We start from the raw sequence: 72,089 nt of genomic DNA, 5'->3' as shown, positions 1-72,089 counted from the left end.
CCCACTGCAGAGTCTTTGAATGAGAACACGAGTGTGTGTTCGCCAAACGGATTATAGGTAGATTCAGTCCCATTCTGTTCGAGATGGCCATTTAAGAGGCCAGGATGTCCAGGAGAACCTGCCTGTTTCCGTTCCTGATAAAGAGGGACATGCATGAGAGCAGCATTTGGGCACCCAGCAATTCCTCTGCCAAGACTGGCTTTTCAGACAAAGCCATCAATGGTTTCAAAACCTGAACCTCAGCACATCCACTTCCTTCTGATATCAAAGGAAACTTCAAGTCTGAAACGGACTTGGCAAGCGTGTTATTAATAACTGTCAGGCTTATTAACAAATTTAATCCGGCCTGCTGCAGAAATGAATTGCAGCAATGTGACACAGTCTCCCGACACACTTCATTGATGTACATCTTAATCTGGCCCTGATTTTCCATACTGGCATTCACGTTATCCAGGGCACATAGAGCCTTCTCCTTAACAGCTGGGTCACAAATGGGGATCATGTTTCCGACAATGGAGAGGCAGGCCAAATGACTATTGATATCGTGGCTAAATGAAAAAACAGCATCCTTAGTCCGAAAAAAATAACATTTACCCTGAAATAGAGGACATTTGGAAAGGCTTATAAGAGAAGTGATTTTTAAGAAAATGTATGCCTCACAATAAAGCCAGAATTTTTATCAGGGTAGAGATGCTTCTTCTTTTTTGGGACTATGTCCTTTTAGGATACCTTGGGTCATTAATGCTCATGGTTTATGTCTTCTCAACCCCAGGACTAGGATCTTTCAGGACATTTGACTAAAATCCAGAGACCTCATGTTCTCACCCCTATCTGAAGTTCCCCCCTCTTCTGTTCTTACTGCGGTTTCTCTCTCACCTGATTAGTGGGTGAACACTATCAACTTCTGGCCCTGATAGGTATCTCACATCTATGGTGGTTTTCAGAAAGAGATCTAGTTGTGATGTTCTGGGAAGGAGATTTTCAGATCATCTTTGCCTGGACACAAATTGCATTAACTGCCATCCAACATGGTGCTAACAGCAACACACGCATATAGAGTTTGATCTGAGTCTTCACAGATGGACATGTCAAAACTCAGGATACAAGGGTATCAGCATCTTTTTTTTTCCTGATTTAGGGTCTTAATGGTCTTAATTTTCAAATGTTTAGTCTCTACCTTTTACTTCCCTTAAGCTTGTTCACACTGTTGCTTTAAAGGTACAACATTTGACTTTTCCAGCACCAAGGCAAGAGGAGAACAAAGGCTGGGAGAGAGAAAACCTGATTTGTTCCTTGATCCCATATTCTAACTCTGACATCCCTATCCCCACTCCTTATCTCCAGGATATCACACTGTGTAGAGCAATTTCCTTCCTTCCCTCCTTGCCTAGATCTATGTGTATAGGTAGACAGATGAGAGAATGGAGATTGGTAGATATACATAAGTGCCCTTTCTCTAGAGTGAAAAATCTAACTTTCAAATATCTCCCATTTAAGTCTCAGTTACACCTTCCACCCTGCCCTCTAGCCACTTTCTCCACCCCTCCCGTCGCCCATAAATACCCACCATTTCCATTCCCCTGCCCTCCACCCACTCTCTTGACCTCACTCTCTCCCTTCAAATTCCCATTTTTCTGCTTTACTCCTCATTTTTGCCCCATAGATATTGAATCTGTTTCCCCAGAGCTAAAAAGGACTAGAATTAAATAATGCTTTTCTAAAGACAGGGTAAGTGGGAAAGGAGGCTCTGGTTTCATGCTTGCCTTTACCACCACCTTGTAACAGGTTCAGGGCCCATATTTCCTAGAAGAAATGCTCGCTTCGGTTTCTACTAAAAATCCTGTAAATGTTCTTCCTCTTCCTTTCCCTTGAGTTGCACCGCCCCCTACAGATATCAAGTAATCCAATAGATAAGTGTCTGTGAACCTTTAGTGCTGGGTGGTAGGTCACAGTTTCTACCTTTTACTGATTACAGACACATCTAAGTTTAATAAGAAGCTGGTGGCTGCACCAAAGTCTCTACAATTTCTGGTTATCTGAGTTATATGTCACCAATGAGCCATAGTCCCCAAGTTCTCCTCTCACCAGCCAAGTGTGCCAGCCTCTCTCCCTTCTCCCCAGCATGCCAGACCTGTCACAGTTTTTTCTATGCCAATGATAGGAAACAAAGGAAAAATTCATTTTAATTTTGCTGAAATTTGCCTTTATTTAATTTTCAGGGAATCTATCTTCTCCCAGAGCAACTATTTCTATTTACACTTCTTCATCTTCTCCTAGAATACAGGGAAACAGCTCATCATTTTACTTCCCCTCCTCTCAGCTACTAATATCTATCATCTTTCTTGGACCTGTGAGAAAGCAGATTCTATAAAATAAAGCACGGAAAGAGATTTTAAATATTTATTTATTTATTGCCTCTGTTCATTTTTCTTGGAAATGCTGGTTTTTAAAAAAGATTCACGTGCTCACTTCGGCAGCACATATACTAAAAGTGGAATGACACAGAGAAGATTAGCATGGCCCCTGTGCAAGGTTGACATGCAATTTGTAAAGTGTTCCATATTTTTAAGATTACACACACAATCCACACAAAGGATCAGGGAGAGTGTGTCACTGGGCCACACAGGACACATTCCACAGTAGGCTATCTGCCCAAGGCCGAGAGACAAAACAAATGTTCCTGACACATATAACACAGAGAGGCTAATAAAATGAGAAAACAAAGAAACGTGCCACAAATGAAACAATAAGAGAAACTCCAGAAAATAAGCTAAATGAAATGGAGGTAAGCAACGTACCAGAGTCAGAGTTCAAAATAATGATTATAAGGATGCTCAACAAACTTACGGGGAGAATGGATGAACAAAATGAGAGCATAAAAAAGGACGTAAAACCCGTAAAAAAGAACCAGACGGAAATGAGGAATATGATAATAGAAATGAAGAATTCAACAGTACATTGAACAAAGCAGAAGATCAAATCAGCAAATTGGAAGACAAAGTAGCAGAATACACCCAATCAGAACAATAAAAAGAAAAAAGAATTTTTAAAAATGTGCATTCAAGAGACCTCTGGGACAACATGAAGTATAAAAATATCCAAATCATAGGAGTACCTGAAGAGGAAGAGAGAGAGCAAGGGATTAAGAATCTATTTGAAGAAATAATAACAGAAAACTTCCTTAACCTGGCAAAGAAATTAGACATACAAGTTCGGGAAGCACAAAGAGTTCCAAACAAGAGGAATTCAAACAGACCTACACCAAGACACATCATAATTAAAATGCTAAAGGTCAGAGACAAAGAAAGAATGTTAAAAGCAGCAAGAGAAAGGAAGCTGATTACTTACCCTTATATGAATGTCTGCTGACTTTTTAATGGAAACTTTGCAGGCCAGAAGGGAATGGCAAGAAATATTCAAAGTTATGAAAAACAAAAATCTACAACCACAGATACTCTACCAGAAAATCTTTCGAATAAAATGGAAGGTGACATAAAGAGCTTCCTAGACAGAAAAAAAGCTTAAGGAATTCATCACCAACAAGCCAGCATTACAAGAAATGTTAAAGGGTCTTCTGTAAAAAGAGAAGATGTAAAAAAGAAAATAGAGATAACAAATATGAATAATAAAATGACAGTAACAATGTACCTATCAGTAATAACTTTCAATGTAAACAGATTAAATATTCCAATGAAAAGAGACAGGGTAACCAAATGGATGACAAAACAAGACCCATACATATGTTGTGTACAAGAGACCCACTTTAGATCAAACATCATTGACATTCACAGACTGAAAATAAAGGAATGGAAAAAGATATTTCACGCAAATGGAAATGAAAAAAATAAGCTGAGGTAGCAATACTTACATCAGATAAAACAGACTTTAAAACAAAGGCTATATTAGAGATAAATAAGGGCATTATGTAATAATAAAGGGATTGGCAAATCAAGAGGACATAACCCTAGTAAACATATACACACCCAACATAGGAACACCTACATACATAAAGCAATTATTGACCAACATAAAAGAAGAGATCAATAGTAATACACTCATAGTAGGAGACTTTAACACCCCATTGACACCAATGGACAGATCTTCCAGGCAAAGAAGCAACAAAGAAACAATGGTCCTAAAAGATACACTAGAACAGATGGACTTAATAGATATTTTCAGAGCACTTTTCCCCAAAGCAGCAAAACATACATTCTTCTCAAGTGCACATGGAACACTTTCCAGAATAGACCACATGTTAGGACACAGAACAAGTATCAATAAAGTTAAGAAGACTGAAATCATATCAACCATCTTCTCTGATCACAATGGTATAAAACTAGAAATTAACTAGAAGAAAAAAGCTGGAAAATACACAAACACGCGGAGACTAAATAACATGCTACTAAACAATGAATGGGTTATTAATGAGATCAAGGAAGAAATCAAAACGTACTTAGAGACAAATAAAAATGAAAACACAACAACTCAAATCTATGGGACTCAGAGAAAGCAGTCCTAAGAGGGAAATTCATAGCCATACAGGCCTACCTCAAAAAACAAGAAAAAGCTCAAATAAACAATCTAACCTTACAATTAAAAGAACTAGAAAAAGAACAGCGAACAAAGCACAAAGTGAATAGAAGGAAGGAAATAATAAAGATCAGAGCAGAAATGAATGAAATAGAGTCTAGAAAAACACTACAAAAGATTAATGGAACCAAGAGCTGGTTCTTTGAAAGGATAAACAAAATTGACAGACCCTTAGCCAGACTCATCAAGAAAAAAATAGAGAGGACCCAAATAAATAAAATTAGAAATGAAAGAAGAGAACCACGGAATTCACAGAAATACAATGGATCATAAGAAAATACTATGAGCAATTATATGCCAACAAATTGGACAATCTGGAAGAAATGGACACATTCCTAAAAAATTATAGTCTCCCAAGAATGAGTCAAGAAGAAACAGAAAATCTGAACTGACTTATTACCACCAATAAAACAGAATTAGCAATCAAAAATCTTTCCAAAAAGAAAAGTCCTGGACCAGATGGCTTCATAGGCGAATTGTACCAAACATTCAAACTAGGATTATCACCTATTCTCAAACTATTCCAAAAAATTCAAGAAAAGGGACGGCTCCCTAACTCCTTTTATGAGGCCACCATTACCTTGATTCCAAAATCAAGCAAGACATTACAAAAAAAAAGAAAACTACAGGCCGATATCTCTAATGAACATTAATGCAAAAAGCCTCAATAAAATATTAGCAAACCGAATTCAGCAATACATTAAAAATATCATACACCATGATCAACTTGGATTTATTCCTGGGATGCAACTTTGTTTCAATATCTGCAAATCAATTAATGTGATACACCATATTAAGATATCGAAACATAAAAACTATGTGATCATATTAATAGATGCAGAGAAAGCATTCGATGAAATCCAGCATCTTTTTATGATAAAAACTCTAAGCAAAGTGGGAATAGAGGGAACATACCTGAACATAATAAAGGCCATATATGACAAACCTACAGCTAACATCATACTCAATGGGGAAAGGCTAAAAGCATTTTCCTTAAGATCAGGAACAAGACAAGAATGCCCACTTTCACCACTCTTCTTCAACATTGTATTGGAGGTCTTAGCCACAGCAATAAAACTAGAAAGAGAAATAAAAGCCATCTGAATTTGAAAGGAAGAAGTAAAACTTGTTATTTGCCAATGACATGATACTATATATAGAGAACCCTAAAAATCCCACCAAAATACTGTTAGAACTGATCGATGAATTCAGTGAAGTAGGAAGTTACAAAATAAATATTCAGAAATCAGTGGCATTTTTATACACCAATGATGAACTTTCAGAAAGAGGAATTAAGAAAACAATCCCATTTACAATTGCATCGAAAACTATAAAATACCTGGAAATCAAATTAACCAAGAAAGTAGAAAACTTGTTTTCAGAAAATTATAAGTCATTGAAAAAAGAAATTGAAGAAAATACAAATCAATGGAAGCATATACTCTGTTCATGGATAGGAAGAATCAACATTGTTAAAATGGCCATTATTACTCAGAGCAATCTATAGATACAGTGCAATCCCTATCAAAATACCAATGGAATTTTTCAGAGAGCTAGGACAAATAATCCTAAAATTTATATGGAGCCATAAAAACCCCAAATAGCCAGGGCAATCTTGAGAAAGAAGAACAAAGTTGGAGGTATCACACTACCTGATATCAAACTATACTACAAGGCTACAGTAATTAAAACAGCATGGTACTGGCATACATTGATCATTGGGACAGCATAGACAGCCAAGAAATAAATTCACGCCTGTATGCTCACTTAATATATGACAAAGGAGGTAAAAATATACAATTGGGTAAAGGCAGTCTCTTCAATAAACAATGTTGGGGAAATTGGACAGATACATGCAAAAAAAAGAAGCTGGGCCATCTTCCTATATTGAATACAAGAATAGACTCAAAATGGATTAAAGATTTAAATGTAAGACCCTAAACCATAACATTTTAGGAGAAAACATAGGCAATAAACTCTCTGATATTACTAACAGGAATTTCTTTTCTGATATATCTCCTTGAGCAAGGGAAACAAAAGAAAAAATAAGCAAATGGGACTACATCAAACTACAAAAAAACTAAAGCGTATATGGAAACCATCAACAAAACAACAAAAAGACAACCAACTGTTTGGGGAAAGATATTAGCTAATGATACATTTGATAACGGGTTAATATCCAAAATTTATAAAGAACTTGTATAACTCAACAACAAAAAAACAAACAATCCAATTTATAAATGGGCAAAAGACCTGAACGGATATTTCTTCAAAGAGAAAATACAGATGGCTAACAGACATATGAAAAGATACTCAAGGTCAATAATCATCAGAGAAATGCGAATTAAAACCACAATGAGATATCACCTCACGCCTGTCAGAAAATGGCTATCATCAATAAATCAAAAAACAGCAAGTGTTAGCGAGGATGCAGAGTAAAGGGAACCCTCATACATTGTTGGTGGTATTGCAAATTGGTATAGCTGCTATGGAAAACAATATGGAGGTTTCTCAAAAAAAATAAAAATAGATATACCTCTTAACCCAGCAATTACATTTCTGGGTATTTATCCAAAGAAAAACAAAACAATAATTCATAAAGATCTATGCACTCCAATATTCATGGCAGCACAATTTACAATAACCAAGATATGAAACAACCTAAATGCCCATCAACAGATGATTGGATAAAGAAATTATGGTTCATATATACAACAGAATATTACTCAGTCATTAAAAATTGAAATCCTACTATTTGTAATGACATAGATAGACCTAGAGGTTATTATGCTGAGTGAAATATGTCAGACAGAGACAGATAAATACCATATGATTTCACTTATACGTGGTATCTAAGGAACAAAAAGAACAAACTAATCAAAAACAGACTCACAAATATAGTGGACAATTTGGTGACAGACAGAGGGGAGGTCCTTGGAGAGGCTGGGAGAATGGGGCGAAGGGTTAAAGAAGTACGATTAGTAGTTGATAGTTGGGTATGGGGAGCATGACAGAGGGAATGCAGTTAGCATTAATATGATGGTTTAGTGGAGGGCCAGGGTAGGGAGGGAGCAATTGGGGGGATAGTTTTATGAACATTATAGACATCTAACCAATGTACTGTATACTGAAACTAATTTAAATAAACAAATTTATTTTTTATTAAAAAAGATTCATACATGCTTTTATATGTACAGAAAGTTTTCTGGAGTGATGTTTGCCAAAATGCCATCACTAGTTATTTCTGAGGATGGGATTTAAGGTAAAATACATTCTAGCTGGAATGTCAAAGGTTAAGATCAATGGGACATGGAGATAAACAGATTTGTCTCCTAAGCAAGGCCCTCACAAGGCAGCATTTACCATGCTGAGTTCACTACACTCCAAGCTCCAAATCTAAATTTTTTAAAAAAAATATACACAACTGATGACTTTATACATAACAAAAAATTCATGCATATGTTGATCAAAATACACATATAAAAATTTTCATAGTAGCACAATTCAAAATAACCCCAAGTCAAAAACAAACCAAATATCCATCAACAACAGAATGGATAAAGTAAATAAATGGGGTTTATATTCATAAATGGCAGTAAATGTTATACATGCAGTAGTATAGATTAATCTCACCTATAATGTTATCAAAACGATACACATGAATCTATACTGTATAACTCTGCTCACATAATGTTTTTAAAAACACAGAAAACTAAGCTATGGTATTAGAAGTCAGAATAGTGGTTACCCTTGGGATGTATTATTGACTAAATGGGGGGTGTAGAGGAAGCTTCCAGTGTGCTGTTAGTGTTTTGTTACTTGTTCGCTTTGTGAAAACTTATTGAGCTTAACATTTATGATTTCTGCACTTTTCTGTATACATGGTATACGTCAACAAAAATTTCCGGAAGGCCTCGATAGTGAGCTAGAGAAATGGGCGATGAGTAAAAGAAACCAATTGTCCTGCTGATCCGGGGAAGTTTCATAAAACATATTTTTAAATTATCCTGAAGGCATTAGAAGGCTATCAGGATAGTTAAGAATAACTGGATCAAAATAAGAGTGGGAGAAGTTGAACTTAATGTTAAGACTACTTTTTTTCAGTGGAGCATATACAGTTGTTAAGGAGACTGTTGAGAGGCTATGAAAAATTTTTGACAGCCTTCGGAGGCTAGAGAGACAGATATGGGAATCCAAATCTTGCCAAGAGGTGTACCTGGTGAACCCCAATGTCTTGATAGTGATGCTGAAAGAACTGCACCTCAGAGTCAGAGTGAAGAAGTGAACAGACTTTCACAAAGACTTTAGTTTAACTCTGAATAATGTCGATCACTGAATATTGGATTAAGGTAATTCCAGAGTGCTAATGCTTCTAGGTGCCTAGCAGACAAAAATAAAAATTCTCTTGTGAAAGAAATAATGATAGCCCCAAATTATTTCTGAAGTTTTGTAAAATATAATATCTGGCACACAATGGAAAACAACCAAGTACACCAGAAGACAAGACAAAATTACCAAGAGCCATGAAAATGACAATAGAAAAAGACTCATCGGGGTCTCAAAGTTATCAGACATAGATTTAAAGTAAATACGCTTACCATGCTTAAGGAGATAAAGAATGATACGAAAATTTCTATAGATAAAGAAAAACTATAAAAAAGTATAAAACAGAAATTCTGGAACTGAAGATCTCAAGAAAGATAAATTTTAGAAAATCACACCTATGTACATTATAGTAAAACTGCTACAAAGACAAGAAAAAAATTTAAAATCAGTCATAAAATAAAAATACTCATTACCTTCAAAGAAGCAACAATTAGACTGATATACCTGATTTCTCAATAGGAAAAAATGAAAGCGAGGCAATGGAAGAATATCTTTAAAGTGCTGAAAGAACATTACTGTCAACTTATATTTATATGCCCATAGAATATCTTTCACCTATATAGGGGAAATAAAGAAATATATATTTTCACCTACACAGGTGAAATAAAGGCATTCTCAGATCAAAAAAATAATCATCACTAGCAAATTCATAAAAATTGTTCTTCAGGTAGAATGAAAACTTATCTTTCTACAAAGCAAAAAGAAAAGGGAAGAACAAATATGTGAGTAGAGCTAAACAATTATTGATTATTTAAAACAATCATAACAATGTCTTGAAATATGGAATTACATAAAAATTAGGTTGAAAATATATATAAAGTTGGAATGCATGACAACAATGGCAAAAAAGATGAGACGAGGATAAGTGGAGTTAGTGTTTTAAGTCCTGTGAGTTGTGTGGGAAGAGGATAAAAAGACCAATTCATAGTAGACTTTGAAAAAGTAAGAATGTATGCTGTAATTTTTTAAACTAAGCCCTAAGCAATAATAAATTAGTACAACTTTCAAGCTAATACAGGAAAAAAGAAATTTAAAAAGTAAATAAGCCTAAAAGAAGATAAGACAGCAAAGAAATTGGAATATAGGGTAGACAGGTCAAATAGAAAGCACAGAAAAAGAGAAGATATTAAACTTTAAATGTATCAGAAATTACATTAAATAAAAACAGACCAAGTGCTTTCATTCAAACATAAATATCTCAAGATTGGATATAATTAACAAAACTCAGCTATATGCTGTTCACGAAAGATACTTCTAAATCTTGAACATTTACAAAGTTTGAAAATGCAAAAATGGAAAAATATATACCATGAAAACGCTAACCCAAAGGAAGCTGGTAAAGGTATTCTAACATCAAATAAAATGGAGTTTTAAGTCAAAAAGCATTAGTAGAGATCAAGGATACTACATGAGGAAAACGTTATACTTTACCAGAAAAATATAACAATTACAAATTTGTATGCATCTAATGATATACCTTCAAAATATATAAAGCAAAAATGGATAGAAATACAAGAAATAACAGTCCCCCAATTATAGTGGGAGATTTTAATGTACCTCTTATTGTAGCTGACAGAATAAGCAGATAAAAAAAATAGCAGAGATATAGATTTGAGCATGATTATCAAGCTTGACCTAATTAGTTCAATCCCTGATTGTTATAATACTATAACAACAACTACAAAAGATACATCTTTTGTATATGGAACATGTATGAAAACTGGTCATATACTGGGCCATAAAACAAGTTTTAAGAAATTTCAAAAGATTAAAATCACATAGTGTATTCTCTAACTATGGTGTAGTCAACTAGAAATCAGTAATAAAAATATAATTAAATAATCCACATTTTTTTTGGAATTAAGAAACATTTCTAATTAACCCATGGGTCAAAGAAGAAATCATAATTAAAATTATAAAACATTTTGCATGGGCTGGTAATGAAAACATTACATTCAAAATTGTGGAGGATAATCTGCTTCTGGCTATGACGACCTAATAGAAGACCAATTCTCCCACTTAGAAGGACAAGAATAGCTGAAAAATAGATTGTTATTGATTGGCTGGAGGAGACAAAAAAGTGGGTGAGATTGAGCCAAAGCAAAGTATAAAACAGGCTTTATTAGGATCTGCGGGCGAGGTTCTCTGGTCCCGAGGAAAGGGGCTAGAGAAGTCGCACGTGTCTGGGGTATAGGCACGGTTTTTAAAGGTTTTGGCCCAGGATGTTCATGGGGTCACAGGGCAGAGACTTTTCCGTTTGGCTGATCTTGCCGCCTGGGAAGTCTCTGCTGTAATTTTGGTCATGAGCCCTCGGCCATCTTAGGTATTGAGCAACCTTCCCGCTGGCGTAATGGCGCCCATGAGCAACCGAACAGTTATTATATTTAAACAAATTAAGTTGTTTAAAGCTTTAGAGATCTACCAGAGCAGACAAGATATGAGATACAAAAATCCTGGAGAGAAGGGGAACTTAATGAGGTGAACTTGACAACAATTTTCCCCTTGAGGCATTTGCCAATTTATTATTAACACGGGTGGAGAAGCTGCTTGCTAAAAGGCAGAAAACCTGAGTAGAGCTTTCAACAGTTAAACAGAGTGAAGAATTCAAAATCTAGAACTCAGAGCTACCTAGACAGAACTTGATGGGCTAAGATCCTGGAGAAAAGGAAATTACAAAGAAATAAAATAAGCAGTCTGAGCTGATTTTCTCCTTGAGTCATTGACTAATTCTTAATAATTGTAGGGCTAGAAGCAAATAAGCCAGGTAGAAAGAGGCTGGGAAGATAAACAGAGCTTTTGGCAGCTTCATAGCGCAGGGAAGATAAAAATAGAGTTTGGGAACTTCCAAAATTAGGGGACATGATAAATTCCCTGAGTTGTCAGTTAGAACCCCCAAAGGACTATATCCTAAAAGTAAGGGTGAACTGGAAATAGAATAAGTCTGATAAAGATTGAAATTAACCTTAAATTAGTTTGATTCTTGATTGGCTTTAAGTAAGGTGGGGGTTAGGAAGATAGTATTTTGAATTATGCCCAGGGTAAACATAAGCATTTTGAAACATTTCCAGAGTGTTCCCCATAACAAAGGCTGTTCTAGAAGGGAAACTACTTTACCAGGGCATTATCTCATCTGGGGAAAGGACATCTGGCCAGTTCCAACCCCATCTACATTTCCTGTCTCATGTAAAGGAAGAAAAAACACCATATTAATCAACAAATTGTATTAACATTTGTAGAATACTTTATCCAGCAACAGGATTAGAATACATATACTTCCAAGGCTCATATGAAATATTCACATTTTAGGCTATAAAACACACCTTAACAAGTTTAAAAGAATAGAAAGTATACAAAATATTCTCTCAGACCACATGGAGTTAAACTAGAAATCGGCAATAAAACATAGGTGCAAAGTCTCAGCATATTTGGAAATCAAACGACATACTCCTAAATAAAACATGGGTCAAAAAAAAGTCTCAACAGAAATTTTAAAATATTTTGAACTAATGAAAATGAAAATACAATGTATAAAAATTACGGTATGCAGTAAAAACAGTGCTTATAGAAAATATATGGAATTTAATGTATATACTAGAAAATAATATATAAAATCTATAAACTTCTACCTTTAAAAAAACTAGATAAAGAAGAGGATTATAAACCCAAAGCAAGCAGAAGAGAAGAAATAATTAAAATTTGAGTATAAAACAATGAAATCGAAAACTGAAATCAATAGAGTAAATCAATGAAACAAAAAGCTAGTTAAGAAAAAGGTTAATAAAATTGAGTAACTACTAACCAGGCTAACTGAGAAAAAAGAGAGAAGATACAAATTACTAATATCAGAAATGAAAGACAGGTCATCACTACTGACCCATGAATATTAAGTGGATAATAAAGGAATATTATGAAAAATTTTATGCCCACAAATTGGGTAACTTAGATGAAATGGACGATTTTCTTCAAAGACACAAGCTATCAAAACTCACACAAGATGAAATAAATCATTTAAATAAGTCTATATGTCTATTAAAGTAATGGAATCAATAGTTAATACCCTTCCAAACAAGAAACAACTAAGCAGCCTCCAATGGTTTCATTGGTAAGTTATACCAACATTTAAAAAAGAAATAATACCAGTACTTTATAATATCTTTCAAATATTATATCAGGCAGAGAGAACACTTAACTTATTCTACAAATCTAGCATTACTCTAATGCAAAAACTAAATAAAGATGTTGTGAGAAAGAAAAACTACAAACCAATATCTCTCATAAACATTGATCCAAAATTCCTCAACAAAATATTAGCAAATTGAATCTAACAATGTATAAAAATAATTATATATCATGACTAAGTGGAATTTATTTCAAGTATATAAGGCTGGTTCAACATTAGTAAATCAATTAACGTAATCCATCACATCAACAGACTAAAGAAGCAAAATCATGTGATCATATCAATAAACGCAGAAAGAACATTTGACAAAATCCAACACCTATCCATGATAAAAAAAAAAACTTTCAGAAAACCGGGGATATAGGGAAATTTTCTCAACTTTATATAGAACGTATACCAAAAAAACTATATCTAAGATCAGGAACAAGGCAAGGATGCCCCCTCCCATGACAATTCAATGCTGTACTTAAAGTACTTAAAGTACAAGACAAAAAAAAAGAAATACAATGTATACAGATTGGGGAGGAAGAAATACAACTGTCTTTTTGCAGATAATATGACTATCTGTGTAAAACAATTCTTAAGAATTGACCGAGAAACTTCTGAAACCAACAAGTGATTATAGCAAGGTTGCAGGATACAAGAGTTATATACAAAACTCAACTGCTTTTCTATATACCAGCAATAAACAATTGGTAATCTAAATTAAAAACACAGCGCCATTTACAGTAACAACAAACATAAGAAATACTTAGGCATAAATCAAGTAACATATGTACAGGATCTATAAGAGGAAAACTACAAAACTCTGGTGAAGAAAAACAAGATCTAAGTAAATGTAGAGATAATCCATGATCTTGGATAATAAGATTCAAATTGTTAAGCTGTCAGTTCTTCCCAACTGGATCTACACATTCAACATAATATGAGTCAAAATCCTAGGGAGTTATTTTTCAGTTATCAACTAACTGATTCTAATGCATATATGGAAATGCAAAAGATCCAGAATAGCCAACATAACACTGAAGAAGAACAAAGTAAGAACATGACATTCATTTCCTGACCTCAAGATTGACCATGAAGCAAAAGTAATCAACACAATATGGTATTGGTGACAAAATATTCAAATAGAACAATAGCACAAACAGAGAGCCCAGAAATAGACCCATGCGAATGTAGCCAACTGGTCTTTGACAAAGGAGCAAAGGCAATTCAATGGAGAAATTCAATCAATGGTACTGGAACAATGGGGTAATCATAGGACAAAAAAACCTTGGTATGAAATTCATTTGTATCATATTGTAAAGTGAGTGTAAGACATTATACTTTTTTCAACCCCATGGACTGTACAACACAAAGAGTAAAACTGTGTAAATTATGGATTTTAATTAATAATAATATACCAATATTACATTAGTTCATCTATTGTAACAAATGTGCCACATTAATGCAAGATATTAATAATAGGGGAAATTGGTAGGGAGGAGGTATATTGAATCTCTCTGTACTATCCACTCAATTTTTCCATGAATCTGACACTGTTATAAAAAAGTTTATCGAAATGAAAGCGTTCGAAGAAATTAATAGCAAATTATGAGTTGAAAAGGGGAATTAGTGATCTGCAAGACAAATACATAGAAAATATACAAATTGAAGCAAGAATGACAGAAATAAAAATATACAAAGAGACTAGGCAGTCCCCAGAGCCCTGCTAAAGTGACTCCTGCTCCATAGGATCAGCTCCTGCACTACAGCTCCTCCACTGAAGTCACAACCAGTCCACACAACCAATTTTCCTGAGGTCCGATTCTTCCCATTGATAAGCAAACAGCAACCAAAGCTCAACTATAACAAAAGGACACAAACAGCACACACAAGGGATGAACCTGGAGTACCTGGCTCAGGTGACCAGAAGACTGTGCCACTGGCCCGAGGACACCTATTACATAAAGTCACTTTGTCAAGATCAGGAAATATAGCAGCCCTATGTAATACATAGAAACAAACACAGGGAGGCAGCCAAAATGGGGAGATAAAGAAGCAGGTCTCAAATGAAAGAACAGAACAGAGCTCCAAAAAATTTTCTTTGTTCTATATTAAGGAAATAGCATGCACAATTGTGGAGGTTGCCAAAGGTGCCAAATTTAAAGTCTGTAGTGTAAAGAGACAGGTCAAAGTGGCATAGAATGTGGAGGTTGTGCACACCTCTTTTCGTGACCACATCAGAATTATAACGAAACTACAGAGCAACCAGCATGCAAAGTCACCTGAGGTCTGGCTGAATAGAAGCCCTACAACTAGGGACAAAAATAACAGGCCACCTCCAACTGAAGGGGCAGAGATGCGAATCAGCCTGGTCCCACAACTTCATGCGGCAATTGAGAATTGGGAGAGATATCTTGCTTGCAGAGCTTCCTCTTCCACCTGAGGAACAAGTGGTCCCGGCGTCACACTGGGATCCCCAGCCCAGAGTTCCAGTGCTGGGTAAAGAAGTTTCTATAACCTCTGGCTGTGAAAACCAGCAGAGGTTATAGCTGTGTAACCGACATTCCTCATAAAGGACTCACACGCAAACTTACTCAGTGACAGACTCAATACCTCTGAGCTCCAGCACTGGGACAGCTGCTCAAGGAGCACCAGAGACACATGGTGAAGTGCTGTGTTGTCAGGTTTCAGGGCAAGGGCTTGGAGGGGAGGCTTTCTCCCTGACAGAAGTGCTGGCAATATCCATTGTTCCTTTGTTGAACCATCCCCGCTCCCAGAATGTGGACACAGGTGGCCATAATATCTGAATTTCCATCAACCTGGATAATGCACGTTGCTCTGCCCAGGGGATTCCCTGAGACTCTGCCTGTCCCAACCTGTGGGCCTACCTAAACCACTTCCAGTGGCTTTTTCCATACAAATTACCTGTCTTGATTAATATTGCAGATTTCTTAAAATCTCTCGAAGGCTCGCAAAACCCAAAGAAGCGGCATCTGGCCTCATCATGCCCAGTACCTCTAGCTGAGCAGCCCCAAGCCCTGCACTAGTGGCAGCTGGCCTCGGTTTCTGGCTTGGCCTCTCAGGGCACTTACAAGCTCAGCATGGGTGGCAGACATCTGTGGATTGCTTGATGACTCTTATCAGGTGACTCCAGAAGTGCACAGGCTGCAGCTGAAGTTGGCTTGCAGCTAGACCCTTCCCAAGACTGTGCCACTGGGCCCCACAGGGCACCTACTGCATAAAGGCACTCTACTAAGACCAGGAGACTTAGGAGCCCTACCTAATACATAGAAAAAGAGACAAGGAGGCAGCAAAAATCGGGAGACAAAGAAGCATGTCCCAAATGAAAGAACAGAACAAAGCTCCAGAAAAAGAACTCAACAAGATGGAGACAACCAATCTACCAAATGCAAAGCTCAAAACACAGTTTATAAGGACACTTAATAAACTTAGGGGAAGAGTAGATGAACTCAGTGAGAACTTTAACAAAGAAATAGAAAACATAAACATGGAGATGGAAAACATAAAAGGGAACCAGTCAGAAATGAAGAACACAATATCTGAAATGAAGAATACATTAGGTATAGAGAGTGATGTCAGAAAAATGGCGGAGTGAGAGATGTCCCCAGATCTTTCCCCTTGAAACAACAATAAGCTGAACATCTAAAACTCAACAAAAAATACCCAAACCGCACACCAGCATGTTTGAGCGTGGGATCTACACATAAGAGCTACCACAGGTCAGAACCCCAGGTGTCGGGCAGTGGACTGGGAGAAACAAAGAAGCTGCCTCTCACAACCAGAGCTCCCTATAGGAAGACGGGGGAGGAGAGAAGTTGTGGTGAGTCCCCTGAACAGCCCTGCCTGGGAAAGCTGCGAACTCCATGCAGCTGACACAAGTGCTCAGTCATTAGGGCAGAAAGCAGAGAAGTAGGGATAGCAAAGAAGCTGCGGTTACAATACCAAGGTTGAGCCACAGGTCCCATCCCCCAAAAGAGAGGGCCGCTCCACCCAGAGATGGACACCGCAGAGCACCAGGGGAATCTAAGCAAACTCTATCGAAACAATCGCTAACGTTGACAGGGACTGAGACTGAGGGTAGTGAGTGAGATTGAATGTCTATAAGGGAAAAAAAAAAGATATTATTAAAACTTTCTATAAAGTAGGGACCCAAGAGACTTAGATGACACCTACTGGAAACCAGAAAAAAAACGCCTTCATTGCAACAGGTGAAAGAGAGAGATTTGTATAATAAATCTTTCTGGGGGAGAAAAAAGGCAGAATATACTTCCATTAATGCCCAGGCAGAGAAATAGTACATTAAACACCATGAACAACCAAGGTGACAAGGCAAGTCAGAGAAAAAGGGGAACATCTCCAGAAAATAAGCTTAAAGACATTGAAATACGAGACTTAAATGACAGAGAATTCAGGATGGTACTTCTAAAGAAACTCAACGAGATACAAAACAATTCATATCAACAATTTCAGAAACTGAAAAAAACAACTAAATGAGCAGAATTAGTTCCTTAGCAAGATGACTGAAACCCTCAAAAAGAACCAAATTCCAGAGATAAAGGACACAATGCAAGAGTCGAAAACAGAAATAGCAAGCTTGAGAAACAGAGTCGACCAAATGGAGGAAAGGAGCAGTGATACTGAAGACATAAACCTAGAAATAAATCAAAAGGAAGAAGAGAGAAACTGAAGAATGAAAAATAATGAAATAGAAATACAAGAACTAGCCGATAAAATCAGAAGAGGAAACAAGAATAATGGCATTCTCAATGGCGATGAAACAGAGCAGGGATTAGAAAGCATTTTCAGACAAATAGTGGACAAGAATTTCCCAAATCTAAGGAATGAGCTGGAGCTTGAAATTCAAAAAGTCAACAAACCACTCAATTATCTCAACAGAAAAAGGCCTTCACCAAGACACATTGTATTAAAATTATCAAAAATCAACAACAAAAACAGAATTCTCAGGACAGCCAGGGAGAAGAAAATGGTAATTTATAAAGGAAAACCCATTAGATTATTGTCGGAGTTCTCAGCGCAAACCTTACAAGACAGAAAGGAGTACAATCAAATATTCAACTATTAAATGAAAGGAACTACCAGCCAAAAATAATGTATCCAGCTAAACTCTCCTTTACATATGAAGGAGAAATAAAGACATTTCCAGACATACAAAAATTGAGGGAATTCTCCACTAAGAGGCCTGCATTACAAGAAATACTGAAAGGGGTCATCATACTAAAACAAAATGACAGAAAAAATACATAACTAGGATTAAGCCAACTATAAGACAAATAGAAGCAGAGGATTGCAATCCTTACTAATAACAGGGCATTATACAATAAGAGATTTGCTATAGTAAGATAGTAATGAACGTTCAGCATACATAGGGACAAATTGAGACAACAATGACTGAAAAGGGGAGGATTCAAGGATTCAAATTCACAAAGGGGAATGGAGATAAGGCACATGCAGAAGAGAATGGATGACTGTATGTATGTGTATGTGTGTGTGTGCGTGTGTGTGTGTATAACTATCCTTTACATATTTGTAATGGTAACCACATACCAAAGATTGAGAACTAAAGCATACAACATAAAACAAGAAGGACCAGAGAGAAAACCAACAAAACCCAACCAAAAAAAATAAAAAGATAAGAAAGAAACACAAGGGCAAGGAAGAAATGGAAACACTGAGCTACCAGAAAGATAAAATGGCTCTAAGACCTCATATTTCAGTAATCACCTTAAATATAAATGGACTGAACTTACTAATAAAAAGGCACAGAGTTACAGAATGGATAAAAAAAAACAAAACCCAACCATAGTCTGCCTCTAGGAGACATATCTCAGCTCTAACAGCAAATATAGACTCAAAGTGAAAGGGTGGAAAAAGATATTTCAAGCAAATGTTATTCAGAGAAAAGTGGGAGTAGTGGCACTAATATCCGACAAAATAGACTTCAAAATAAAAAAAATGTAAAGAAAAATACTCAGGGACGCTTCATAATGATAAAGAGAATCGTGAACCAAGATGATATAACACTTATTAATATCTATGCTCCCAATCAGGGGGCTCCGAAATATTTAAAGCAATTACTAACAAAACTAAAGGCAGAAACAGGCCAAAACACCATCATAATTGGGGACTTAAATACCTGACTGTTGGATGTGGACAGATCATCCAAACAAAAAATCAATAAGGAAGTAACATCCTTAAATGACACATTAGATCAACTGGACATAATTGACATTTACAGAGCCTTCCATCCCAAAAGAGCTGTTATACATTCTTCTATAGTGCACATGGAACATACTCAAGAATTGACCACATACTGGGACACAGAGATAGTCTCAAAAAATATAAGAGGGATGAGTCATACCACCATTTTCTCTGATTATAATGCTTTTTTATACATATATCTCAGCACCTAGTCTTCCTAGGTGGTCTCCCATTCAAGTTTTAACCAGGCCTGACCCTGCTTTGCTCCAGAAATCAGATGGAATAGGGTGTGTTCATGATCATAATACTTTAATCAGGATATCAAATGTAAAAAGAAAGCAGAAAGAACCACAAATAGATAGAGGTTAAGCAACATGTTACTGAAGAATGACTGGGTCAGAGAAGAAATTAAAAGAGATCAAGAAATACATAGAAACAGATGATAATGATAGTACAACATATCAAAACTTTTGGGACATGGCAAAAGTGGTCATGAGAGGAAAGTTCATATCATTACAGGCCTATCTTTGAAAACAAGAATGAACCCAAATAAGCAACCTAACACTTCATCTTAAAAAACTAGAAAAGGAAGAACAAATGAAGCCTAAAGTCAGCAGAAGGAAAGAAATCATCAAAATTAGAGCAGAAATAAATGAAATTGAAAACAAAACAAAAAAAAAACGATAGAAAAAAATAAATACAAATTGTGCTGGTTCTTTGAGAAAGTTAATAAAATTGACAACCCCCTGGCTAGATTCACTAAAGAAAAAAGAGAAAGGACACAAATAAACAAAATCAGGAATGAAAGAAGAGAAATGATGAAAAACACCGCAGAAGTACAAAGGATCATACAAGAATATTATGAAAAAAGCATAGAACACCAAATTTAATGACCTAAAAGAAATGGACCAGTACTTAGAAGGATAAAACCATCCTAGACTGAATCAAGAAGAACTGGAAAATCTAAATAGACTGATCAGCAGTATGGAAATTGAAACAATCATCAAAAACCTACCAAAAAGTAAACGTCCAGGACCAGTTGGCTTCACCAGTGAATTCCACCAAACATTTAAAGAAGATTTAATACCTATTCTCCTCAAACTCTTCCAAAAAATCAAATAGGAGGCAATACTTCCCAACTCATTTTATGAGGCCAAAGTCACCCTGATACTAAAACCTGGTAAAGATAACACAAGAAAAGAAAACTACAGACCAATATTTCTCATGAACACAGATGCAAAAATCCTAAATAAGATACTAGTGAACTGAATACAGCAACATATTCAAAATCATGATCAAGTGGGCTTCACCCCAGGGCCACAGGGATGGTTCAACATATGCAAATCGAATAATGTGATACACCACATAAACAAATTAAAAAATAATAATCATAATCAATAGATGCAGAAAAAGCCTTCGACAAGATACAGCACCCACTTATGATCAAAATACTTAACACCATTGGTATAGAAGGAAATTACCTTAACTTAATAAAGGCCATATATGACGAACCCTCAGCCAAGATTATACTTAATGGTGAAAAATTAAACACCTTCCCTCTCAAATCAGGAAGAGGCAAGGCTATCCACTATCACCACTGTTATTCAATATAACATTGGAGGTCCTAGTGAGTGCAAACAGGAAGAGAAATAAATAAAAGGTATCTAAATAAGAAACAAAGAAGTCAAACTGTCACTGTTTGGGGATGACCCATGATTCTCTATATAGGAAACAATAAGAACTCCACAAGAACACTACTAGAAACAATATGCAAATACAGTAAAGTTCCAGGATACAAAATCAATGTTCAAAAATCCATAGCGTCCCTATACTCTAATAATGAAGTGTCAGAAAAAGCAGTGGGAAAAATAATTTATTTTGCAACAGCAGCAAAAAGAATAAAATACCTAGGAATAAATCTAATGAAACATGTGAAGGACCTGTATAATGAAAACTACATGATTCTATTAAAAGAAATTGAAGAAGATACAAAGAAATGGAAAGATATATTCTGTATTCTTGGATTGGAAGAATCAACATAGTTAAAATAACCTTATTACCCAAAGCATTATACCGATTTAATGCAATCTCCATCAAAATCCCATCAGCTTTTTTTTAACGAAATAGAACAAAAAATCATCAGTTTTGTATGGAAGCTGAAAAGATCCCAACTCGTCAAAGTCATCCTGAGAATAAAGAACGAAACTGGAGGCATCACTCTTCCCAACTTCAAATTATACTACAAAGTGACAATAATCAAGACGGCGTGTAATTGGCAGAAAAACAGACACATAGATCAGTGGAGCGGAATCGAGATTCCAGAAGTAAACCCATGTTTATGTGGACAAATATTTTTTAAAAGAAGAGCCAAAAACATACAGTGGAGAAAGGAAAGCCTCTTCAATCAATGGTTCTGGGGAAACTGGAAAGCCACCTGAAAAAGAATGAAATTAGACTATTGTCTATCACCACACACCAAAATTAACTCAAAATAGATTAAGGACTTGAATATAAGACCTGAAACAATAAAACGAATAGAAAAAAACATAGGAACTAAAGTCAAGGACCTTAGGCTTAAAGAAGATTTTATGAATTTGACCTCAAAGGCAAGAGAAGTTAAAGCAAAAAAATGAATTGGACTACATCAAACTAAAAAGCTTCTTCACAGCAAAAGAAACAGTCAGCAAGGTAAAGAGATAACCATCCGAATGGGAAAATATATTTATAACCAATGCCTCCAATAAGGGCCTAATATCCAAAATATACAAAGCACTTATATAACTCAATAACAAAAAGCAAACAATCCAATTAAAAAATGGGCTGAAGACCTGATCAGACACTTCTCCCAAAAAGACTTACAAATGGCCAACAAACATATGAAAAGATGCTCAACATTGCTAGCTGTTAGGGAAATGTAAATCAAAACCACAATGAAATACCATCTCACACTTGATAGAATAGCTGTTATCAGCAGAACAAGTAATGAGTGTTGGAGAGGATGTGGAGAAAAAGGAACCCTCATACATTGCTGGTGGGACTGCAAATTGGTACAGCCACTATGGAAAACAGTATAGAAGGTAATCAAAAAAGCTAAGAATTCATCTACCTTATGACACAGCAATTCCTTTACTTGGTATTTACCCCAAAGACTTGAAAACATTATCTGAAAAAATATTTCCACACCGATATTCATAGCAGCGTTATTCACTGTGGCCAAGACATGGAAGTTATCGAAGTGTCCTACGATACATGATTAGATAAAGAAACGGTGGTACATACATACAATGCAATATTACTCAGCCATAAGAATGAAATACTGCCAGTTGAAACAACATGAGTGGACCATGAGATAATCATTCTAAGTGACATAAGCCAAAAATAAAAAGTTGAAAATCACATATCATTTATATGTGAGATATAAACCTGAAAGCAACAAACGAATAGGACAAAATACTAGTGTTTACCAGAGGGGAGAGGGGAGGGATGAGTTAGACGGGGTGAAAGGGGTCTAATATGTGGTGACTGAAAAAATCTAATTATGGGCCGTGAATACACATAATTACTGTTAAATTGTACACCTGAAATTTACTGGATGTCCTTAACCAATATCACCATAATAAAAATATTTTTTCAAAAAAATCAGCATATATTGCAGATAAAAATAGAAAAAAATAATAAATTCATGCATTATAATATTACTCATAACGCTTTTTAGTTTGATATACAGCCTTTCAGAGGCTTTGCTGCATGTAAATATTTCACATTTCTCAAAAATGGAATATACTACGTATACAGTCATGTAACTGGCTTTTCCACTTAAGATTCTATGCTGAATTTATCCAAGTAAAGAATTATAAATGCCCATCAACATTTTCAAGGGCTGCACAATGTTTCAATGTGTAGACATATCCTAATTTGTTTAGTCAAGTGCCTATTTTGAGACATTTGGGTCGTTCACAACTCTTCACTCTTCAAAACAGTGTGAAGCCTTGTACGAGCCAATTATTTGACTATTACCTAAGGATAAATCTCTACAAGTAGAATTACTGGGCCAAAGAGCACGCACATCTTGAAGGCCTCTAAACCATGTGCCCAAATGAACCTTGTACCAATGTATGCTCCCACCAGCACAGTTTGAGAGTGCTCCTCCCCTCACACCCTCACCACACTCTGGAAAGAGGTGGATCTTCTCCAGTATGGATGACAACAGCCCCTCTTGATGGTGCGTAAAGGTCCTGGCCCAACCAACCTTATAAAAGAAATCTGATAGTAGCACTAAAAATTATTCTTCCTTCCATTATATTTTCTTATTTCAAGATAGTGACGAACATATTCACTTACACAGATACAAGAGCTAGCCAAGAAAGAGGACGTTTTCCTATCAAATACCCCCAGGACTCTAAAATAAAATTGCCCCTCTCTGTATGCCCCCAGAATAGATTCCAGTACTTCTCCATTTGAAGAGTTTTTCTTCCTCCCCTTATCATTCTCATGACCAGCAGTGAAATTTCACACATTTTTATCATCTAGTATCTGGACTATGGTGGTAACTTCCTAAGTGGCGTTCCAATTTCCAGTGGCCACTCCTGTCCCCTCTCCAACTCTGGCCCATCCTGCACACAAATCAACCACATCGTTTTCCTTTCATCCTATCATTTCCGTGGTTATGACAGGCTTTGGTGTCTTCCAGGGGTGGATGGAGTAATATGCAGAAACCTCAGTTTAGCAATCAGGGACCCTCTCCATGAATGGGACTCACCCCAACTTCTGGACTATATTTTCCATCACTCTCCTTCCCACACTTTGCTCTCCAAGCAGGTCAACCTCCCCTCTGGAGCAGGATTCTCACCTCCATGCCCTTCTTCCCACCACTCTTTCGTCCTCCTATGCCCTCTGTCTTGTTTTTATCCCATCTTTCGAGCCCAGCTTATTTGAGCGTCCCTCCTCTGTAAAACCTTCTCTGAGCATTGTCACCTGCAGAAGCTCCTCCCCTGATGGGAAGGGTCTGGCCATGATCGGAGGCTCCTGGTTTTGTTAGTATCTTTTTTGTTTCCATACATCTTGCTTTTTCAAACAGATCATAAACTCAAAAACATGATAAATTTCTTTTGTTTGCTAGTTAAAACAAACAACTTTATTGATAAAACACAAATCTAAGATTAACAAATGCAAACCAATACAAAAGTGTAGCTTATTCATGATTAGTTTACTGTCAGTTTAGGTAAAGAGTAAAACCATCTCTATCTAAGTAGCAGGATGGAATCAATAAGTGCTTTCATTGTACAAGCTCTAGTATTCATTTGACATCCTTAACATGGTCCAGCTTAAAACTATCCATCATAACCAGCATTACCGTTGATGATTTGTGATATTCATTATTCCAAAATAGCAGCTTGAAGTATCTCTTTGCCATATAAGCACAGTAAAAAACAATTTACAAAATGCATTGTTCCCAAGGGCAAACTAAAAAAAATACTTCAATATTGTTTGGGACAGACACCCAATTAGAGTTTAGTCAATACTTTTAGGACTTTTACTTTCACCACCAGATCATTGTGATTTGCTAATGCTTTGATTTTCTTAACACACACTCCAGATTCTTTAAATAAGAAAAAAAGTGAACTTCTGCTGAATTCTTTCCTGGATGATGCAAGCCCTTCATTTTTTATGTTGTCATTTATATTCTCAAATAGTGTTAGGATATTAAGAAGAATCTCTCTGTCCCATTCTTTATTAAAGAGGGAAATCAATTCTGATGGTACTTTACAACTGACCAACTCTCTTGTCATGGCTGGATTTTCAGTAAAGTTTATAATTAGTTTCATAATCTGAATCTTGGTGAAGTAATTTCCCAGGAATAACAAAGCAAAAAAGTCTGGAAAAGAATAGGAAAGCAAATGTTGGTAATGATTAGTCACAGTCATGTTGGTTAACAGTCTTAGTCCAGCCATCTGCACAGCTGAATCCAAGCGACAGATCATGGTATCATCACACACTTGACTGATATATGTTTTAATCTTGCCCTGATTTTCAGCATTTACACTCAAGTTATTAAGGGCATTGTAAGCCTTTTCCCTAATAATGGGATCTTTTGTTTTTATCATTTTTGCAATAATTGGGAGACCACCCAATTCACGAATGGCATTTTGGTTAAATGAATACGCTGCATTGTTACCCAGAGTGACCAAGGCTACTTCTTGTATAAAAGGATCATTTGTTCTTTCCAGGATGTTAAGGACCTTTTGAAGGTCTGTAGCACCTAGAATATCATCAATTTTATAGGGAAAGTTAAACTTTCCCCTGCGAACTGGCCATGCTGTAGCCGGAGTCCTGGTGCTCTTAGCTCGGGTTCTTCCTTTGGACTTTCTACTTGCCCTACTTCCAGCCCTAGCTCCACTCCTGTTGGGGTGGCAGCCTCCACCTCTGCCTCCTGGGCAGGGTAAACTCGGTGCAAGGGTCCTGGTCCCAGAGATGGTACCCAGCCTGGCCCCTCTGCCTGCCTTTGTACTTGCCTGTTCCTTCAAAGTGCTGAAAAGAGCCTTGGCCTTGGCTTCTAGGCCACCTCTACTCTGGGCCCATGAGTGGGCCTCCACCTTTACATCTGGACCACTCTTGAGTTCCACAGCCACCTCAGTCTTGGCCTTTGAGTCACCCTGGAATCTAGCAGCAGCCCCTACCCCAGTATTAGCTCCTTTCCCAGTCTGAACCCCAGTCTCTGCAATATCACTAGATTCTTCCTCATCGTCCTCATCATCCTCATCCCAGATTTTCTCGCTCTCATCCTTTCTCCAAGCCAGTCTGTATACACAGTAGCAAGCACCAGCCCCGATCACCACACCAGCGGCCACACAGCCAGCTTCCCGAGTACGACCCATACTCTGAAGAATATCTGAGCTGAATTCTTAACCCAGGAAGAGAGGGCTTGCTCTGGCCCAGAAGAGTGATCCCACAAGGGTGGAGTCTTTAGCTATGGCCGGCAGGCTTTGTGACAGCTGCAGATACAGTGGGACCTAGGAAAGAAGGAAAGATTTAAGGCTTCAGTCTCTTTTTGTGCCTTTGTATGGAGATAGACTAAACTACAGACCCACAAACCGACAAGGACATGACAGGGACTCAGGGATAGATCACTGATTCCTTTCCTCCACAGGGAAGGTAATTTTGAAAAATTTCCCCACCTCCAGATTCTCCAACCTCATGTTCAACCACCTTATCCCAGTTCATTCAGTTTAAGCTATCTAATCAGTGTCCTACTTCTCCTGTCCTGAGGTCAGTGGCACCCCTACATACACCCACACAGGTCCAGACAGTTTCTTTTCTTTTTTCTTTTTGTCTTGCTTGGAAGAGCACTGTGTCCTGCAAAACTGCATACAAAAGAGGTGGGGAGAGGGTAGCTGAGCGCTCAGGAGACAGGATAATCTCACTGGGAACTGGACACGTGTCTCTCTCCTGAATCCCTGACCCTGGTTTGGCATAGCCCAATTTTTTCCATCTTCTTATACTTTTCTCCTCAGTGGTGCGTCTTTGAAATTCATTTTACCTCTCTCCCTCCTCTTTCCACTTCCTCCAATCTTCCACCTCCCTGCCCCCCTGAAAATCACTTCCTCAGAAGGTGACGCCGCACCCACTTCCCTACAACAAAATTGGTGGTGGTAGATCGAGTGTCTAGAAGCCAGACAGGCGTAAAATGCACAAAGGTCTGGAACGCCACCCCCACCACTTCAGAGGTACCAGAACATTTCTCCACCCATTTTACCAACTTCCAGTGCTCCGGAGGAATTTCCTTCCTCCCACATCTCCATTTCCGCCTCCACCAAATCTAAGGACTGACAATTCCATGACAGAATGCTTGATGGATGGAACAATACCAACGACACTATACCCCAAAGAGTAATTTGGAGCAAGGACCTCCCTACCCCGACCCAGGACTCTCATGACACCCTTCCCCTCCCAGCCATTTCTTTCTGTCTTGTACCTGCGGAGAACTTTCTTTTCCAAGCTCTGAAATGGTGTAGAGAGGAGGGAAGGAGAGGGACGCGGAGGAGGTCCACAGGCCAACTCGAATTCGCAGTCTCCACCATTCTCCACCCCAGGGGTCTCCAAATAGTGCCAGAACCCTCACTCTGACCTACTTGTTTCTAGATAATATTCCTCTTCTTCCTGCTTTCCGGTCGGTTTAGCTTTCAGGCGCAAGATCCACAGACACAGACCTGCAACTCTGCAGAGGCGGATGGCTGGGCAGACAGAACAGCACTTCAGAAAGTCCCAATACCAGCTTTTCCGAATTCAAGGTCCTGGTGGTGAAACGGATTTTACCTTCTGGTCTCTCACCCTAGCCCCACTTCTCAGGACTCCGCGGACCCTAGTCCTCTTCCAACATTTGCGTTCACCGCCCCCCTCCCCCAGCCCCTACTCCCTACTCCCTGCTCCCAGCGGTCAGCCATTTTCCCAGCAGAAACCACGCCCCTTTGGGACTACTGGAAAAAGGGGAGGCGGGGCGAGGGAGTATGGAAAACCGAAGGAGAGAAAGACCAAAAGATCTCTTCGATCCCTCTCCACCGCGCAGTCCCAAACCCGATGACAACCATTTTTCCTGTAGGCGCTGTCACATCCTTTTCCCTACATAAAATACCAGGGAGATAGCTGGAGAACCATTAATGGGCTCAAGTTAAGGCAAGGATCACGCCCTTCTGGGGGCCGTAGGGCAATCCCCCCTTTACACTGAAATGCAGGGATTCGGAGCAGAGTCTTTATTCCTTTGCTCCTAGTGGTACAGCGCCTTATTGAAAGACATGCGGAATGACAGATGGTCAGACAGACATACAGCCCCAATATTATGGCTTGGTAGATGGACCAGCACACAGGGCAGGAATCCTAATAAACTGCCCTTCCCAATTCAAGGTTCTGGATACCAAAAGTTTCTCCTTTCCTGATATGGAGTCTCCCCTGGAATACAGCCCCAAATGTCCACCATTTTCGTACTTGGAAGGGCAGGGGATAGTGCAAGGGTGTGGAGAAAGCAGGCCTTGTCCCTCTTCAGTCTCCACCTTCCGCTACCCGCCCCGCAGGGATCCCTTAGGCAGTGCCCATCAACACACTGACCTGCTGGGATTCGGGCAGTTCCCTCCTTCTCCTTCCCTGGTCACAGGCCCGCCCACCTTTGGGGCAATAGGCAGATGACAATCGGACGAAACCAAGACCAGGATTAGAAAGGCGACTGTACACGTAGGCTTCTGCTCACGTGAGGGCCACGTCACTCGTGAGCTCAGGACCCCAATTGCCACTCCCACCGGCAATGGATTGGAGCTGTCACACCCCTTTCCTCTCCTGCCACATCAGGTCCTGCCACTCATTTTCCTCTGCCAGTCCCAGAAATCTGGGCTTGCTTCTTCTTGTGTTTGGAATTTGCCTTTCTTTAATTAACAGGAAAAAACTACATGTGCTCCTATGTCCATTGGTCTTTTCTTCCTCTTTGAGGAATAGTTTTTCTCCTTATCCCTCTCCAACTTCTCTTCCTTCACCACCACCCCACTAGCCATGGAAGTCCAGCATTTCCAATGCACCCCTATACAAAAATGGGAGAAAAGATCTTAGAAAAGGATACATGTAGTGAGAGCGTCTTACTTAAACTTTTCTGTTCATTTTTTAAAAAATCAGTAGTGTATTACTTTTATATTGAGAAAATAGATTGATATTATTTTCCTTTGAGTGGAGAAGAATTTAAGTGGGGGAGAAAACCCAAAAGGTCTCATTAATTTCATTATACTTATTTCTAACATCAGGAAAATTTTTCTACTGGTTATAGCCAAATAACGACTTTCAAAACATACTAAACTGTTTTAATATACATAACTGGAATTTTCACATGATTTATGAATTAGTACACAAAGAGATTACTAGTCATCTAATCTTGGCTATTTTATGCAATTACTTATCTATTTTTGTTATAATTTCTATTACTTTTTATATTTTTGGATCAATTTGCAACTTGATAAAACAAAAAGAACACACAATCTTGTCTTGTTTGATTCAAACAAACAAACAAACAAACGAACAAACATTTTTACAGTCCCAAAGTCTTGGTTGACTGCTATGTGAATCTCTTGTTATTTGATGGCTGTTCTGAATACCTACCCCTGAATTAGATTCAGGTCTACTAAGGTGGAGGCAGCTGAGGGTGTGAGGAATGCAGAAGTGATCCCATCCTCCCTGCCTTATCAAGAGAGGAGGAAGGAAGATGCTGTTCTCCCACATCTCTCATATCCCAGAGTCTCTCATCCCCTGTAGTTAGGCACCTGACTGTTGCTCACTGCAAAGGTATACATGGACAGGTGACCAAGGTGGTAAATGCTGCCTTTATTCAGGTGACCAATCTAAGTAAATGTCTTTTGCTTCTTTCCTCCCTCTCTTCCCGGAATTCCCACAGAGGTAACTCAAGTATGCATAGAAAGGATTGCAGCTGTGGGTTTCCATGAAGCCTACAGAAATGATTGCTGGGCGAAGCACCCACGTCTGCCTGCTCTGCCCTCATGTACTGTGCCCCAGTTAACGTTGCTTCTAACACTGTATGTTGTTGCTACCTGGCCTGAGAGGTGCAGCCTCTTCTCACCTCTGACTTCCTTACCTCAGGACACCTAGGGAACACCTGGCCTTGCTGCAGGGTTGTAGGCTGCAGCCCACAACCACATTGGTGCCCCTTCAACTCAGTACTGGGGATGCCCGGGCCCGGGGAACTCTCACCCTAACCATATTTGATTAACCTAGAGTAGGCATTCTCAGCCACCTCTATGGTCTACCTGAAATTATGTCAAAGTTATGCACGTACATATGTTCTTTTTAGTGGGTAGAAGGGTCGTAGCTCTCATCAGATTCTCATAGGCATCTATGACTTAAAAAAAAAAACAAAGAACTATTAGCCTAAGGGGAAAAACAGATATATCCCCTCAACAGAAAACTCTCTCCCCGCCCCTTTGTTATACACACTCCTTATATTTTTAAATGTGAAAACAACACAGAAATGTATAAAGTAGAACATGAAATTCCTGTTCAACCACCAACCACTTTAAACAATTTCTACCTTTTTTCATGCAAATACAAAAAATATATGTATGCATATGTGTCAAGTTCCAAATTGAACAATTTACAGAACAAAATAGTTGACATTTAGTGACATAAAATGTACTTTAACTTAAGAACTGACATCTTCGAAATATGAATCTTTCTGTCTTGTGTCAACATTTATGATCTTCAATAAATTTCGTTTCTCCAGGTAAGTCATAGCAATTACTCATTAACTTTATTCCTAGGTATTTTATTGTTTTGTTGCTTTGGAGGGTGACATTTATTTTATGATTGTATTTTCTACCAGGTTATTGCTTAAGGAAAAATATTTATGATATTTTAGTGACATTTCTTAATTTTTCTAATAGTTTTTTCAGTTGATACCTTTTGTTTTCCTAAGTATGCATACATAATCATCTGTGAGTGATGATTTTTATTTCTTTTTTCCCAATATTTGTGTATTCTATTCTTTCACTTTCTGGATGTACTACAATGACCTCCAAAACCATGTTGAAAAATTGTGGTGATTGAGGACCTCCTGATCTTGTTCTTGAAGTAAATGGGAACATCCTTAATATTTCAACATACAGTGTGATCTTGCATGTTTGTTTCTGATATGTTAATCTGCATTTGTGTGATTGGGGGACTTGTCTAAAAGCTGCAATTTCATAACCTTTTACGTAAGACTGCAAAAGATTCAGTTGTCCACATCATAATATTAGGAGGGAGAGGAGACAAAGGAGGGTTGCTGTAAGTACTATGCTTATTGTGAATATGTTGGTCAGTAAAAATAGACACTGACTGACTCCGCTCTCATAGTGGAAACAAGACCTTAATGGAATAATCACATATACATACAAATGGAGAAAAATACTGTGAAGGAAAGGAACACTGGCAGAGTCTGGGGATCAGAGAAGGCTTTCTTGATGGGCGAGAGGGAGTGAAATTTTGAGCTGAGATGAAGGAAAAGAGTTGTCAACCAGGAAAAGAAGGGAGTGGAAAATAAAAAATGTCTCAAATTCTCCACCCTTCTGATAACCACTGTGGTAACCCATCTACCTCAGTCCTAGGATATATTTTGTGAAAATCACTGATAACTTTTCAAATGACTCTTTCTAGGTTTTGTTGTTTTATATATACAAGCAAAAAAAATGTAAATATATGTGAGTGTGTGCATATATATATTTTTTACTTCATTAACTGGTTTATTATATTTATTACGGTTCTTTAATACAGAAAAGCATAAAAAGAAAACATCGCCAATAATACCCACTCTGAAACACCCTAAGCTGACACTGTGGGGGAGGAAAATTAATTTTCCTCCTACCCTTTTAAGTTCTTCTGGATAACGTAATAACTAAATTAACATGAGACAGGTTAATAGGAGACTATGACTAAATTTATTACATGTGTAGGTAGGAGGGTTCTGTAAGAATATGAAACCCTTAGACAGATAGAGCAGTTAATATAGCATCTTTTAAATCATTTTTTTATTTTTCAATTACAGTTGACATTAAATATTATATTAAAGGTATATGGTATAGTGGTTAGACATTTTTATAATTTACAAAGTGATCCCCTTGATAAGTCTAGTACCACCCTGGCACTATGCATAGTTATTACTGTATTATTAACTATATTCCCTATGTTGTACTTTACATCCCCATGACTCTTTTGTAACTACCAATTTTACTTTCTAATTCTTTCACCTCTTTCACTCAGCCCATCAAGCCCCCTCCTTTCTGGCGACCATCAGTTTTTCTCTGTATCTAGGAGTCTGTTCCTGTTTTGTTTCATTCTTTAGATTCCACATGTAAGTAAAATTATATGGCATTTGTCTTTCTCTGTCTGACTTATTCCACTCAGCAAAATACCTTCTAGGTTCATCCATGTTGTCACAAATGGTTGAGATTTCATTCTTTATTATGGCTGAGTAATATTCCATTGTATTATATGTACTACATCTTATTAATCCAATCTACACATACCCTTTTCAAATAATTTGGAATCATACTATGCATACCATTCTGCAAAATATTTTTGTCACCTAATATATGACGTAGATTGTTTTACCAGATAAAATACCATTCTGTAGTGTGGATTTACCAAAAATGTAACCAATACATTACTGATTGCTATTTAACCTCTTCTTAAAATGCTACAGTGGAGACCTTTGTACAATTATATTTTGACAATTTTGGCATTATTTCCTTAGGATAAATTCCTAGAAGTAAAATCACTGGGTCAAAGTGGATGCTCACTTTATGCATGCTGTCAACTTTCACCTCTTTTATATATATATATATATGTATGTGTGTGTGTGTGTGTGTGTGTATTCCATGTTGTGCTCCAAGAATTTTAAATTTCTTTAATTATAAATGAAATTAAGCATCTTCTCATAGGTTTTTTTAATCATTTGTATTTCTCTTTCTAAGAAATGCCTTTTCTCATTTTCCACTAGGATTTTTACCTTTTCCTTATTAATATAAAGAACTTTCTATATATTAAGGAAATAAACTCTTTTACTGTCGTGTTATATATATTTTTCCAGTTTATAATTTTCTTTGGACTTATGCTATATAGAAATTTTTAATCTTTATGGTATAAAAATGATCAATTCTTTATTTGGGTGGGGGATTTATGTCTTGCTTAGGAAAGCCTGTATTTTCTCCTAATTTTTATGTGTGTTTTAAAATAAATTTTTGGTTGATATGGAGTGTGTGTGTGACATTGTTTTTATTATCAGTAAGGCACCAGCAGTTTTACCCACCATTGCTTTTGTACCATTTGTGTAAATGTCAATGTCGTGAAAGAAGCAAATAACATCTCGGTGTTATTATGAATATATCATTCCAGATTTATTGAGCATATGGAATTATTTTTTCCAAAATAGTTAAGAAATTGTCCTAATGCGAATTATCAAATAAGCTCGCTTTAGCTCATTGATTTAAAATGCCAACCCTTATCATAGCTAAATATCCACATATATTTGGATCCAGCTCTGTTCTCAGTTGTGAGCCTTTAATCTGTTATCTTTTATTTCTTTTTATGTACCAAACTTTTAATATCATATCTTCATAATAGGTTTTAGTATCTGGGAGGGTAAGGCCTCTGTAATTACTCTCTTTTTCCATAATTTCACAATCTGCCTATTTACATGTGTTTATTTAGAGATAAAATGTATTATTTTGTTAAATTCCTGTAAAATTTTTGTTTTTACTTTACATTACATTTAATTTATAAGTTAATTGAGGAATAACTGGTATTTTTAAAGACTATCTTACCATCTCACACCAATTAAAATGACTATTATCAAAAAGACAAGAGAGAACAAGTATTGACAGTGATGAGGAGAAAAGGGAACCCTTGTGCACTGTTGGTAGTTTTAAATTGGAATCACCCACTATTGAAATAGAATGGAGGTTCCTCAAAAGATTAAAAATAGAACTACCATATGATCCAGAAATTCTACTTCTGGGTATACATCTGAAGGAAATGAAAACACTAATTCAGAAAGATATATGCACCCTCATGTTAACTGCAGCATTATTTACAATAGTCACGGCATGGAAACAACCTAAGTGTCCATTAAGAGATGAATAGATTCTAAAATTGTTTATATATATATATATATATATATATATATATATATATAAAGTGTTTATATATAATATATAATGTCTATATATAATATATAACATCTATATATATAATATATAACATCTATATATATAATATGTAACATCTATATATAATATATAATGTTTATACACACACACACACACACACACACATAGTCAGACATAGAGAGAGACTGGTCAAAGTGTATAAACTTCCAGTTATAAGATGAATAAGTAGTTCTGGGGATCTAATGTACATACATCATGGTGGCTATAGTTAACAGTACTGTATTGAATACTTAAAAGTTGCTAAGAGAGTAGATCTTAAGTGTTGTCACCACACTAACTACAACAAAAATGTTAATCATTGATATGATGAATGTGTTAACTAATCTTATTGTAATAATAATTTCATAATATACATGTGTATCAAATCATCACATTGTACACTTTAAATTTACACAATGTTATATGTCAGTTATATCTCAGCAAAGCTGGAGAAAATAGTATATTTCCATCCAAGAATTCTTTTTTTTCTAGTTATTTGTCTTCATTTATTTTTCTCCTCAGTATTTCTAAATTAAAAAAATAATAATAACTCCTGAGACATTGCCAGGAACACTGTAGGTTATTAATGTTTTTGTTGAATGAATAAATATAGCTTGCAGACTTTTTGTTAAATTAATACTTAACTAGCTTATCTCTTCCTATAGCTACTGTAACAAATATTCTTTATATTAAATTTCCTGGGTTTTTTTGTTTTTTTATATGAAAGTGATTGGTTTTTGCATATTGATTGTATAACCAGCTTCTATATGTGTTCTTAAAGTTTGTAATAGTTCTTGGTTGATTCTCTTAGATAATCTTGCCTCCTCCTTTCTAATATTAATACCACATTTCTTTCTCTTGGAAAATTGCATTAAATAGTACCTTCAGAATAATGTTAAAAAATTATGGAAAAACTGGCATTCTTGTCTTTTTCCTGATTTTTATGGGAATGCTTCTAGTGTTTGTCCTTCAAAAATGAATAGCTTCTTGTTAGAAATTCATATATTTTTATACCATATTACAGACGTATCCACCTATTCTTACTCCAATAAGTTGTATCCAGAAGATATCTTACTTCAAGTACTATGACTAAAATTTCGGCTTCATTTTTTCTATGATTCTCTGTTATGTCCTTCCTTACATATAAGCTTCATTCTCAAGCTGGCCACTCTGATGGAACCAAAATAGCTGCAATAATTCTGGGCTTACATCTTTAGCAGTTAGAATCCCAGCAGGAAAAATAATCCAACTCAGCTTGTTTAAAAAACTCGAATATAGGGACTGCTCAAAAAAGTATAAGCAAGGTTGAGAGACCAAACAGAGGATTCTGAGGCACCCAAAGACTAGTAATAGCGGGAAGCTGTTACCCCAGGCCTAAAAGGTCAAAAGGAAGAAATAGTATTACTAGAGCCTGGTGAGAGCAGAGCCATCAAGGAGACAGAGGTTAAAGTCTTAGCCCATCACTGCCAATATTTTTATTTATATTTGTATTTTATATTTATTTCTATTTATGTTAATTGGCAGTCATTGCCAATGAAAGAGCCCAAATCATGGCTGTCCAGAGTTCTACCGGTGCATTCCAAACTGGCCAAACCCAAAGAAACTCCAACCAGGGATATAATCCTCAGGATCAGCCTCCCAGGGCAAAGAACAGGACAGAGGAGGGCAGAGAGTTGAATAGGAGGTGGAGCAACATAAAGGATAACCAACACAGTCCTTACCTTTTGTCATTCAACAACCATTCTTGGCCTTTATTCCAATGAAGAAACTCTCATTTCCAACAGGAAGGCAGGGAGAAAAGGTCCCATCAGCCATTATAGTGTCATGGAGAAATGCTAATTTATATTCTTCACCCGAAACCTAATTTATAGCAACCATCTCCAGTATTTTTCATATATAAGATAAAGGAAAGAAAAATTATAAATTATCAACAAAGATATACCTAGCTGCTATAGTTCCCCTCTGTGGCTGGTCATAAAACCAAAGTTAATAATCATGACTTCATTCCTTCACCACCTATTTCATTTTCTCTTCAGCTGATCAAAGTTTTTTCTCTGATGTAGTGACCTTAAACTTCAGTGCTGTATTTATTGGATTTCTGCACTTCATTGATCAGGACATTTGGGGAAATGAGTACTAAGAGGTGCCCCAGTGATTATCCCTGGGCTACAAGCATAATTCTCCTTGTTCTTACTGTATAACAACAACCTTATTTCCCCCCTTGGTAATGGGCCTCAATCACTCCAGCTTGTACAGTAACCTCTTTCTCTGCCTGTCAGTTCAATAGCATGAGGAGACTAAAATGCAGTTTCCTATGGCTTTATTCCTTTGTGGAAGCATTTGTTACTTGGAAAAATAGAAACTTCAAACATGTTGAGCCAAAAATTATGGAGACAAAAAAATTCTTTATCGGGTTAATTGGTATAATAATGAGAGGGGTTACTCTCTTCTCCACCCCTGCATCCTCAGACCTGTGTATCTTCACTATGAGGGAAATAGCACCATATTTTGGTCACTGGTTTCAAAGTAACTATTGTTTTCTCCTAGTATAGCATGCGAAACCTGAAACGGCTGATCCCATAACTAAGCCTTCAGTAAACATTTACTTTTCTATCAGGCAAGCTGCCTCTATATGATGGAGTAAGTAAAAAAGACTAGTGAATCTTTAGATATGACTCCATTATTGTACTTCATCTACTATTAAATGAGTTCCTCGGTCAGAGACAATGTTATGTAAGATACACTGATAGTGATCAAAGCATTCTGGAAGTCCCTAGATGGTGACACTGACAGAATTATTACAAGCAAAGAAGGGACATGTGTGCCTGGAATATATATTTATTTCCATGAGGAAAAAATTCTGTTCTCACCATGATAAAATGTGTCCTATATAATAACCTTATCATCATGGGAATGATTGGTACATTCAGGTAAAAAAGCTTTATTGAATTGAATGGTTCGTCATCATCTTATTTTGTTGTCAGGTAGGGTACTCAGCAGTGTTAATACAAGATCAGCCTTGGTGAGTGGAGTGTTGAGCCCACACATTGCCTCCATAACACCGATGCCAACATAACAAAGATATCACAGAAATAAATAGAGACCATTATCGCGATTCTATTATTTTACTACAGTGTTAAATTCAATTTGCTAATAGTTTGTTTTGGATTTTTGCATCTGTATTTATAAGTTAAATTGGCCTCTGATTTACTATTTTAGTTCTATTCTTATCTTGGTATAAATCTTATGAAGACTTATAGAATTAATTGGATATATTTACACTTTCCTATGCTCTAGAACACTTTAAATTATGTAAAAATTATTGATTCGTTGATGATTGTTGTGCTAGGAAGAATAATGACCCCTCAAAGATGTCTACATATTGGAACCTGTGATTATGTCACCCTATATGGCAAAAGGAACTTTGCAACTGTGATTAAGTTAAGGATATTGAGATAGGGAGATTATCTCTGATTGGCCAGATGGGCTCAAGGTAATCACTAGGGTTCTTATAAGGGAAAGCAAGAAGCAGAAGAGTTAAAGAAGATATGACAATAGAATCAGAGGTTGGAGTAATGTGGGTGATGGGCCAAGGAATGCAGGCAGCCTCTAGAAGCTAGAAAAGGCAAGGAAATGGATTCTCCACTAGAGCATTCAGAGGGAACACAGCTCTGTCAACCCATTTTATATTCTGACTTCCAAAACTGTAAAATAATAAATTTATCTTGTTTTAAGCCATTGTGTTTATAGTAATTTGTTATAGCCGCAATAGGAAACTAATACAATGTTATTTGTTTAAAAAAAATGAAAAGAAAGTATTTTATATTTAACCAAATATTTACAGTTTCTATTGCTTCTTCTTCATTCTTGAATTCCAGATTCCTTCTTATATCATTTCCCTTTAACCGGAAGAGCTTCCTTATATATATACACACACACACACCACACACACACACACACACACACACACACACACACACACATATATTTGTTTTTTTTCCTATTCCAGGAGGAGCAAGCCAATAAGACCAGGAGCTTCCGCCCCTTCCAAGCACCATCTTATAGAGCAGGAGTGTCGCTCAGGTAAAAGGAAGTCCCTCCCTTCAGTTCTGCTACAGTTGTTTGAGGGATTTCCCAGGAGAGAAGGCGGGATAAGGATGAAGAATTTTGCAGCTCTGCCTAAGAGGACTGATCTAATTTGGAAAAGGTAGAAGAAAATGCCATACCTATAGACACTGTCGAAAACAATGGAGATTTTGATGGAGAATAATTAAGATAAGGCTAGTAGCATTAATATAAGAAAAATGTCATAACACTCACAAGTTTATTAGAGATAACCAGAAAAAGAGACAACCAATAAAAGCCTTGCTGGGATCATGTAAAATTGTGGAGGTCAAAAAAACTGTGTATATGCTATGCCTTATTCACTTAAGAGTATCGGAGAAAGGCACAGAATAAACTTGAAGGGATTCCCTCAAGCTGTGTACAAACCCATAAACAAAGGATAAAAGCCTCACTGGCACAGGGAGCCAAACACAAGCTCTGACCAAGCACTGACTGAATCATAAGCTACTCTGACCCAGGAGTGAATCCTAGAAAGCAAAGATTAAAAATAAAATCACAGTCACCCTTGGCAGGATGTAAGAATGTGTGAATGCCCAAGGCTATGCCCTTTCAGAAGCAATCAGAGAAGGAACCTCTAAGCTTCTAGACCCTGGCTGAATGGGGGAGGAGCAAAATATGTAACTCACTGAAATGTGAGAGCAACCTCCAAGCTACTCACATATCCAATGGTAAGAGGTAAATAGTAATTGGCTAAGAACACGTAAGCTTAATATTTGGCCAATAAGTGACTTATGATAAACCAGGGGCAAAACCTAGGTAGCCAGGCTGAAAGATAAAACAAGGGGAAATGATATGAGCTGGGATATCAGAGGTATAAACTATGGGGGTAAATAGACTTCACGGAACTCATCCCACCACATCAACAAACAAATAACCAAGAAAATAACAACAATGACCACTGGGAAGAGGATCAATATCCAAGATTGCTATAATATATAATCTAAAATGTCTAGCTCTCAAAAAAAATTAAAATGCATGTAACTTTTTTCTGATTTAAAAGGCAATTTCATACAGCAATATGAATAAACCAATTTGATGTACATGAAATGTATAAAGTGATGTGTGTAATAGTAATGCAAAGGGGACGAAATGGAGCTATTAGGAGCAAAGATTTGAAATTAAATTGTTATTAATCAGAACTTGATTTTTATAAGTTGTTAACTATAATCCCCAGGGCAACCACCAAAAAATACATTTTAAGATTAGTAGAAAAAATAACAAGGGAATGAAAATGGTACACTAGGAAATATCTATTTAACATTTAACATAAAAGAAGGCAATAACGTTGGAATACAGGAACAAAAAAGACATAAGACATATAGAAAACAAACAGCAAAATAGCAGATGTAAATCCTACCTTATCATTTATTGCATATATATGAACTAAACACTCCATTTAAGGACAGAGATTGGCACAATGAATTTTAAAAATATGATCCAACCATATGTTGTCTACGAAAGGCATTCATATTCAAAGACACAAATAGGCTTAAAATAAAAGGATAGAAAAAGATATACCATGCAAACAGTAACCAAAAGGAACCTGAAATTGTTATACTAACGTCAAAAAAATTAAGCCCTGAGACAAGAATTGTTGTTAGAAACAAAGAAAAGCCATTTATAATGATGAAAGGGTCAATCCGTCAAGAAGATATACAATTATAAACGTATATGCAGCAAATGGTTGTGGTGGCTGAAAAATTGACTCTTACTGGAAATTACTGTTTGACTATCACTATGGGCATATAGACCTTTGATTATAGGAACATAACATTCTAAACAAGCTTTCTGCTTCTGTAACCCCACTTACGCACCTGACCTGTGAGTTGACAGGTAGTGAATAGAAGAAAAATAGACCTTTGTGTTTAGACAGAATGAAGAATGGGGTCTTGGGCTTAAAAACTCTGTACCTCTACATTTCGGGGCTGCTTAATTTGGGGTCTGCTTACCCTTGGCAGACCCAGCTGGCTGAATAAAGAGTGTGTTTCCTATAACTCACTGAGTTCTGGTGGTCCGTGTATCTTTCTGGGGCTGGCGGCTACAACATGGTAAAGCCTCAAAATACATGAAGTAAAAATAGACAGAACTGAAGGACAAAGAAAAAAAGTATAAAAGGAATAACAATAATATGTAATATATGCCAATTATTATGTCCCAAATACTACGCTGAGTGTTTAATCTTTTAATCATCACAGCTAGCCTATGAAAAAGGTATTATTGTTATTCCCATTCTAAATATGGGGAAAGTAAGGCACAGAGAAATAAAGAAATTTGCCCAAGATCATACAGCTATTAAGCAACAAAAACAAAATTTGAAGCTAAGCTGTACAGTAGCAGAATCTGTGCTTTTAACTATTCTTTCTCTTTCTCATTGGTTAAACCATAAATATTATCATAGATATAATATAGACAACAAATATCAATTTAATAACATACAATATATTAGGAGAGTGTGGGAGAACTCTGGTTGTATATGGAGTGAGAAGTAATTGAATCCTTCCATTGTAGGAAGTCATAACAGATGTACAAAAATTAAAAATCAAGAAATAAAAGTATAAATAGATTATTTAAAAATATACAGATGATACCATAAGAAAGAGTTAAAAAGTTTGAAAGTGATTGTCTCTGAGGAGCAGAAATCTGGAGTGAGGAAGCATGAAGTAAAGTTATGGTGAATTTTTTTGTTGTTGCTATAAGTCTGTTGGTACTCTATAACTAAGAAAATTACACTTTTAAGAAAATAGGTTCTGAAACTAAACATAGAATAGGACTCCAATTCTATGTAAAGAATGTTCAAAAACTTGAAGACAGTTATGGACTGAGTGTGTGCCCCTAAAATGTGTATTTTGAAGCCTTTATCCACCATACGGCTGTATTTGGAGATGGGTCTTCAAAGGAAGTAATGAAGGCCAAATGATGTCATAAGGGTGGATGCTTCATCTGGTAGGATTATGTCCGTATAAGAAAAGACACAAGAAAGCTCACTCACTCTTTCTCCATGTGTGCACACCAAGAAAAGACCATGTGAGGCCATAGTGAGAAAGCAGCTATCTACAAGCCAGGAAAGGAGCTATCACATAAACCAATTTATTGACACCTAATCTTAGACTTTCCAGTCTCCAGAACAGTGAGAAAATAAATTTCTGTTCTTTAAGCCACCCAGTCTGTGGTGTTTTGTTCTAGAGCCCAAGCAGATTAATACAAGAACACCATGCCAAATGAAATCTGATAGTCACAAAAGGACAAATATTGTATGATTCCACTTATATGAGATACCAAGCGTCATTACATTCATAGAAACAGAAAGTAGAATGGTGGTTGCCAGGGACTGAGGGAAGGGGATATTGGACAGTTACTGTTTGGGTACAAAATTTCAGTTTGAGAAGATTGAAATAGTTCTGGAGATGGATGGTGGTGATGAACAACTTGAATCTACTTAATGTCAATGAACTTTACATGGAAAAATGGTGAAGATGGTAAATGTTTTGTATACTTGACTACAATTTTTTTTAAATGGAGGGGAGAATGCACAAAGATATGTGTTGTAATATTGATGGTAGGCTGTACCCTCCATTTCAATTCTGTACTCCTCCCTGCCAAAGTCCTACACATTGAACTTCTTCAACATTCTGTCCTCAATTTTTCAACCTGTATCCTTTGCTGGGGCTATGTGACTCACTCTCTGGTTTCAGTTATCAACTGTAATACATAGCTTTAGTCAAACCTTTCTTCTGAGCTCTAGATCCATACTTTTTCAAATGGATGCTGAGCATTTCCACTTGGAAGTCCCACAGACACCTCAAATTCAGAGTTCAAACAAGATTCATTTTCTTCTCCTCCCAAATCTGCTGCTTCATATTTGAAAAATAGAAGCAGGAAGAAAAATACTAATACCCTTCCCCTTTCACCCTTTACTTTAGATTGTACTCTTTCCCCTACACCACACTGCCTTCAGGGCCCATCAATTCATTGTTTCCCAGAAATGGGCCTTTTTGCCCAAGAAGAGGAACTGCATTTGCATCTTCAAAAACTGATGTTAAATTATTCCTTATATGTGCATGACTCTGCAAGGCAACTGTACCCAAAATCTTAAACCAACCCCTGAGAACTGAGTCTGCTACAACAGTAGAATCTGGAGATCTGGGGCCACAGTCTGACCCAGAACTAGCTATAAGACCAATTAACTCTCCAAAACATTTAGAAATGTTATCTACTTCTATCCTAGCCTCAGTACTGTCCTTGGAACTGGGCATGAGGTTCCTCCTAAACCTCATACTTTGAAAAGCCCTGCATATCACACACGCACGCACACACACACACACACACACACACATTAAAGACACATGGGTGCCTGTGTCACATGGCATTTGGTGCTCATTGTTGGCACAGCATAACTCTTAACCCTAAACATCTGCACTTTGACTATTACTGATCAGGTTCCAGGAAAATGCTTTTCCATATCTGTTTCCCTGTATCCTCTAAAAAAAGGCAACTGTGTCAAAATTCCATGAAGATTTGTGTATTGTGCCACTGCAGGCATGGAGACAGACATTATTTCAGACTCTAAGGAAGATTTGAACAGTGAAAAAAAACAAGCTAACTTGTCAAAGCCTTCTTCCCAGATACATGAATGCAACAGGTATTTTTCTTAACAAACAATCATTTCCCAGTAATGTTCTTTTTCTTGCTTGTCTTTATTTGCTAGTTTGTGGTTCCAGAGGTAATAAAAAATTGCAACGGTTGCATGTGGAGGCTAAATAACATTTCGTAATATTGAACAATTCATATTACTCTTGATTTTAATACAGATAGGTAGATAAGTAGATAGATAGATGAGATAGATAGATAGATAGATGATAGATAGATAGATAGATGATAGATAGATAGATAGATAGATAGATAGATAGATATAGATAGATGATAGATAATGGATTGATAGACAGGCAGGCGGGCAGGTGGGTGGGCAGGAGGCAGGCAGGGAGACAGACAGATATAATGTATATAAAGCATTGTCACAGACTGGCTTCCTCAGGAAGCAAATTCTGGGACAAGATTAAGTGTATAGGAGGTTTATTAGGGAGTTTTCCTGGGATCGATACTTATGGAAAGAAAGGGAAAAAAGAAGTAGGAATGAAAAGAGGGAGAAATCAAATTTCAGTGCATTATCAATGGAATGCCTCAGCATAACCTGTAGGGAATTCTGAAGATAGGATGAAACTTCAAAGCTAACTCAAGTAGGGGTGAGAGGGCCAGGCAGTTATATACAACATTGGACTGGAGTTGCTACACGTTCTGATACCCACATACTAAGCTCACTGATCTGTGAACAATGCTTGGGTTTTCGTTCTGAGTCAGCTTGCCAAAAGAGATCACCCATAAGGCCAGAGATGTAAGGTGAAAAAAAGTGCTAGTGCTACAGTGGTGAATATCATGGAGGATCTACTCTAGTTGATTGTGTAGATGTTTGTGCCCTCCAGTCTTGCTTGTGTCTGATCCTGTGAGTAGAACTTCCCTCTTGTTGCTAAACCTGCCCACTCTTATACCTTGATGGTTCTAACAGAACTCTTGTCACAATGGGCAGTTCTGAATGCATGGTCACTTGATGTTTTATGACATGCATTCCATCTCTACCAGATTACAGTAGCATATCAGGAGTTGTTTTTAAAAGGTATATAATTCTCCACCGTATGTGACATAGCTTTGCTCCAGAAACTTAAGTTCTGGACTGAGTTGTGACTTTCTCATTGGGGCTTACCAAAAACTCTGCCTGGCATCTTTTGCCAGCACAATACCTCTAATACCTTAGGGTCTATTTATTGTATGGGCCAAGTGGCAGGACTGCTTGAAACCAACACCTAGGGCATTTTCTTGCTCTAGGTCTCACTCAAAGCTGACAGCTTTTTGTGTTACCCAGTATGGGTTGAAACAGTAATTCCAGGTGTGAAATGTATTGCTTCCAGAACTCAATGAAGCTCAAATGTTGAGCTTCTTTCTTAGTGGGAAAGGTGACAAATGTAATAATCTTCCTTTTACTTTGGAGGGAATCCCTTGGCATGCCCCAGATCATTCAATCTCTTAAAACTGGACTTAATGTAGCCAGCTCCTGGATCTTTGTAGGGTTTATCTCCCATCCTCTGGAGTGCATATGTCTTACCAAAGCCTCTAATGTTCTAGCAACTATTTATTGATCTTGGTCCAATTAGCATGATGTCATCAACATAATAGAATAGTATTATATTTAGATGATCCAGATCTCTTCAGACTATATTATGACAGAGGACAGGTGAGTTAGTAGAGCCTTGAGAAAAAATGATAAATGTACTGTATGTAAATGTGAACCTTTTTTGATATTCTATTCTGATAGGGATAGAAAAAAACACGTTTTCCAAATCGATAGCTGATTACTAGGTACGTAAGGCCACATCATTCTTCTCTAGCAAAGATAGCATATGTGACATGGCAACTACACTTATGTCTCTGTTTGGTTGAGTTTGCAGTAGTCTACTGTCATCTACCAGGCTGTCTACATTTTGCAGGGGCCCAAACTGGTGCATTAAATGGAGATATAATGAGGACCACATCCCAGCATTCTTTAAGTCTTTAATGATGGCACTAAATTCTGTCATCCTCCCTAAGATGCGATTATGTTTTCATTTACTATCCTGGCCAAAGAAGGGGAGGGTGGTTTCAGAAGCTTCCACTTGCCTTTCTTATTTACAAATAGCTCTGATTCCACAGGCCAAGGAACCAATATGGGGCTTGTACCAACCATCAAAATGTCTTTTCACATTATATATTCAGAGATAAGGAAAATAACCACTGAATGGTTCTGTAGACTCAGTGCAGCCACCATGAACTCAACATAGACCAGGAGCCCATTTAATATTGGGCTCTCACCTGCCCCTATTCTAACAAGGGGGACGTGATGACATTTTAAGTCTTTAGGTATCAATATCAACTCATAACCAGTGTCCATCAATCCTCAAGATGTTTGTGTATTCCTCTTTCCCCAGCACAAAGTTACTCAAGTAAATAGAAGAACTGGAGGAATCATTACTATGAATGTGTTGCAAGGTTCTTCTTCCTGAGCACTTGGCCTGTCTTCTTCAAACAGTAAACTCTGGGTCAAAAATTGACTTAGGGTCAAAAGAAGAGTAAGGGATTATAACCTTTTTTGAGACACCTTCCCTCAGACTCTTGGCCATTTTTTATTTCTTTTGATTGTACAGATTCAGTATAGATTGTTGGCTGCCAGTTTTCACTATGGCACTGTTATATTGACCACCTGTGTTTGATTACCTATCTCTATTCACCAGGGGTACTGTGTTCTATTAACCGTCTCTACAGTTCTCTGAAGTCAGGCCTCCTTGTAGTGCATTATGGTATTCATATCCACCTGAATTCTGTCAGTTAAGTGCAGTCATCGGGCCTCTATTGTTTCAGAGCCATCACAGTTTCTATCAGTGATTCTCATCCTGTAACGTTCTATTCTAACCTGAGCCCTTGCCTGTAAAAGCTAGCTACCACTGAACAGCTTAGTGATGCTAGTGCCCCTCTCACCAGTGCATTCCTTGTAACTTTAGCAAATGGTATGCCCTTTGGGTCTTCCTGAATAATATAGTCATCTGAAGGGTTTTCTGGCTTATATTATAAATTTATTTTATCATTCCCACTGTTGTGAGCCTTTAATTCCTTCTACCACCATCTGCTATGGCAGCTCTGGTATTTATACCTCACTCAATGTAGGTCATAGTTTTTTTTCCATACTTAGAGGAATCATTCTAGTAGTGAGTTCACATGATTTCCCGGGGTCTTTCCCAGGGTACTAAATCCTCTATCTTGAGAGAGAACTCTCAAATCAATTAATTCTACTTTATTTAATTTTATATTCTAGCTCCCCTGATCAAGGCCCTCAGAATTCAGTCCTATGCTTACTCCTTCAGCACCTGCCAGTACATGCTAGCTAGGTCCTACAGATCTTTCTTGGGGTATTCCCTTTCCTTCTTTCTCAGGCCTAGCATATCCCCAGTGAGGTTATGCTATGACATAACCCTAGATAAAGGCCTGGTGGCCAGAATGGGAGGTGGGGATAGATTCTGAGGGAAACATACATTGTCTTATAGAAGGGCTTTGCATGTTCAAGCAAGATGAGGTGCCAGCCCTTCATAGAAAGGAGTGGGATACCACTTCTGAATGCTAAAGAGGTTCAGGGAAATCTGAGGATATGAGATTTTTAGGGATATCAATCAAGATGTCCTCATCCCATGTGTCAAGGTCCCATTACTCCCTAAATAGACAAATAAACTTGTCTTAGTTGGGGTTTTAGCTTTCTTTGAAGCTTGCTTCCAATAAGTCCTGGGCCTGATGCTCAGATTTCTCTACCCTCTGCCTATGAATGAAGCCCTCTGGCTTTCTCACATAGCTTTTAATTGTTGATTGATTTAATTTAGCTTTTTATTATTTTTTTTTCTAGAAGTCAACCAAGCTTAGCAATTGCAACCCAATTTTCTGGCCTTCCTTTTATTTAATATTTCCCACAGGTCTGCTACATGGCACCAGTTAATGCATTCCCTTCCATCAGTGCCATCCCAGTTCACTATCAATGAAAGCTATAACAATTCCTCTGCCACCTTTTCCAGGTGTCTATCTATTCCACCTACCACCAATGATGAGGTCCTCATTGCCAGCTGGGCAGCAGGTGATCCATCTCCAAAATGTCATCACAATGTATGCTTTCTTAAACTGCTTTTCATACTAACTGTTGTAGGCTGGCTTCCTGGAGAGCAGAGTCAGGGACAGAGTTCAACATAAAGGGCTTTCATTAGGGAATGCTCTTGGGATCAAAACCTGCAAAAAGGAAAAGAAGGAAGCAGGATTGGACAGAGGGAGAAATTAAGGTATCCCATTTGGGGCAAGAAGGCCATTTCGATCTTTCATTTCATGTGAAGTACCCCAGGAATGAGGTATAATCTTGGGGGAGGTGGTTCTCCTGCAGAGGCAATTCCTGAAGAGGGCTGACAGCTGAGGTCTATCTGCTGATAGCATTTCTAGCAACTGAAATAATAAGTTCTTTATTCCTGAATGAGGATTAAGGTAGATTGGACAATCCACCACAAGTGTAATATCATTTTTTTCCATTAGTAAATTGGTGGCCTTTGGATTCTAAAATTGAGGACAGTTTTCCTTTTTTTTTTTCTTGAAGCTCCTTTATATACGACTGCAGTGGTTTTCCTTAGAGGGTGGGCTAACATCAGTACAAAGCATAATGCTCTGCTCTAGATGTAGGTTAGTTCTCCATGAGTGAGGAATATTCTTTGATTTGCTTTTTGAAAAAGAAGAGTTTGTTTAGAAGCATTTGGACATTTTCCTTTACCTTGTTACTTAGCTAAAGCATTAACAAGCTAATTGACAAGAGTTAGGAGTCGAAATCTTCAAAGAACATAACAGTGGACTGCAGTTTTACTTTTAAAATGATTGATAAGATTTGAATTTTCAAACATTTATACTTACATTTACAGCTTAAATGTTTATTTAAAATTTTAATTTATACCTTACAAATATGTAGACATAAATATGTGAGCCTGCATTTATATTTTTCTCTAGATCTCTAAAATGCTATTGACAAGCCTGCTTAACCTAAATCCAACCATTTCCTTTTGGTAAATTATGCAAAAAAAAATCCTGGTTTGTTGTATAAAAGTCAGAAAATACAAATGAGTTAAAAATGGGTAAAATCACCCATTAAGCTAACACCCATAGGAAGCTATTAACATTTTCAGACTATACATGAGTTTTTACAGAGATAATTTAAATATATACTTTTCTTCATTTAAAAAGCATATGTGCTTTTGTAGACGATTCACCCCACTTAAGATCCTATGCTGAATTTATCCAAGTAAAGAATTATAAATGCCCATCAACATTTTCAAGGGCTGCATAATGTTTCAATGTGTAGACATATCCTAATTTGTTTAGTCAAGTGCCTATTTTGAGACATTTGGGTCGTTCACAACTCTTCACTCTTCAAAACAGTGTGAAGCCTTGTACGAGCCAATTATTTGACTATTACCTAAGGATAAATCTCTACAAGTAGAATTACTGGGCCAAAGAGCACGCACATCTTGAAGGCCTCTAAACCATGTGCCCAAATGAACCTTGTACCAATGTATGCTCCCACCAGCACAGTTTGAGAGTGCTCCTCCCCTCACACCCTCACCACACTCTGGAAAGAGGTGGATCTTCTCCAGTATGGATGACAACAGCCCCTCTTGATGGTGCGTAAAGGTCCTGGCCCAACCAACCTTATAAAAGAAATCTGATAGTAGCACTAAAAATTATTCTTCCTTCCATTATATTTTCTTATTTCAAGATAGTGACGAACATATTCACTTACACAGATACAAGAGCTAGCCAAGAAAGAGGACGTTTTCCTATCAAATACCCCCAGGACTCTAAAATAAAACTGCCCCTCTCTGTATGCCCCCAGAATAGATTCCAGTACTTCTCCATTCGAAGAGTTTTTCTTCCTCCCCTTACCATTCTCATGACCAGCAGTGAAATTTCACACATTTTTATCATCTAGTATCTGGACTATGGTGGTAACTTCCTAAGTGGCGTTCCAATTTCCAGTGGCCACTCCTGTCCCCTCTCCAACTCTGGCCCATCCTGCACACAAATCAACCACATCGTTTTCCTTTCATCCTATCATTTCCGTGGTTATGACAGGCTTTGGTGTCTTCCAGGGGTGGATGGAGTAATATGCAGAAACCTCAGTTTAGCAATCAGGGACCCTCTCCATGAATGGGACTCACCCCAACTTCTGGACTATATTTTCCATCACTCTCCTTCCCACACTTTGCTCTCCAAGCAGGTCAACCTCCCCTCTGGAGCAGGATTCTCACCTCCATGCCCTTCTTCCCACCACTCTTTCGTCCTCCTATGCCCTCTGTCTTGTTTCTATCCCATCTTTCGAGCCCAGCTTATTTGAGCATCCCTCCTCTGTAAAACCTTCTCTGAGCATTGTCACTTGCAGAAGCTCCTCCCCTGACGGGACGTGTCTGGCCGTGATCAGAGGCTCCTGGTTTTGTTAGTATCTTTTTGTTTCCATGCATCTTGTCATTCCAAACAGATCACAAACTCAAGGACAAAGATGTGTCTTTTTTTATGCTTAAAACACAACTTTATTGATGACAAAAATAAAATCTCAAATGTATAAACATAAGTCCACACAAAGGACCAAAGACTACCTTAATTATGAAGAATCAGTTTAGTGTCTGCTCATGAAGCATACTAAAAATATCTCAATCCAGACAAGGTAAAAATCAACACATGTAATTTCAGTACAAGTTTGAATTCATTTGGTGTTCACAAAATAGTTCAGTTCTCAACTATCATAAGTAACATGAGTCTCAAAGTTATAATGGAATTTACAGAGTGTATTACCCCCAGGTTGCAAAACCAAAATATTGCTCAGCTTTGTTTGGAAACATACAACTAATCAGAGTTTACTTAATAATAGCTCCACTCTTTCTTTCACCTCAGGGTCATTGTATTCTGCTGCTAAGACTCGAAGTTTCTTGGCACATGCTTTAGGTCGTTGGAATACAAAATAAAGGGAGTTTTTACTGAACTTATCCTGGGTAAATACTTTTGCTCTTCTTTTAAAATGGTAATTTATATTTTCAAATAGTGAAAGAGCATTAAGAATATTCTCTTTTGTCTCTTTCTTGCTAAAGATATTAATCAGTGATGTTGGTGCATTAGCTATGAGCAAGTCTTTTGTCATAGACGGATTTTTAGAGAAATTCAAAAGCATTCCCAAAATATGGTCTTTAGTTTCTCCACTTCCCACAGTTAACAAACGAAGAAATTCTGAAATATAATTTGTAACCATATGCTGATATTCACTAATAATAGTTAAGTGCTTTATCAATCTTAGTCCAGCCAGCTGTACATTTGAATTCAGGGGATAGGTGACAGTGTCTTCACATACTTGGTTTAAGTATGTTTTAACCTTCCTATGATTTTCAGCAGCCACTGATATGTTATTTAGTGCATTTAAAGCCTTCTGCCTAACACTGGGATGGGGATTATTGAGCAAGCTTTCAATAATTGAGATTCTACCTGCATTGCGAATGACTTCATGGGAAAATGAATAATCAGCACTGTTATATAGCGCGTTATTGGCTATTTCATGAATAGAAGGATCTTCAGTCATCTCAATCATGCAAATGAGTTTCTCAAGCTCTCGTGGATCCATATTAGCTTTGTGTTTACAACGGCAGGCCCAGGGCTGAGTTTTCTCCTCAGACCTGATCTGCTTTCTGAGCTCATCTTCAGGTAGTAAGCAGGACTCGTTTTGGTATGGAAATTTCATTTCCGTCCAGATCATGGTTCCTGCCCATGATTCCATTCCTGCCCCAGGAACCATGGATGGATATGTGCCTCTTGACTCAGATGACTTTTTGGCTTTAGTCTTAGGTGCAGATTTGTCTTCACTTCTGTTTTCATTAGCATCCCAGAAACAAGACTTTACATCGACTCCATCAGCAGCCTCAAGTTTATCCTTGATGCTGGCCTTGTCTCCAGCCCCACACTCAAAACTGACATTTTTCTCACTCTTAGATCTGTATTCATTACTGTTCTCACTCTCAGCCCAAAACAAGGATCTTAAACTAATCTCCTCAATATCAGGGCTGGACACTCTACTCAGCTCATCCTCATCTATATCTTCAGCCAAAGTCCAGGACCCCAAGCCAGGCTCTTCCCCTGCCCCAAGTCTAGATCCTGTAGTGGTTGCATCTCCATCCCAGAGCCAAGATTCTTTCCTGGCCTCAGCTCCAGCCTCAGCCCCTACACAGGAATCCATAAAGGCCTCCTCTTCAGATCTGATCCAGGACCCAATTATGACCTTGTCCTCAGCCCCAAAACTGGAACTAATGATGCCCTCTTCCTCAACCCCTGATCTGGATTCAATACTGGGTTCATTTTTAGCTCCAGGCTTGGACACAATACCAGCCTCTTCTCCTCTCCAGTACCAGTACTCTGTATTAGTCTCATTCCCAACCCCAACCCAGTATCCTTCATTAGCCTCCATCTCAGCACTGACCTGGGACCTTCCACTGGCCTGGTCCTGAGTCTTAGCCCAAGACCCTCCACTTGCCTGATTCTCAGGCACCAGCCTAGACTCAGGCCAGGATTTTCCACTCACTTGATCCCCAGCACCAACCTGGGAGCTTCTTCCACTGGCCTGATCCTCAAATCCAAATTTGGAACAGCTACCTGCCTGATCCCCAGTCCCAACCCAGAATCTTTCACTGGCCTGACACCCAGTGCTAGTCCAAGACCCACCCCTGAACTGGTCTGTGGACTCTGGACTATACCCTCCAATGGCCTGGCTACCAACCCCACCCCAAAACACCCTTGCATTGGCCTGACTTCCATTGCAAGCACAGAACCATACATTGGACTGATCTTCAGGCCCCAGCATGGACCCTCCACTGGCCTGGTCCTCAGCGCTAGCCCAAGAATCTCCAATGGATTGGTCTCTGGGCCCTAGCCTAGACTCTCCACAAGCCTGCCCCCCATTGTCAAGCCAGGACCCTCTTCTACTGGCCTGATCCTCAAGTGTAGGCTTTGCTTTACCACCAGCCTGATCCCCAGGTCCAGCCCAGGACCCTCCGTTGGCCTTGTCCACAGTTTCAACCAAAAATCCTCCACTGGCTTGGTCCCCAAAGTCAGACCAGGATCTGTCACTAGAATGGTTCTCAGGCCCCAATCTGGATCCTCCACCAGCCTGACTACCAATCCCAGCCAAAGACCCTTCTTCACTGACCTGATCCTGAGATATAGGCTTGGACCCACCACCAGACTGATCACCAGTCCCAACCCAGGACCCCTCAATAACCTGGTCCACAGCCCCAACCGAGAATCTTCCACTGGCCTGGTTCCCTGCCCTAGCCCAAGACCCACCACTGGACTTGTCCACAGACTCCAGCCCGGACATTCCATTTGCTTGGTCTGTAGTGTCAGCCCAGGATCTTCCACTAGACTGGTCTTCAGAACCCAGCCTAGACCCTCCACTACCTTGGCCACCAGCCCCAGCCCAGGACACATTTTCATTGGCCTGATGATCAAATCTAGGATTGGATCCATCATCAAGTGGATCATCAGTCCCAAACCAGGACTCTCCACCAGCCTGATGCAGAGCCACAGCCCAGTACTCAGTACTAGCCTCATTTCCAGCGCTAGCCTCAGCCCAGGCCCCTCCATTAGTCTGATTACCAGCCACATCTAGAGATCTTCCACTGGTCTTTTCTTCAGCCTCAGCCCAGCACCCTTCACTGACGTGGCTCTCAGCTATAGTCCAGGACCCTACAATGACCTCTTTCTCAGCCCAGGACACTCCACTGGTCTGACCCCCAGACCAGAAACCCTCACTGGCCTGATCTCCAGTCCAGGGTTCCCCAATAGCCTGGTTCCTAGTGCCAGCCCAAGACACCCAACTGACCTGGTTTTCAGCCCCAGTCCAGGACCCTCCACTGGCCTTGTCCTCAGCCCAGAGCTCTACACTGGCCTGGTCCCCAGCTCCAGCCCAGGATCCAATATCAACCTCATTCTCAGCCCCAGGCCAGGATCTAATACCAGACTTATCACTAGGCCCACTCCAGGTCTCAATACTGGCTTCGGCCTCATCCTCAGCCCAGGACATGCTATTCTCCCAGTATCCATCCCTGGCTTGAAACCTAAATTTGATCCATTGCTCAGAAGCAATCCAATCTTCAAAACCAATTCCCCTCCAGTGGTAGTCAGGAACCCTAGTCTGAGTCTTTCCACAGGCCTGAGTGCCTGCCCCAACCTCACTCTCAGAAGTGGGAATGACCTTAGCCTTGAGATTTTCACAGACATCAACTTCCTCTGTGGCTTCCACCTCAGACTTGGGTACAGTCTTGTCCGTTACACCAAACAAGGTCTTTCTCTGGGAATGGGCCATGGACTGAGGCTGGCAAGAGCCCACTTTATCTATCCTTGCCTCTACCTTAGACTCAGCATTGGGATTGCCCCTGACCTTACTCCTGGCACCAAGTAAGGCCTCACTCTGGGAACTGTCCAAAACCTGGGGCTGAGCAGAGCCTGTTGTATCTGCTCCAGCCTCTGACTTGGACACAGCATTGGGATTGTCCCTGACCTTATTCCTGGCACCAAGCAAGGCTTCACCTTGGGAATCAGACATAGCCTGGGGCTGTGCAGAGCCTGTTGCATCTGCCCTGCCTTCTGCCTTATACACAGCATTGGGGTTGTCTCTGACCTTATTCCTGGCACCAAGCAAGGCCTCGCCCTGAGAACTGGTCATAGCCTGGGACTGAAAGGAACCGATTGTATCTGGCTCAGCCCTTGCCTTAGACACAGTACTGAGATTGCCCTTGACCTTATTCTTGGTATCAGACAAGGCTTCACCCTGGGAATTGACCACAGTCTGAGGCTGGGTGGAGACGGTTGCATCTGGCCCAGCCCCAGATTTAGACACAGCATTGGGATTGCCCTTGACCTTATTCCTGACACCAAGCAAAGCTTCACCTTGGGAATCAGACACACCCTGAGGCTGTGCGGAGCCTGTTGCATCTGCTCTGGCCTCTGCCTTAGACACAGCATTGGGATTGTCCTTGACCTTATTCCTGGCACCAGGCAAGGCCTCGCCCTGAGAACTGATCATAGCTTGGGACGGAAAAGAACCCATTGTATCTGGCACAGTTCTTGCTTTAGACACAGTATTGGCCTTGTTCCTGGTCCCAGGCAAGCCTTCACCTTGGCAATTAGACATAGCTTGGGGCTGGGCAGAACCCATCGCATCTGCCTTGGCCTCTGCCTTAGACACAGCATTGAGATTGCCCTTGACCTTATTCTTGGTATCAGGCAAGGCCTCACCCTGAAAACTGGCCATAACCTGAGGCTGGGCAGAGACCATTGCATCTGGCTCAGCCCTGGACTTAGACAAAGCATTGGGATTGCCCTTGACCTTATTCCTGACGCCAGGCAAAGCTTCGCTTTGGGAATTGGCCATAGCCTGAGGCTGGGAAGAGCCCATTATATCTGTTCCAGTCTCTGCCTTAGACACAGCATTGGGATTGCCTCGGACCTTTTTCTGGGTACCAAACAAGGATTCATTCTGGGCACTAGTCATAGCCTGAGGCTGATCACAGGCCCTCAGCTCTGCCTTAGCCACTGGCCTAGAAATGGCATTAGGATCTCCTCTGGCATCAACCCTGGAATCACACAAAGCATCAGCTTGGGTCTTGGCCCCAGCCTGAGGCTGTGCACAAGTTTTCACATCTGTCCCAACATCTGCCTTACACTTGCCTTTGGCTTTGCCCCTAGCCTTACCTCTAGTACTAGGTACGACCTCAACCTGGTTCTTGGCAGAAGCCTGAGACTGTGCCTTTGTGTCTGACCCAGCCTCTTCCTTAGCTATAGTGTTGGCATTGCCCTTAGCCTTAATCCTGCAATCAGGCAAAGCATCAGTCTGGACACTGGCCATAGGCTGAAGCTGTGTATAGGACAACATGTCTGTCCCTGCCCCCACCTTAGACATGGCATTGGGATTATCTCTGGTTTTAACCTTGGAATCAGGCAAGGGCTCGAACTGGGAATTGACCCTCAAGTTTTCCCTGGTCCCTGTTTTAGACATGACATTGGGGTTGCCTCTACCCTTAACTCCGGCATCAGTCATAGTCTCAGGCTGAGCAACAGTGTTCATGTCAGCTCCGATCATTGCCCTAGATGTCATGACATTGTTATTTTCCTTGTCATCAACCCTGGCACCAGAAGTTGCCTCAAGCTGTTGCTTGGCCTCAGTCTGAGGATATGTAGACATTCTTATATCTGCCCCTACCCCTGCCTTACAGATGGCATTGGTATGACCCCCAGAATCAATCCTTTTCTCAGACATGGTCTCAGCCTGGGCCTTGGTTACAATCTGAGGCTGGGAAAAAGCTCTTATGTCTGTCTCAGACACTGTCCTAGACACAGTTTTATGATTTCCCTTGGCTTCAACCCCAGCATGAGACATGTCAGCAACCTGGATCTTGGCCACAGCCTGAGACAACGCACAAGACCTCACATCCACTCCAGCTTCTGCCCTAGACATAGTAATAAGATTTCTCTTAGCATCAATTGTGGCATGAGGCCTGGCCTCAGACTGAGTCTTGGCCACGCTCACAGTCTCTTCCAGGGTTTTTGTTTTGGTCTCTGACACAATTTCAGTCTCGTTTACGGCACTCATCTTGGCTACTTCTTTGGTCACTGCCAAGGCCTCACTCTGCGTCACCAGTGTTCTGTTCATCTCTGGCTCTTTTTCAGTCAATATACAAGCTTCCACTTTGGTCTGAGTCATTGCCTCTTTCTTGGTCCCTGCCCTGGCAACCAGTCTCCAAGCTTTAGCCTTGGTCTGGGTCACTGCTTCTTTCTTGATTACTCTGCAAGCCTCAGAGTCAGTTTGAGTCACTGCCTCTTTCATGGTCACTTCCTCGGCTTTGACTTTGACTTCAGCCAGAGTCATTGCTTCTGTCACAACCACTGTTTTGACCTCAGATTGGGCCTCTGCCTCTGCCCCAGCCATTGCCTTGGCCTGAGAGCTAGCTTTGGGTCTGGCTCTAGCACTAGCCTTAGTCTCTACTTCGGCCCCAGCTCCACTTGTTCCAGTTTCTTCTCCAGTCTTGGCCTTGGGTTTAGTCTCAATCTCTGTCTCAGCCATGGTTTTGCTGATGGCCAAGGTCTGGTTCTGTACCCCAGCCATGGTCTCCATCTTGACTCTAGACCCATTGTTGGCAGGTCTCCTCACACTCTGGACTCTTCCCCTGGTTAATCTGTAAATGTAGTAGCAAGTACCAGCCCAGATTATCAGTCCTGCAGTCACCCAGCCTACTTCCTGAATGCGACCCATGTAATCACCCCTGTTAAAAGCACAAACAAGGTAAAAGAGGGTTCAGTTGGGCTGGAGAAAGAGGGTGTTAGGTCTGGATGTAAGCTTGTGAGGGTGCTGGTCTTCAGCCACTCAAAGGTCACTACAGCTGCCACTGGAGGTGGACCTAGAAGTGGAGGAAGGAAATGGACTAAAATTTCTCTTCTAATTCTGTATACCATACAGATAGATACACAGAAGGACCAGAAAAGTACAAAAATGTTGTGCTTCATGGGAGAAGAGGATCATTAGCAAACTATATATCCATTCTATTTTATCTCCTCCCCATTTTCCTCAGTATCCAATCATTTTCTCCAAAGGTACTTCCATACACATTTCCTTACACTAAATGAGTAGCAGAAAAGATGGTGGTGGTGGGGGGGATGACTATGAACAGGAGAGACTGAGAAGCCCTCAGATCTTGATTTCTACTGGACCTTCTCTGGCCACCATTCCCACAGGTCCCTGTCCTCATACCAACCTGTATTAATCCAAGGTGGTTCCTGCCTCTTTCCTTTTCTTGATTGATGATACACATTAGAGTAGATCTATAAACTCATGAGATCTATAGACCTAGAGAGACAGACAGACAGACAGATAGAAGGACAGATAGAAGTGGAGATTTTGCTCTGGATATGCCAGGCATATTATTAGTAAACTACAGCCTCGTCCTCCTCAGTTCACCCCACTCCCTGTACCAAAATAAAGGTGAGAGTGTGGAGTAAGTGACAGGGATGGTGGGAAAGGTGGCTGGGAAAGGAAGAGGTTAGAGATCCTCTATAATAGACAATGATCCTATTGGATATGCAATGGCCTCCACCAACTCACCCTAGAGGTTTACCCCGGCAGTCTCCACCTTCTTACCAGTCTATACTGATCAGAGGCAATTTCCTCCTTGTTTTTTTGCTTCCAGTCATCTCAAACCCTGCAGCAGACATGCAGGCAGATCTATATAAAAGTAAAGAAACAGGAGATAATAGAGACCGAGTCCTTCATAAAACAGACAAGCACCCTAATCCCTGACCCCAGTACTTGCTTTGCCAGAGTCAAGGTCATTTGCTACTGTGTCTTATCTCATGGTTCCTTCCCCCGCCCAAGTCTCCTCTTTTCAGTCACACTCCAGCCCACTCTTACCCCAATATCCCTACTGTTTCCTGCACTGAAATCAGTATGGGGTGTGGTGACACTGTGGAAATCTGGCAGAGTGTAGAAAATATAGAAGTACCCTCTACTGAGACCCTCTCAAGTCTCAGCCACCTTCTGTTCCCACTCTCTGTTGTCATCCCCTGGCACTGCTTATCTTCACACCAACCTCTATGGTTCCAAGCTAGTCTCTCCCTGTTCCTTGATTCTACTATAGGTGTATGGGAAGACCAAGGAATAGAGAAAAAGGAAAAAGTGAATGTTGAGTGCTTGCGACATCTCACCATCTGAGACACTGGCCCCAATACCTGCCTTACTGGATTTAGAGACCCATTCTCTGGCAGGTAGAACCTGAGGCTTCCCCAGCACTGAAATGGGCAAGATAGAAAAGGGAGGCAGGAAAAATAGATGTGTAGTGACACAGGCAAAATATTTTAAAACCACCTGTAGGATTCTAAGGTTTCTCTCCAAAATCCATAATTTATTTCACCAAGATGCTCGTACTGATGGGATATCTGAAAAGCTATAGGATGGAGAGAGAGATGGAGCCTCACAGTTCCCATACTGTAGAACAGGAGTCCCCAGCTCCTGGGGCCATAGACTTGTACAGGTCCGTGGCCTTTTAGGAACCTGGCCTCACAGCAGTAGGTTAGCAGCCAAGGGGCAAAGATTCATCTGTATTTGCAGCTGTTCCCCAGCACTAGCTAGCATCACCACCTCAGCTCCACCTCAGATCATCCAGCATTAGATTCTCATAGGAGCACCGGCCCCTGGTGCCAAAGAGATTGGTGACCACTGCTCTAGAATCATCGTCTATTACCATCTACTTCCCCTTAAATTCATCTGTAGGAGTCTCCAGCAGTAGAAGAGACAAGGTATGGGAGACGATTTTGCTTCTGCAAAATCACTATCTCTCCCCGACAAAGGTTCCCTCTCTAAAAAAAAAAAAATAATAATAATGTTCTATAATACAATTTGTATCTTCTCAATATTATCTAAAATGCAAATAAAATCATCCATAGAAAAGTTTGTTATCTTTATTGGTCTTCAACATACAATTTGAGTTAAAAATCCTAAGCTTAGTAAGCAAACACAGTTTAGGGAAAGTCACCTAGCTAGTCCCACCCCATATCCCAAACAGACAGTGGTGCTTAAGTTTCTGTCATAATAGAATGCACATAGAACTTGAGTGGTTTACAGACAGTGCCTATGCTCACATTAACCTCCACAGATCTCGTGCAGTTTTCTCTTTGCCTGCTCCCCTCGCCTCCCCACCAACTGTGCCACACCATGAGTAAAGACACTGAGTGCTTGGACCCAGGATACAGATCCCCATACTAGCCTGTCTGGATTCAAGAATTTAGTTTTCAAAACGTCCCTCTCAACATTCTGATATGTCACCCCCACCAATCCTGCCGTCCAGTCACTAAGACCCACCATTTTCTCTGTGAACGCCACCGTGGCGTGTCCCTTCCACTGAAATAAGCAGGAAGCTGAGCGGACGTATGCAGTCAGTGATTAGAGTCAGGGAGGAATGGACATCGCAATCTTTGTATTTTCCTCTTGGGACACTCCCCCACTAGGCGCCCTGTCAAAGCCCACGGTTCCCCTGCACTAGGCAGGGGGAGGGGAGCTCGGGATAATCAGAGCAAAGGCTCTTGGAACTTGAGCTCGCTTTGTCTCCCACTCTCGGATCCGTTTCTAGGGTTGGCGGGCGGCTGCCATCCCGGTCTTCGCGCGGCCCCGGGCTCTTACCTGCTCGGTTTTCCCCGGGCCCGATGCCAGCCCGCCGTGCGCAGGGCAGCGGGGAGCTGGTACCCAGGCAGGAGTGACGACTGCACCGAAGGCTGCGTCGCTCTGCAGCTCCGGTCACGTGAGGGCCTCACGTCACCAACGAGCTTGCCTTCACTCCCACCCACGGGCTGGAGGGGAGTTCAACAGGACCTTCTATCCACCCCGCACGCAGAGCTCCCCCTTCATATGTCTCTGCGCTGGGCCTCAGCGCGCACCTCTCTTTCGCTCAGCCCTGTCTTCTCCAGCTGGAGGGCCCACAAGTGGCCTCACCGCCCTGCAGTTGGGATATGCTCTTCTCTGATTACCAAAGAAGTCTACATCTCCTACCCACACCCAGGCCTTGGCTCCAATCTTTTCTGGAGCTTTTTTGAGAAATCTTTTCTTTCTTACGCTGTAAGACCAATGTTCCCTATCGGGTACCTTGCTGCACCAAAATGAGCTTAGGGAAGGGATGTTAGGAAAGGAAGCAGAGAGTGCAAGGAGAGGCTTAACTTTATGTTTATGCCACTGTTTTTTTCTTTTAATGTTGCATTCACTGTTTTCGTAAGCCGAAAATTCAGTCAAGCCATTTTCATTTGACATTAAAAATGAGATTGTAAAAATAACAAGATTCATTCATTTACATTATTTTTGCACCATATTAAAAAATGTTTTCTAGTTGCTATAAATGATTTCACAGCTTTCAAAATAGATTAGTCATCACTAACATTTTAAATACAAAACTTTCCTAAACCAACACATTTTCAATATGATCTATAAATTAATCTTTGGAAAGACATTCCGTTTTCTAATCTTGGCAATTTTCCAAAGGTGCTTTCAAACTTTTGAAGTTCTGGCTGAACTTATGATCTTGTGTCAGGTGTCTGAGAACTTCTTCATGGATGACTCCTGGATGACTGAATGAAGACCCAGCTCCTGATGAAGCCAGTACCTGAAAACTAGTGACTAACCTGTTATCCATTCAAAGAGTTTTATTCGGATTTTACATAAGCATGTGATCAAATCAGTCTCAACACACCCTAGAAAGGATTAACTGCTTTCCCACTCATGGAAATGAGGCTTAGCAGGTGGACTTTTCATTTAATCATTACGCTGGTGCGATATCTCTGGTATCTGTCATCCATGTGCTGTGTCACTCTAGCAGTGGCTAGTGTTCAGCATTTTCCAGTGGAGATAATGGTGAGGGTCTGTGGGTGTCTGTAAATCATTGCAACACTCCTGAGATCTATGTCATTTTTCCCTCACAAAAGCAGTTTACAGGATCCCAAGCAGTCACCAGAAGAAAGAGGTCTTTTTATTCCCTGCCTTCTGTTACAATTTTACTGTACCATCCATACAAGCTCCTCAGAATAATCCCAGAACTCAGGGACAAAGTATGCAGAAGTTAGTCCCCAGACATCCAGCTGTTCCCACTGGGGAGTCATACTCTAAATATAGACACTTCAAGCAGCTTCTTTCTTTGAATGTTGAAATATGACACCCAAGCAGAAAGTTCCTCAAGTGAGAGGCTCTGTGGGGCCAGGGGAGGACCCTTTAGGAGGTGAGCCAAGGTACTCAGAGTGCCACAGAACCTTACTAATGGCTTTTCAGAACTCAACTGCCCATGACCAACTTATGTTCTCCACCAAGGGAAAAATTCAGAAATTGATTACACATACATTTAAAACTTTAGTAAAGTAAAAAAAAAAAAAGAATAAAAAGAAAACTCCATAAGCATAGTATACCACACAACTAATTTGTAATACTCTAAAAACTCTTATATATTATTAATAAATAATAAACAATCCAATAGAAAAATATGCCAAAGACATGAATGGATTTGTTGACAGAAAAGAAATACAAACAATTGATGAACATATGAAAAGATGCTCAACTGAAAGAAAAGCAAATCAAACAACTATGTTTTATCATGTTTTAGATATGAGTTTGTCAAAATTTAGAAATTTGATGACATTGTTGACTGGTTCATGGAGAAATGAGTACTCCCACACTTTGTTGGGGGGAGATACTCTAATAGAATCTTTTTCAGGAGGGCGATTTGGCAAAATATATTAAATTATAAATATAATATCTCACAAATTCTTTGACCCAGCAATTTCATTCCTAAGAATTTAGCAGGCCTATATACCTACACAGTTTCACAAATATATATATATATATATATGTGTGTGTGTGTGTGTGTGCGTGTGTGTGTGTGTACACACACACACATACATACATACATACATATATACATTCATACATACATACAAGGATATCTATTACAGTGCTCATAAAGATTTTTTTAAAAACTGAAGACCATAAAATATCCATCAATAAGGGAAAAATTAAATACATTATGTTAAATTTATACAATATAGTTGATTGTACAAAGATTTAGTTCAGTGTATCCTGATAAAAAGATGCTTAGGATATTTTATTGTTTGCTGTTTATTTCCCGTAACTACACACAACTTCCACAAGAATACATTCTAGTATAAGATTTGAACTCAGAAAAAGGACTGATATAGTAGTACCCCCTTATTGGAGGGGGATACATTCCAAGACTCCCAGTGGATGCCTAAAACCTTGTATATACTAATTTTTTTTCCTATACATACCTATGATGAAGTTTAATTTATAAATTAGGCACAGGAAGAAATGAACAATGACAATAAATTAGGACAATTATAACAATATACTGTAACAAAAGTCACATGACTAAGGCTATTATTAAGTAAAATAAGAATTATTTGAACACAAGCACTGTACTATCAGGACAGTATGATAACCTAGGGAGCTACTGAGTGACTAACAGGCAGGGGGCATATGCAACTTGGATACGCTGGAAAAAAGATGATTCATATCCTGGGCCGGATGGAGCTAAAGATTCATAACAATACTCAGAACAGTGTGCAATTTAAAACTTATAAATTCTTTATATCTGGAATTTTTATTCAATATTTTCAGATTCTGGTTGACTGTAAATAGCTGAAACTGTGGAAATCGAAACCAAGGATAAGGGGACTACTGTATGTATACATACTGTTTGGTACTATCTGTGGCTTCAGGCATCCACTGGGGGTCTTGGAATGTGTCTCCCACAAATAAGGGAGAACCACTATGTGTTTACTGCCTCAACAACACATTTTCTTTTACACATAGAACTTTTTTTTATGATGACATCGGTTAATGAGATTTGGTAAGTTTCAAGTGTACAGTTCAACAGTAAGTCATGTATATTTTGCATGGTATGTTCACTGCCAATAGTTAGATTTCTTTCTGCTGCCACATATTTGACCCCTTTTACCCCATCTACCTCTCCCCTCCCCTCTACCCTCTGGTAACCACTAGTCTATTGTCCATGTCCATGAGTCTTTGTTTGTCCTGTTTATTGGTTGCTTTTAGGTTTATATCCCACATATAAGTAATACCATGTGGTTTTCAACTTTTTCTACCTGGATTATTTTGCTTAGCATGATTATCTTGAGGCCCATCCATATTGCTACAAATGCCAGTATTTCATCTCTTCTTATGGCTGAGTAATATTCCATTGTATGTAGGTATCACTACTTCTTTAGCCAATCATTTATTTTAGGACACTTTGGCTACTTCCATGTCCTGGCCACTGTGAATAATGCCACTATGAACATCGGTGTGCAAATATCTTTTTGGATATGGATTTTCAAGTCTTCGGGATAAATACTCAGTGGTGAGATTGCTGGATCATATGGTAGATCACTTCTTAGTTTTTTGAGGAACCTCCATACTGTTTTCCACAGAGGCTGTACCAATTTGCAGTCCCACCAGCAGTGTATGAGGGTTCCTTTTTCTCTGCATCCTCTTTGACATTTGTTATTACTTGGACTATTGATTAGAGCTTCAATAACACACTTTTAATTGGGATAGCTTTTAAGCAAGTTTTGGTGTTTGGGAGGACAAGTTCTTCATCGTATTACCTTTTCAACCTACTTTTGGATTGGCTTGGGTATTTCAACTTTCATTTTTCAAAATCCTGTTGGATTTTTATTAGGATTGCATCGAATGTATAAATTAACTTGGGAAATAATTAAAATCATAGTAATAAATTATTATTTTTATCCAAGGTCATGTCGTTTTTTTTACATTTATTTATATCTTTTTTGTGACCTTTAGTAAAATTGTAGTTTTCTTTATGTAGATTTTACATATTTCTTATTAGTTGTATTCCCAGATGCTTCACAGTTTTTGTTAACATTGTAAATGGTGGTTTTTACAGACGGCATTCTTTCTTTGTTTTTTAGGAAAGTAATTTCAGTTTTTATAAAAATCATGCATATTCATTATAACAAAGTAATGCAATACAGTAAAATACAAAAAAGAAAGATAAAATATCACTCAGATTCCATCACATTCCATGAAATAACCATCAAACTTTCAAACAACAATGAAACTCCCTGGAACATTACATGTTCTTTAGATCTGAACACTTCATTCTTTCTTGAGAATATCTAGTCCTAGGGCAGTACTTGTTAGAGAGAAGCAGTATGTCAGACTCATCAGGCTTCTTGGTAATATGTACCTACCTCTCGCCTCCTCTCTGCAACCACTATGATGTTAATTATACTAACAAATAGACAACAGGAAAATACTGACTCTCAGTCCTCCATGGGTTAACATTTTGTCATTTAAAAAGCACTTCCACATATATGAACCTCTTAAAAATCCTCTGAGAGGATCTTTAGAAACATGGTGAAGTGAGAGACGTGCCAAGATCTCTACCCTTGAAACAACAATAAACTGAACATCTAAAACTCGACAACGACAACAACAACAACAAAACCTCCAACTGCATTCCAGCACATCTGAGCGTGGGATCTGTGTGTGCATAAGAGCTACCACAGGTCAGAACCCTGGGTGTCAAGCAGTGGTCTGGAAGAAATAAAGAAGCTGCCTCTTGCAGCTGCTGGAACTACCTGCAGGGGGATGGGGAGGGGAGAAGGAGCGATGAGTTCCTGCGGAGAGTTCCCTGAATAGCTCTGCCTGGGAAAGCTGTGAGCTCCCTGGGGCTGGCCGGCTGCAGGGCCCAGTTATCAGGGCAGAAAGCAGAGAAGTGGGATGGGACCACAGAGAAACAACAGTTGACTTTTACCAGCTACAGTTGCAAAACTGAGGATGAGATGCTCCCCCCACATGCTCTGAGACCAAGCACTGTGGAGCCCCAGGGGAATCTGAGCAAATGCTGCCAAGACTGTCTATGAAACTGACAGGGACTGAAACTGAAGGTAGCGAGCATGATTAAATATCAGAAAATAAAAAGGCATTTTTAAGGCTTTATAGAAAGCAAGCATGCAAGAGACTTAGACACCACCTACTGGAAACCAAAGAAAAGCACCTTCTTTGCAGCAGGCTAAAGAGAGAGCTGTATATAATAAATTTTCTTTCTGGAAAATCAGCAGAATACATTTCTATTAATGCCCAGGTGGAGAAATAGTCCATTAAACACCATGAACAACCAAGGTGACAAGGCATCTCAGAAAGAGAAAAAAAATATCCAGAAAATAAGCTTACAGACATAGAAGTATGCAACTTAAATGAAAGAGAATTCAGAATGGTACTTCTAAAAAAACTCAGTGAATTCCGAAAGGAGTTATATCAACAATTTCAAGAATTAAAAAGACAGCTGGATGAGCAGAGCAAAGAGATTGAAACCTTCAAAAAGAACCTAATAGAACTTCTGGAGATAAAAAAAAAAAAACACAATGCAAGAGTTGAAAAATGAAATAGTAAGCTTGGGAAATAGAGCTGACCAAATGGAGGAAAGAATCAGTGATATCGAAGACAGAAAACTAGAAATAAACCAGAAGGAAGAAGAGAGAAATTGAAGAATGAAAAAGAATGAAAGAGAAATACGAGAACTAGTTGATACCATCAGGAGAGGAAACATAAGAATAATGGGCATTATCAAAGTTGAGGAAAAGGAACAGGGACTAGAAAGTATTTTCGGACAAATAGTTGACAAGAATTTCCCAAATCTAAGGAATGAGCTGGAGATTGGAATTCAAGAGGTCAACAGAACACCCAATTACCTCAACCCAAAAAGGCCTTCACCAAGGCACGCTGTATTAAAGTTATCAAAAATCAATGACAAAGACAGAATTCTCAGGGCAGACGGGGAGAAGAAAATGGTAACATATAAAGGAAGACCCATTAGATTATCCTCTGACTTCTCAGCACAGACCTTACAAGCCAGAAAGGAACGGCATCAAATATTTGAACTATTCAGTGAAAGAAACTACCAGCCTAGAATAATGTATCCAGCTAAGCTCTCCTTAAGATATGAAGGAGAAATAGACATTTCCAGACATACAAAAATTGAGGAAATTCTTTACTACAAGGCCTACACTAAAGGAAATACTGAAAGGGGTCAGGTCACCTAGAACAAAATTACCCTCTCCCAAAAATAATTAGGAGTAAAGTGACTATCAGGAAAATAGAAGCAGAGGAGTGCGACCCTTACTAAGAACAGGGTATTATACATTTAAATAACAAGAAGAGAATTGCTATAGCAAGAGAGTAATGAATGTTCAGCATACATAGAGACAAACTGAGATAACAGTGAGTGAAAAGTGGAAGATTTAAAGATCTAAATTCACAAAGGGGAATGGAGATAAGGCACACATGAAAGAAAATGGACGACTGTATATATATATATATATATATATATATATATATATATATATATATCTTTTACATATTCGTAATTATAACCACACACCAAAGATTCAGAACTGAAGATGAACCAGAAGAAAACCCCCAAAAAGCCAACAAAATAAAGAAAACAGAAACACAAGGATAAGGAAACAATGGAAACACTGAGTTACCAGAAAGCAAAAGATAAAATGGCTATAAGAAGACCTCATATTTCAATAATCATCCTAAATGTAAATGGACTGAACATACCAATAAAAAAGACATAGAGTTTCATAATGGATCAAAAAACAAAACTGAACCTTATGCTGTCTCCAGAAGACACATCTCAGCTCCAAAGACAAATATAGACTCAAAGTGAAAGGGTGGAAAATGATATTTCAAACAAATGTTATTCAGAGAAAAGTGGGAGTAGTGGTACTAATATCAGACGAAATAGACTTCGAAATAAAAAAGGTGAAGAAAAATACTCAGGGACACTTCATAATGGTAAAGAGAATCATGCACCAAGAAGAAATAACACTTATTAATATCTATTCTCTCAATCAAGGAACGCTAAAATATGGAAAGCAATTACTAACAGAACTAAAGGGAGGAAAAGACCAAAACACCATCATAATTGGGGACCTAAATACTCCACTATTGGATATGGACAGATCATCCAAACAGAAAATCAATAAGGAAATAACATTCATAAGTGACACATTAGACCAACTAGAAATAATTGACACTTACAAAGCTTTCCACCCAAAAACAGTTGCTTATACATTCTTCTCTCGTGCACATGGAATATACTCAAGTATTGACTACATACTGTGACACAGAGATAGCCTCAACAAGTATAAGAGGGTTGAAATCATACCAAACATATTCTCTGATCATAGTGCTTTGAAACTAGGGATCAACTGCAAAAGGAAAGCCCGAAGAACCACAAAAACATGGAGATTAAACAACACGTTACTGAAGAATAACTAGGTCAGAGAAGAAATAAAAAAGAGAGATCAAGAGATACACAGAAATGAATGATAATGATAGCACAACACATCAAAACTTTTTGGACATGGCAAAAGCAGTCATAAGAGAAAAGTTCATATCATTGCAGGACTATCTCCAAAAACAAAAACAAGCCCAGACAAACAACCTAATGCTTCAGTTTAAAAAAGTAGAAAAGGAAGAACAAATGAAGCCTAAAGTCAGCAGAAAGAAAGAAAGAAATCAAAATTAGAGCAGAAATAAAAGAAATCAAAAACAACAACAACAACAAAAAAAAAACAATAGAAAAAATAAACGCAATAAAGAGCTTGTTCTTTGAGAAGATTAATAAAATTGACAAACCCCTGGTTAGACTCACTAAAGAAAAAAGAGAAAGGACACAAATAAACGAAATCAGGGCTGAATGAGGGAAAATTACAACTGACATTGCAGAAATACAAAGGATCATACAAGAATGCTATGAAAAATTATATAACACCAAATTTAATAACCTAAAATAAATGGACTAGTATTTAGAAAAGTACAATCTTCCTAGACAGAATCAAGAACTGGAAAATTTAAATAGACCGACCAGCAGTATGGAAATTGAAACAATCATCAAAAATCTACCAAAAAGTAAAATTCCAGGACCAGATGGCTTTCCTAGTGAATTCTACCAAACATTCAAAGAAGATTTAATACCTATTCTCCTCAAATATTTTCAAAAAATTAAAGAGGAGGCAATACTTCGCATCTCATTTTATGAGGCAAATATTACTCTGATACCAAAGGATAACAAAAAAAGAGAACTACAGACCAATATCTCTCATGAACACAGATGCAAAAATCCTAAATAAGTCACTAGTGTACCAAATACAGCAACATATTAAAAAGATTATACACCATAATCAAGTGGGCTTCATCCCAGAGGCACAGGGATGGTTCAACATACACAAATCAATTAATGTGATATGCCACACGAATAAGTTAAAAAATAAGAATCATATGATCATATCAATAGATGCAGAAAAAGCCTTCGACAAAATAGAGTATCCATTTATGAACAAAACACTTAACCAAATCGGTAAAGAAGGAAAGTACTTTAACATAATAAAGGCCATGTATGACAAACCCTCAGCCAACATTATACTTCATGGTGAAAAACTAAAAACCTTCCCTCTAACATCAGGAACAAGGCAAGGCTGTTCACTATCGCCACTGTTATTCAATACAACATTGGATGCCCTAGAGAGTGCAATCAGACAAATGGAAGATATGAAAAGCATCCAAATAGGAAACAAAGAATTCAAGCTGTCATTATTTGCGGATCACATGATTCTCTATATAGAAAACCCTAAAGACTCCACAGGAACACTACTAAAAACAAGAAGCAAATACAGTAAAGTTTCTGAATACAAAATCAATGTTAAAAAATCCATAGCATTCTTATACTCTAATAATGAAATGTCAGAAAAAGAAGAAGAAATGATAATTCCTTTTGCAATTGCAACAAAAAGAATAAAATACCTAGGAATAAATTTAAGGATACATGTGAAGGACCTATATAATGAAAATTACAAGACCCTATTAAAAGGAATCAAAAAAGATACAAAGAAACAAAGATATTATGTCCTTAGATTCAAAGAATCAACATAGTTAAAATGACCATATTACCTAAAGCATTGTGCAGATTTAATGCAATCCCCATCAAAATCCCATCAGCTTTTTTTTAAAGAACTAGAACAAAAAATCATCAGATTTGTATGGAAGCACAAAAGACCTCGACTTGCCAAAGCCATCCTGAGAAAAAAGAACGAGGCTGGAGGCATCACTCTGTCTGACCTCAAATTATACTACAAAGCAACAGTAATCAAAATGGCATGGTGTTGACAGCAAAATAAACACACGGACCAGTGGAACAGAACGGAGAGTCCAGAAGTAAACCCATATTTACATGGGCATATAATTTTCAATGAAAAAGCCAACAACATACCATTGAGAAAGGAAAGCCTCTTCAATAAATGGTTCTGGGAAAACTGGAAAGCCACCTGCAAAAGAATGAAACTAGATTGCTGTCTATCACCACACATTAAAATTAACTCACAGTGAATTAAGGACCTGAATATAAGATCCGAAATGGTAAAATGCATAGAAGAAAACATAGGAACTAAACTCAAGGACCTTGCACTGAAAGTGGTTTTAATGAATTTGACGTCAAAAGCAAGGGAAGTAAAAGTCAAAATAAATGAATGGGACTACATAAAACTAAAAAGCTACTGCTCAGCAAAAGACATCATCAACAAGGTAAAGAGACAACCATCTTAATAGGAAAATATATTTGCAAGAAACACCTCTGATAAGAGCCTAATATCCAAAATATACAAAGAGCTCCTACAATTCAATAACAACAAAAAACAAATGATCCAACCAAAAAATAGGCAGAGAACCTGAACAGACACTTTTCCCTAGAGGACATACAAATGGTCAACAAATATTTGGAAAGATGCTCAACAGCGCTAGCTATTAGGGAAATGCAAATTAAAACCACAATGAGATACCATCTCACACCTGTTAGAATGGCTATAATCAACAGGACAAGTAATAACAAATGTTGGAGAGGATATGGAGAAAAAGGAACCTTCATACACTGCTGGTGAGACTGAAAATTGGTACAGCCACTATGAAAAAACAGTATAGAGGTACCTCAAAAAGCTGAGAATTGATCTACCATATGATCCAGTAATCTCTCTACTGGGTATTTACCCCAAACACTTGAAAACCCATACTGAAAAGATATTTGCACACTGATGTTTATAGCAGCATTATTCACAGTGGCCAGGACATGGAAGCAACTGAACTGTCCTACGATAGATGATTGGCTAAAGAAGTGGTGGTACATAGGTACAATGGAATATTACTGAGCCATAAGAAGAGATAAAATACTGCCATTTGCGACAACATGGATGGAACTCGAGATAATCATGCTAAGCGAGATAAGCCAGACAGAAAAAGTTGAAAATCACATGATATCACTTGTATGTGGGATATAAACCTAAAAGCAACAAATAAACAGGACAAACAGAGACTCGGGGACATGGACAATGGACTAGTGGTAATTAGAGTGTAGGGGGTGAGGGAGGAGGGGGGTGGTAGATAAGGTAAAAGGGGTAAAATATAGAGTGAGAGGGAAAGGATGAAGTGGGTAAAGGGGATCAAATATTTGGTAGCTGAAGGAAACTGGACTTTGGGTGGTAAACACACAATAGAATATACAGATGTCATATTATAAATGTACACTTGAAAATTATATAATTGTATTAACCAATATTACCCCAATAAACTTAATTTTTTTAAAAAAAACTGTTTTCCAAAATGGCTATGATATTTTACATTCCTACTAGAATTATATAAAAGTTCTAGATGCTGCAATCCTCACTTGCAATTAGCTTTGTAATTTTTTAAGCCACTGTAATAGATGTGGCTATACTAATCTTTCACCCATATTTTTAAATTGGGTTGTTCATTTTCTTATTATTAAATTGTGGGAGTTCTTTATTTATTCTGGATACAAGTCTAGAATCATATTAGCTATACTGATTGAAACGATTTTATCACAATCTATGGTTTGACTTTTCATTTCTTAACGGCATCTTACAAACAGCACTAGTTTTTAATTTGGATAAATCCAATTCATCTATTTATTGGTTAAGATTTATATTCTTTGTGTACTATCAAAAAATTTTGTCTGACACAATATTACAGATTTTCTATTATGTTTTCTACTAGATATTTTATAGTTTTAGCCCTTACGTTTAGATAGATGATATGTTTTCGATTAATTTTTGTATAAAGCGTGAGGTTCATTTTTTCCCGTATGTGTGTCCAATTCTTCCAGCATCATTTGTTGAAAAGACTATTTTTTTCCATTAAATTACCTGGGCATCTTTGCTGAAAATCAATTAACCATATGTGTGAGTTTGTTTCTGGACTCTTTATTCTGTTTCATTTTCTATATGTCTATCCTTTTAAGAAAACCACGCTCTTGATGACTGAACTATATAGTAAGTCTCAAAATCAGGTAGTATGAGTCTTCCAATTTGGTTCTTTTTCAACTTGTGTTAGCTCACCTATATCCTTTGTTTTTCTGTGTAAATTTTAAAATCAATTTGTCAATTTCTAATTCAAGAAAAGGCCTTCTGGGATTTTACACCCCACAAATTCTAATATGTCATAATTTCATTAAAGTTCAGTTCAAAATATTTTCTTATTTCCATTTTTATTTTTCTTTGACTCATGGATTATGTAGAATTATATTTTTAAATTTCAAAACTTTTAGCAATTCTCTATTTTTTTATCAATTTCTAGTTTAATTTCACGATAGCCAGAAAACATACTCTGTTATTTTAATATTTATAGTTCGTCGACTTGCTTTATGACTTTTGTGTAGTCAAATTTTGTAGATATTCTATTTGTACCTAAAAAGAAAGTATATTCTGAAGTTTTAGGGTGTAGGTTCTACATTTTTTATTATGTTAAGATTATTAATTATGTTATTCAAATATTTTATATTCTTACTGATTTTTATCTATTATATTATCAATACTGAGAGAAGTCTGTTAAAAATATATCATTGTTTTTATACAATGAAATACACATACAGCAATGAAAATGAACATGCTACAACCACATGGATGAATCTCACAAATATAATATTGAGTGAAAGGAAACAGACACAATATAGCATGTAGTGGATGATTTTATTTAGATAAAATTCAAAAACAGGCAAAACCAACATATGTTTTTAGAAGTCCAAGTAATAGTTACTCTTGGTGGAGAGAGAGGGTTTAGTAACCGGAGGGGGACACCATTGGGCCTTCGGACGTGCTGGCAATGTTCTCTTTCCTGATCTGGTACTGGCCACAGATATGTTCTTTTTGTGAAATCAAGGTGATAATCAAGGTGTACATTTATGGTTTGTGCACTTTCTTGTCATATTTCCCTAGGCTTACTTTTAAAAAGTCAACCTCACCAGTGATCAAATTTTCAAATTCAAGTAATAATGAAACATTATATTTTTTTCATCAGAATGATAATTCTTAGTATTTGTGTAGAGGAAGATAAATGAATAGTCCTTTGCATGATTTTCAGGAGTACAAACTAGTATAATTTTTGAATGGCAGTTTGAAAACATGTATTAGAAAGTTTTTAAGGTGTGTATGCCTTTGAAGACAAGAATCTAATTTCTGAGAAAGCATCCCAAGGAAATAAGATAAATGCACAAAGACGCATCTACAAGGATTCTCATTGCAATTTATGTATAATT

General features: G+C 38.4%; 3 protein-coding genes and 1 non-coding gene across 11 annotated transcripts in view; 1 reads left to right on the top strand and 3 right to left on the bottom strand.

The window, feature by feature from the left end:
* The window catches only part of LOC107503608 (protein ARMCX6-like), a gene marked incomplete at its 5' end in the record, with an annotated part of 1,185 nt that extends 515 nt beyond the window's left edge, over positions 1 to 670 (bottom strand). The window contains one exon of the mRNA XM_016132168.2: positions 1 to 670. This exon is cut by the window's left edge and continues 515 nt beyond it. Coding sequence (XP_015987654.2) covers positions 92 to 670 — 579 coding nt within the window.
* Positions 671 to 2,461: 1,791 nt separating this feature from the next.
* On the top strand, positions 2,462 to 2,567 carry LOC118608123. Its single transcript, XR_004952923.1, has one exon. It is a non-coding gene; the product is annotated as a U6 spliceosomal RNA (small nuclear RNA).
* A 21,912-nt stretch (positions 2,568 to 24,479) lies between these two features.
* Positions 24,480 to 56,760, bottom strand: ARMCX1 (armadillo repeat containing X-linked 1). 6 transcript variants are annotated; one of them, XM_016132174.2, is made up of 5 exons: positions 56,670 to 56,760; positions 46,893 to 47,079; positions 35,829 to 35,985; positions 27,511 to 27,672; positions 24,480 to 26,391 (listed from the first exon to the last, which is right to left on the bottom strand). In XM_016132174.2, the coding sequence occupies exon 5, from the start codon at positions 26,254 to 26,256 to the stop codon at positions 24,886 to 24,888; it is 1,371 nt and encodes a 456-aa protein (XP_015987660.1). In that variant the 5' UTR covers positions 26,257 to 26,391; positions 27,511 to 27,672; positions 35,829 to 35,985; positions 46,893 to 47,079; positions 56,670 to 56,760; the 3' UTR covers positions 24,480 to 24,885. The 6 variants fall into 6 exon arrangements, with proteins under 6 accessions (XP_015987660.1, XP_036082752.1, XP_015987659.1 ...); XM_036226859.1 differs by lacking the exon at positions 35,829 to 35,985; XM_016132173.2 differs by lacking the exons at positions 35,829 to 35,985; positions 46,893 to 47,079; positions 56,670 to 56,760 and adding an exon at positions 28,481 to 29,255 and having other exon boundaries at positions 27,354 to 27,672.
* ARMCX4 (armadillo repeat containing X-linked 4) lies at positions 49,389 to 59,145 on the bottom strand. 3 transcript variants are annotated; one of them, XM_016132170.2, is made up of 3 exons: positions 59,087 to 59,145; positions 57,053 to 57,136; positions 49,389 to 56,315 (listed from the first exon to the last, which is right to left on the bottom strand). In XM_016132170.2, the coding sequence occupies exon 3, from the start codon at positions 56,168 to 56,170 to the stop codon at positions 49,730 to 49,732; it is 6,441 nt and encodes a 2,146-aa protein (XP_015987656.2). In that variant the 5' UTR covers positions 56,171 to 56,315; positions 57,053 to 57,136; positions 59,087 to 59,145; the 3' UTR covers positions 49,389 to 49,729. The 3 variants fall into 3 exon arrangements, with proteins under 3 accessions (XP_015987656.2, XP_015987655.2, XP_015987657.2); XM_016132169.2 differs by lacking the exon at positions 59,087 to 59,145 and adding an exon at positions 56,670 to 56,761 and having other exon boundaries at positions 57,053 to 57,138; XM_016132171.2 differs by lacking the exon at positions 59,087 to 59,145 and having other exon boundaries at positions 57,017 to 57,116.
* Between the last annotated feature and the right edge of the window lie 12,944 nt (positions 59,146 to 72,089).

Source organism: Rousettus aegyptiacus, unplaced genomic scaffold (genome assembly GCF_014176215.1).
Source record: "Rousettus aegyptiacus isolate mRouAeg1 unplaced genomic scaffold, mRouAeg1.p scaffold_m13_p_9, whole genome shotgun sequence".
Taxonomy (NCBI): domain Eukaryota; kingdom Metazoa; phylum Chordata; class Mammalia; order Chiroptera; family Pteropodidae; genus Rousettus; species Rousettus aegyptiacus.
This window is presented reverse-complemented; position numbering and strand designations above follow the sequence as displayed.

What these genes read in the sequence shown, in the direction of transcription:
- ARMCX1 (XM_016132174.2), bottom strand. Translation starts at nt 26,256, where the DNA reads ATGGGTCGTACTCGGGAAGCTGGCTGTGTGGCCGCTGGTGTGGTGATC.
- ARMCX4 (XM_016132170.2), bottom strand. Translation starts at nt 56,170, where the DNA reads ATGGGTCGCATTCAGGAAGTAGGCTGGGTGACTGCAGGACTGATAATC.